Source organism: Xiphophorus couchianus, chromosome 8 (assembly GCF_001444195.1).
Source record: "Xiphophorus couchianus chromosome 8, X_couchianus-1.0, whole genome shotgun sequence".
Taxonomy (NCBI): Eukaryota; Metazoa; Chordata; class Actinopteri; order Cyprinodontiformes; family Poeciliidae; genus Xiphophorus; species Xiphophorus couchianus.
The window spans coordinates 15,992,197-16,059,670 of NC_040235.1; the positions used below are offsets into that span (position 1 = coordinate 15,992,197).

General features: G+C 38.3%; 2 long non-coding RNA genes across 2 annotated transcripts; both read left to right on the plus strand.

The window, feature by feature from the left end:
* The first annotated feature begins 24,961 nt into the window (after positions 1–24,961).
* Positions 24,962–25,198, plus strand: LOC114149102 (uncharacterized). The gene is made up of 2 exons (XR_003596437.1): positions 24,962–25,028; positions 25,108–25,198. It is a non-coding gene; the product is annotated as an uncharacterized LOC114149102 (long non-coding RNA).
* Positions 25,199–30,090: 4,892 nt separating this feature from the next.
* On the plus strand, positions 30,091–30,327 carry LOC114150091 (uncharacterized). The gene is made up of 2 exons (XR_003596665.1): positions 30,091–30,157; positions 30,237–30,327. It is a non-coding gene; the product is annotated as an uncharacterized LOC114150091 (long non-coding RNA).
* Positions 30,328–67,474: the final 37,147 nt, after the last annotated feature.

Below are 67,474 nucleotides of genomic sequence, written 5' to 3' on the forward strand. Positions count from 1 at the left end.
GTTGCATTTTTTTTACACATAGCCTTTCATTTCCTCAAACATTCTCTCATACATTGTTCATGTTGGATTCTATTATGTTTAGCTGGGCATGTCCTGCAGCTTAAAGAACATTACTTCAGATATTCTTATTTTTGTCTGTAGACTCCTTCTACGATGTTAGCAGTAGAGCGTTGACCCCATGACCTCTGTGTGCTCAGCCTTAGTTGTTTACAGTTTGGCTTGCCGTTTGACCCAATTACTACAGACAAATACTGTAATTTCATGGAATTTATAATAGTCTCTAAGAAAAATGAATTATTAAAGGATTTTGTGTACACAGAATGGTTCAATGGTAAAATGGTTAATTTTTAAAAAAACTGTTAGGGGTTTTATCTTGTCAGTGAGTCTTTAAGTGAAAACCCTTATTGAAAGGGTGAACTTTTTATGTCAGTCCAAACACAGTTTTATTTAACTCTTTATTTGTACTGAACTAAAGCCAAAACCTTTTGGTTCAAAATCATGCAGTGCGACCACAGTCATCGCAAATTAAAACTATATTGTTTCTTTCTGCTAAGTGGCAACTTCTTATTCAAATAAGATGGATGGAATAAGAAAGAAGAATGTAAAACTGGCAAAATATCAGAATTTCACATTTAAATGAGTATCTTGCATATGAATATTTATGAAATAATTGCTTGTGAAAAGTGCTTGTTGTGCTGTACACATGATTAGATCAATGCTCAAATTAAGAATCGGCAAACAATAAGGATATATTTCATCATGTGCATTCTATGTTGTATGCATTTTTTAATCCATCCTGTCCTTCATAACATTAAAGAAGGAGATTAACTTTGTGGTTGGTGAAGGGAGAGTTAAGTCACTATTTAAACAATCTATGCTAAAGCAACCGTGTTTCATTTCCTGGTGCCTGCCTTAGTTCCCCTGAAATGGCAATACCCATTGAAGCCAGTTAAATCACTGACAGCATGATTAGAGAGGGCCACTGAGGACCCAGTGCCTGGGCAACAAAGCCCAGATAATTCAATTTATCTGCATAAACATACACATCTGCTACTAAGTTACCACAAATTTTCAAGAAGTCTTTTACCGCTTTGACAGGAAAGTTTGGGCTCAATTTACTTCCTAAATAAGAACCCTCTCTCTCCCCTCCAGAACCAGATACGTGAGGATATTGATCAAGCTGCTCATAATCAGGTCTTAGGTAGTGAGTGCAGCATAAAACAGTACATAAAACATAGTCCTAATGGTGCATTAAGCATCAAAAGACAACTATATTAAATGACAGGACATACATTTCTTCCAGTTTGCAGTGAAGAGGGATGTATTTTTTTCCATATCAGAACAGATATTGTAAAATATCACTCGGATGAAGGAGTGCATTTGTGCTGCTTCCCAGTTTGTGATCTTTTGCAGAAACTTGGATGAGCAGTAAAGTTTTGGCATTCATTTTTGAAACAGAACTCATGTACAAACTATGTAAAAATGCATTTACCTCGTGATTAGCACTGTCTAAGACCTACAGAACTGAAGTGAACAGATGGATGCTGCAGGGCATCAGCTGTAGCCCATTAGACAGGTCACCATGCTTGCCATTGTCACAGGCTGCATGTCTACATTCCCAGGTCATGTTCTGGACGTAAGGGGTCATCCCCCTTTACTTCCATCCCCTCTTATGAGGTAGGAGGCAAACATGATGTAATTACACCCATTTAGCTGAGGTCTAAATGTGGGGCTGGCAAATGGTTGTATGGTACTCTGCAAAGAGAAGGCTGCTCAAAAAAGAACCATGAGCTGTATTTATATTCCAGAAATACAATAAGTGACAGCTGGGTTATTAGCAGACATCCTGTTTATTTTTCCAATGTAATGTCTTCACTTTATTATATTTCATTAACCAGGCGTTGCATGGTCACACCAAAACTGTACTTTCAGTGATGAAACAGGAAAATGTTTGCCTTTATCTCGGCAAATTACAACAAGCATGGTAAGCCACATCAATACCACAGGTCATTAGGGTGTTATCTGTGGCTGAATCAAAGAATTGGCAGTGGGAAAAGTGAAACAAATCCTTGGTGCTTTGAGTATGATAAGCATCATTTATCAACGAGAGTACTGCTGGCCCCATTAACAACCACGGCCCCATTAGCACTATCTGCAAGGCTTTTATGATGCCTTGTCTGCCCACATCTGTATGTTTGGGAGAGGAAATCATTAAACATTGTTTGTGTGAGACACAAGCAGGATTTCAAGCAATCTAACAGCTCGGCCATATTCTCCGGGGGCCCTCTGGTGAGGATATGGTGTTCGGATTTCTAGTCTGTAATATATAATATTTAAATACATTTAAATATTCAGCAACTTTCCTGTAAAGTATATTTTTGTGTATGGCAAAAGTTCTAAAAAAATAAAATTAAAATTAAAAATAGTCAAAAGTAATCTCAACAGATTTTAAAACCCGTAGAAAAATTACCATCAATATCAAATTAAACTACACTTTCGGGCTACATATTTTTTCATCTGCCAGACTGATAAATCTCCCTGATTCTTGGAGAAGGCTGTCATCTGTATTTCTCCTGACAATGACACTAGAACCAAGACTATAGATACGTGGCATCAAGGCCCTGATTGGACTCCATGTTTCGTTTGCTTTGAGATATGTCAGATTGTTGTGACCAATCTTATTACCATTAGTGCTAAAAGACTTAAGAGAAATTTTGAAATTGCTAGTATCTTGTCACAGTTAAGTTGACAAGTCAGCTAATTATCATAAAAAACAATGAATGTAAAAGTATATGTGACAGTCAGACAGGTTGTTCCCATCTGATCAACAAGGGGAACCAAAGAAAAAATTGTTTTTTCTTTGGTTGAAAAAATAATTTTTCAATTCCACTAATCTACTTTGCAAATTAACACAGGTGATGATGAATTTCAGAGAAAATAATAAATTACAATGCAAGCTGAGTGTTTAAAGTGCATTTAAACACTTTAAACAATCAGATAGCTAAATGCATCCAAGTATAATTTAAATAACAATGGTATAATTTTCTCAAATGGGAACAAGTTAAATATTCTCTGCTGTCAATGAAGCATTGGGCATTCCCAAAGCTACTGATGATAAGTTCAGATTCTTGCATTGCTGCTTTGACCTGTTAAAACATTTTTTTGCCACTTTTGAATGATTTTGACATGCTTTAAACCTGCAAAGGTCTTTTAATCCTAATTTTAATTAGACTCGTTCCATTCAGGTTACGTCAAGTCACTACAATTGAAATAACTCAACTCAAACAGTTCAGTTTAATTCAGATCAATTCATAATATGTTAGTCAAGCTTAATATCTATTCAATTTGACATTTTAGTCAGTTTTACTCTGTCATTCTTTACTTAAGTAGTTAAGTTACACTTATTTTACACTCTATTTCACTTTAATTCTGTAAATTCAGATCAGTTTAATTAATTTCAATTGAATTAATATCGGGTGAATTCAGTTCAGTTCAACTAAATCTGATAAGTTCACTTTATATGATTCAGTCCCATTAACCCTCACAACCTTGAACTCAGCAAGGGCAGAAAATGCAAGTGTACAGAAATAAACTTATTTTGTATTTTTCATAAATAAGCTTACAATAATAAATAACCAGGGTAAGCTTTAGTTTCCTTTTCAACTTTACTATGAGTACTGTCTAAGACTCAGGGCTGATGAAAATCGAAGTCGTGGCCTCTTACTCAGACAGAAGATGAGGCCACTTATGGTTGCTTGTTCAGACACTGGGGTTCATTGTCAAGTATGTTTCCTGCTGCACTCCCTTCCACCTCCACCACCAAAACAAAATGAGCCCCATCTCAATCTAATGAGGTATCTGCTCCCAAGAACACTGGATGTACACACAGACCAGATTTTGAACACAAAATACTCATAGCTACACACATCCGCTCCTCCTGATCAGATGACATCATTAACAATCATTACTGGGACACCAGGAAGTTCAGAGATCTCCGGCTCATAGTCTAACTGCACAAGATCAGGTTAGCCCGCCTGAGATGAAAGATCTGAAAAAGAAAGCACCCACCAAAGCTATTCAACCTCTGGATTTCATCAGGGCTGTACCACTACGAAAAGGAACACTCCGGTGGTAAAATTCAAGGGAAAATCCAGCTTTTACACACAAGCTTAAACGGCCTCCAGAAATGCAAATCATTAATTATAAACATTCTTAGGAACAACTATTTTCCCTACTTCCAATATGTAAACTGAATTTATTTCAACAGTTTCTTGAAAGAAAACAGAAAAAAGAAGGATAACAAATGTTTGCTTTTTATTAACATATCCTGTTTGGATAGTTCAACAGGAGCATTACGGCTTTTTCTATAACTCAAAAAAGGATGTGTTTATATATATATATGTATATAACTTTATTGTGAAATAGTTTTTGGGAGTTGGTTTCTTTGTGGAAAAAAAATCTGATTTACTGTACTTTTTTGTGGCATTGTTAGTGATTTTTTTTTTAATAGATCCACAACTTCTCAAGGTAGAAGACCCCAGGACTCGTCACGCCAGTAGACATCTGACACACTAGCCCCGCATTAGTTAGGAATAAAACTTCACTGAGTCCAAAGGCATCTAAGTAGCTGTTCTTGTATGACATTAACCACAGCTACCACAAAACAAGACATACAAAGCATGAAGCCATTTCTGTGCATGTCTGAATTTGTTTCAAAACCAAATATCAAAGAGCTTAACAGCCAGAAAACCTGACTATATAATGAAAACATGACAATCAACCACAATAAGAGTTTTCAAAATGCATGAGTAATTTTAAAACTTTCTTATAACAAAAACATTTGAGTGACATTCATTTAATCAGAAAGGCGCTACCGTCTATGGGTGAGGATGTAGCATCTTTAAAAGAACAGTCTGGAAATCTCCCACCTTAAAAACAGAAGGAATTGATTTCTTATCAAAAAAGGCATTTTTAATGAGATTACATTGACCTAACATGTGGCCATTGTTTAACGAAAGAAAACAAATGAAGGGAGCACTTAGGCTAAAAAAGCAATTCATGCGGGAAACAAGGATGAGCTCAATAAAAGCAAACACATTAGCTATACAGGTAGTTTTCAAAATAAAGAATAGAACACTTGGCTGCAGATGCCATCTACTTTAATTTTCCAATACTATCCACCAAAATGTGTAGCATTGGCTTTAAATAGCCTTTGGAGCATGTTGCTATGAGAAACTGTAGTCAGCCTTACCAATTTGGAGTGCTGTGATAGTCGTTCATTCATATAAATCTACATCAGTAAAAAGTCTAACGCAAATGGTACGACTTGTCTAATTACTTTATGGTTCTTCTATGCATAAAGTATTCTGATGATGCGGTTTGTTTCGAAAATTGTTAAATGCTGACATCCTTATGCATCCTAATGACAATGCCGGTCAGAACTGGAGCAGAAACTGCAATGTGTTACTTGAATGCTGCATAGGACGAACAAACATTTTGAATTAGTTTTTGTCAGCAGTTCCTTCCTGCCTGAGGTGAATTTCATATAAACTGAGACTGCCACAGATCCCTTTTAAATTTCAGCAAGAGTGTGCTGGTTTAAGTTTTCAAGACACAGCCCTCATAACATATTTTCTGTCTTCTTCCTCCTTTGTGGGTAAAATGATGCATACATTTTCAATTTGTACATTGAAGTTAAAGATGACGACCTTGTCAGTTGGACATTGTGTTATTCACTGATATCAAAGTATCAAAAAAAAAAAAAAACAATCAAGCAAATTATTTCACAATTTTGTTTATAAAATTCCTAATTTGGGAAATATAATTAAAACTGAACAATGGTGACCTGTAAGCATGAACTGAAAAAAAAAAAAAAAAAACATTTTGCTGATAATAATTACAGTATATGTATATGCCCTTGGATTAGTTTTGTGCATTTAGTGTGTCTTTCCTTTGAAGCTCACATATCTGTTTCAGGGCTCTGTTTTTAATGCTGCAAGGAAGGAGAGAAGAGTGACCTCTACTGTTACAGAAACTATAGACCACCTACAGACAATACCCAACACAATAGGTGATAACATTTCTCTCTCTCTGAATACTAATATTATCAGACATTACACTGGCTATGGGACTAAACTGTCCAGATACAGTATACATGTCAACATTTTAACAACATGAGAAAGCATCTGCATTTTACCAAAAACATATGCAAGTTTTTTTTTCTGACTTGTCCTTCCACTAGATTTCACAACATACAACAATGCCTAGTGAACATTGCAACCACAGAGTTAAATTTATGTGCTTCATCACCATCCACTTGAACTTTCCGTGTCTTTATAAAGGAGGCTAAGATTGGAGCAGGGAACGCTGGAAATCCTTTGAAAAGGGAAAACAAAAGGTCTCCTCTGTTGTGATGAAGCATTCCTCTCAGGAGACCGGGTCTGGGCCTGACTCAACCTTTCACACAATCGGTGGCCAACAATACAACAAACCCTGCCCTCACAGACCTACTATTGTACTGGAGCACGCCACAGCTGTGGAGAATCACATTTAGGTGTCAGAGGCAACAAATGTTTCTTTAATTGGAATAGTGGTATTAGCTCATGTTTCCTCCTTATGCTTTATGGATCCCCTGTGCCTATTGTTTAGAAGTTCGCGTTGACGTCGCCTTGGCGGCCACGGCTAATTGAGAGAGTGTGTGTTTGGACTAGATTCAAGGGGGACCTTTGGGTTGTGTGTGTGTGTGTGTTTGTGAGTAAGACTACGTGCAAGATCATGCATTGTGGGTGTTTCTGTATCTCTTGTGTTTCTCTCATTTACTCCAAATCTTACATTTAATAAATATTTTAAATCTGTATGAATTGTATTGCCTGTAGTTTATAGAACTACAAAAGTACTTTTGTATAAATATAAATCACGGAATGAAAACACATGAAAGATCTGTTATTATGTTGGCCTTAAAGACCACTCTGGTTTTCTGGTTGTAGTCTACTCTGCATCTCCAGAATCAGAACGAAACATGGAGAAGCAGCTTTGAGATTTTTTTTAATCCTCTACCAAAGTGGAACAAACATCTCAGAAAACTGCAAACCAGGTAAAACACTGAGTTAATTTAAATTAAGGAACTGGAAACCAAAATGTTGCCTTTGATTCATAATATCTGGAACATTGATCAATAAATTTAATGCAAATCTTGATGATTTTGTTGCTAGATTTTGACAAAATGTGATGTTAATTGCTTGTTTCACAATTGGTTACTGTACTATGTTTCTGTAATGTAAAGCACTTTGAACTGCTTTGTTGCAGGAATGTGCTTTAAAATAAACTTGACCTGATTTTATAAATTCTTCTACCTACTCTATAGCTTCCAGGCAGATTAAATTAACACAAACAATGATGGCTGCATTTCTCATATTTATAGATACTACTATAAACAATAAATAGATTGCAGCTTTCATATGCTTTAGGCCTATTTGATCTTATTTTGCCCCCAAAACACCCATAACATGTTTTCAGCAGGCAGAGTTTTTTGTTGTGCGTAATCAGCTTTTAATTTGCAGACTTGAAAACACAGGACAGGAAATGAAATATGATTAAAGTTTCTAAATCTAGTTTGTGCCCCTCCACCACTGTATAAAGGGTATGTTTTTGATTTTCCTGGGGTTTGATGTCAATAGTAAATCCCTATTGGCATGATACATACCAGATTTATTTTAGCACTATGTTTATCTTTTCAAATCTAAAGAAGATAAGATTACTGGTAATCTAGGGCATCAAAGAAACACCAATCTGTCTCTTAATACGGGATCTTAACACTGGTTCATAACAACTTGAGACAATCCAGGATATGAGTGAGAATATTAACGATGGTAAGAATGAACAATGTTTGAATTTCAACTTTCACTACCTCAATAAGAGCACTGTGCTTCACTAATTTGTTACTTTAAGTATTTTATTCCTTGCTTAAATTAGTGAAGCACAGTGCTCTTATTGAGGTAGTGAAAGTTGAAACTCAAGCCTTGTTCATTCTTACCATCTTTAATATTCTCACTCATGTCCTGGATTGTCTCAAGTTGTTATGACAGAACAGTATCAATGTATAATCCAAACACAAATTATTATTTTTAATGTGATTTAATGAGCACAGGTATCATATTTTTCTGACATTCTAAATATTCACTTTAATTAGAAACACAGATTTATAGAGGTAGCACATATGAAAACTGTTTCTATGTTTGTGCTTTGACGTCTTGAGAATGTGCATCATTCAGTATTGGAGCATATTAAATAAAACATATTTCCGTTGTAATAAGAAGGTCTAAAGAATGGTTCTAAAAATGTTTAAATAGATGGGGTTCAAAAGTGGGCAAAAAAGTCCCTTGTGTTTTTTCTTGAGTCTTAAGACAGAACAGGTGTTGCTGGTCTCCAAGATCAGTGTCAACTGGGGATTACTGTATGTGCTGCTAAGGGATTGTGAATGCAACACAAGATTTACTATCATTTGAACATAGATTAAAATATGGATTAGGAGCAAAGTCGCAGATAGTGCTAAATTCACAAGATAATCTGTCAGCAGGCCTTGAAAAAAATTAATTACGTGAAAACAGTGTCAACATGGTCTGTGCATGTGCGGGTGTAATTCAGTGTTTGTGTGTGTTGCATGAAAAGAGATTATGCTTGAAGGGAATGTAGTTCAAAACAATATGATGAGAGCTCTAAAAAAATATTTACTTTCATTGATTTTGGTATAAATGTTCAATACCTTTGGTGATCACATTGGTATGTTTATACTTATGCAAAAATAAGTGAGAAAAATGCAAAACAAAAGAATAATCTGCCCTTTTAAATGTAAAAAATACATTTTAAATGTATTTATTCTACAGTCACAAAGCTAAGTGTGTGTTTCATTGGGATTTTAAATGATGAACAACCAGAAAAACAAAATTTTTAAAAATTTCAGGCAATATTGAAGACTGAAGTCCGCATCCCTGCTGTAAGACATAATGATGGCAGCATCATTCTGTGGGGAGGCTTTTCTATTTTCTTAGAAAAATAGGGAAAGTGGTCAATTCTTGATCCATCAGGGGTAGAAACAAAAAGCCAGCAATACAATGCAGGAATTTAGCTCAAAGTGATTCCACATGTTTGAATCTTCTTGTTGGGGTGGTGCATTGTGTAGAGGTAGACCCCCTGCCTCATAAACAGAAGATATTAATCTTCAATGCAGTCATTCCGAGTTCGACTCCCAAATCTGAGAACTGTGCTTTGTCCATTCTCTGTCTACCAATTTCATATGAGATCTGCTGCAATGCCAGAAAAAAAAACTTTTAAAAGAATAAACTATTCCAAGCTCAGAGTAGGAAATATATGCTAGCCTATTGCTGGATTTCAGACACGTGACCTGGATGACACGCGAAATTCAGATGGAGGGCCAGAAGGGGATTTCTCTGGTCCAAAACAAAACAAAATTGATCACAACGGTACTGTAATGCCCTAAATAGGCTGGAACAGACAAGGCATCTCGGAAAAATACTCATATATTTAGGATATGATCCGTATTATCTCAGTAAAAGAAGACTTGTCTTATATTCTTGAGGATTTCCCCAGTGTTGAGGCGATCCACTTAACTAACTATCTGGAGAGCCAGAAGAAAGTTGTCAAAAGCCTGGAGCATAAAATCATTTAGTTTCAAGTTGGGTCAAGCATTTAGGATGAAAAGAAGCATTAAATGACTGTCCATTTGTTTCTGTCGGGTGAGTGAATTCTGCTATTTTAAGTAAGTCTATGATAACAATGCTATCGCTATTTTATGAGCTTGGATCTCCTAAATAATTTATATAGCTTCTGTAAACCCAAATTCATGCTGGAGTTGTACGTTAATGTTGAGTCGTTGTAAGACGCTGGATTCAGGTCCAATGTAGGTCAACTATTCGCACTGATCTACAGAAACCCCTATTGTGGGGGAATAGCATGTGGGGGAATAGTAACATCTCACTGTGACTCTATGGTTATATTTAATTTATTTAGCTTTTTTTTTAGCATGAAAGTCCCACTAAATAAACATTATATGTTCTGTCCGTGAGTCGGCACTGAGCTAGCTGCTAACAATGTTAGCACTCTGAGGACAACCACGCTAGGGCATAAAAATAATATATATTACCTTACATCTGAATGCTTGTCTTTCTAAGTAACCGCCCAATAAAACATCTGAAAATACAATTTAAATGATGCGATCGTTTCCTGTTAGAAACTCGCCGCTGCAAACTCTGGCATTGTTAGTTTCTGCACTGCCTGTTTTTAGCTGTATATTGTTGATCCACATTTTTTCTCTTTTTTCGGTAAGTTTTTTAAAATGCGCTGCCTTGTGACCCACTACCTTCGAAACACGAAAATAACTTTTATCTTTCTCTCTATTAGAACGGTTGGAACAACTTTACAGGACACAGACATTAGGCATCTTGATGCTGGATCAACAGAAATAAATGGGCTGCATTTACTTCCGGCCTTCCATCTGCATTGGGTGAAGTCGGTGCTACTCATCTGAAACCCAGCAATGTAAAAATGTTAAAACAATGTGTCATTTCCAATCCACTTTATATTTATCCACTTAATACCATCACACTTTAAAGATTGTGAAAATTTTTGCAAGGTACTGCAGCTTTAGTGCTGCAGTGCTAATGAAATTTAAGCTATAAAATGTATAATAAATAAAATGTCAGCATAGTTGGCATATTTTATGTGGGATAAATTTCACTAGTAAGATTGTACATCTATTGAAAGACATATATGAAAAATGGCACATGATGATTCTCCATTCATTTTCCAAAGTTCATGTGTCTGAAAACAATTTATGTCTTTCACACCCTCCCTTAACTGTGGCCTGTATCTCTGTGGATTGTTTTTCAAATCTAATTTGGTTAGAGCATTTTTCGTCTGAGCATATGAGTAGTGAAAGGGTGGAAGTGAGTGGTTGGGAGAGAATTCATTAGTGAGCAGACAGGTGGCTAGTGTTACACTCCACTAGTGAAAGTCAGCAGCCAGAGCTGTCTCATACTCAACTCCCTCCAGTTCCCTCTCTCTCTCTCTCTCTCTCGCTCATCGAGCAGTAAAGCTACACCAGCCTGGATGACATTTCTAAAGACAGAAGGCCACTGATTAGAAAATGGTCCACACTGGAACAACAGCCACCGATCTTTATCAAAGTTGAACACACCCTTCCTTGATGCCACGCCCTCCTCAGACCCCCCCTCTCCTCCCCCCCTATTTCTTTCTTTCTGCAACCTTGCTATCTAGCCGCCTTGCAGGGCTACCTCTCCTGGGAGCCAACTATAAGTACTCCATCAGGCAAACTGCATTAGTGTAATTTTGTCCCAGGAAATTAGCAGAGCAGAGCGGCGCCAATTAGAAGTCAATAGCTGGCTTTATTAATCGAGCTAGCCATCGCACTTGATTAAATTAAGCTGTGACTGAGCTCTGTAGTGTGTGGGTGTGCGTGCGTGTGCGTATGTGTTTGAAAATCTTTGTGCATGTATTTATCTATGTTTGTTTGTTCGTCCTTGGCTGTGAGCATGGACTCGCGCAGAGAGCGGCAGGTGCTGCAGACTTGCTGATCCTGTCTCATTGTGACTGTCTACGGCTCTGTTAGAGCCCAGTAATATGTGGATATTGACCCTCTTTGACTGCAGCCTCTTATTACGACACTCTGCAGAGCTACTGGCATCAGTTTATGTGGACACAAGCCAAACAATTGGATAAAATAAACTGACATTATTTCACTCAGTATCCTAATAATATTGATCCAACTGCAGGCCTGACAAGAAGAACATTGCTTTATCAAACAGTGAATCAAAACAAGTGAGGCTATTCTTGTTTTGTTTTTTTTTTTCTTCTGTTATTTTCAGTTATATCTTTAGTGTTAATATGCCTCCTTCATGGCAAGTTGATCTTTCAAAACAACTTTTCTATTTCACTGAGCTTGCAGAAAGGATTCACTCTGAATGCAAAAAGTTATTTTAGAGGATTTAATTGATTAAAGCTGGAATTTGTAATTTTATAAACAATATGTTTTTTTAGACATTTGTTGGAATCTATTAGACATAATATGTGCACAAATCAAGCTCCTTTAGTTCTTTCCTGTTGTCTTACTGCCATTTACAGAAATACGCCATGTAGTCAGAAGCTACCAATCAGAGCCAGAAGGAGGGTCTTAGTACAGTCAATCACACTCTGATAAACACTTTTCCTGTAACTGTAAGTTGTTTTTCTATGGAGCATAAACAGCTTTTTTAGGTCATGATTCAGTATCTCGATAAGATTTAGGTCCAGACTTTGATTAGGCCGGTCCAAAGCATTCAGGATATTCAGGGATGCCTAATCATGTTGTGTTTATATTTAATTTCCTGACCCACGTGCAAAGAGAACTCAGGGAACACAAATTAGAAAAGGCAAGTGGTTTGCTCACAATATGTAGAGTGGTATGAAAACAGTCTATTATTTGTATATCCTTTGTTTTAGGGGACACCTATTGGAGAGAGTAGAGAACTGGTTAGAAGAAGGAGGATGTGGCAAGGAGAATATGTATTTAAGAACTTGAGGCTCTGCTTACTGGTTCCAGGAAATAGGTAAGGCTCCAGAGGAAATAGGCAGGTTTTTGAATAAGTTGTCTGAGAGGAGACAGGCAGGTGAGCGCTGAGGTTCCCAGAGCTTTGTGATGCTACCATAACAACTCAAAGAGAAGTGTGCATAGGGACTCTGTGAAGCTAGCTTCTACCACATAGGCTGATCATCATACGAAGTACGCACACTTTTCCTAGACCTTGCTCTCTATTACGTGTTCTGACCTCTGTGATATTTATCCAGCAACTTTGAGCCAACAACTATTAAACTGACATTTTCGTCATAGAACAATATCTCTGAAAACATTTTATGAGTTATGTCAACAGTTATTGTGTATTTGATGTGTGTTTAACTATTTTACCCCTACTACTTCATTTGGACCTGAAAACTTTAGCATCCTGTACGTAACTATTGACATTTATTTTATTTAATACCACATTTATGGTCTATAGTGGTTACAACACTGTCTACAACTTGGAACTGGAAAACTGGTGACTTAATTGACATTCCTCACTGGCACACTGGTAGCATAGATTCCAATTACTGCCTTGCCAAAGTGGATGAAGGGAAGCAATCCATTGGAAAGACACATTGTGCAAATAATCTCAGATAAATTAACTTTTAAGACCAGGGAAAATGTTTGTCAAGCAGAATAGTCATCATACTCTAAAATGTGAGATTTATGTCATAGTTTTTTCAGTTTCTGCATAATATTATAAAAATACTATAATTTTTTTTCTACTTTAAACTGCCAATAAATTCAAGTACTTAAGTTGAGGGGATAGGTATAACAGTGAATAGGAAAACAAAATCTGTTAAAAAAAATTGTGACACAGGAGCCATTTTGCCATGTCATTTAAAATTATTAGAACATTTGTCAACAGACTATACAGGGGAGTGAAGCTATTGTGTCCATTTGTAGGTTATTTTTTATTATGCTTGTGTCAATGTTAATAATAGACCTATATCATAAAATTGCTTTATAAATTACACTGACTGACCTTTGGTTTGGTTGATTTTGTAAAATTAGGCACAAGGACCTGAACATAGAACATATCTTTCCCCAATTACATCCTGTTCGTAGATCTTCATCCAGATTTGAGTGTGAATTTTCTGTTATTTCTAACCCTGCCCATATGTGTAATCTCAAACTCTAAGCCTTCACTTGCAATCTTTCACAAACTTGCCCTAATCCATGTAACAAATCGGCCGGCTAACACCTGTTCTTGCAAGAGATCAGGATAGAAAAAGGAAAAAAAAGACTGCCAGAAAAAAATGTGGTCAAGAAACAGCATGAATTTAACATGTGAAAAATGGGCTCTTTTTGTGGTCAAATATATAGGTGTAGTAGAATGCATATTGTCTGTGTTGTTCTGCCTGTTTTTCAATAGTTTTGTCTGTTTAAATAATGCCTGCAATTTATGAATGTTGAAAAAAGGAAGAGCTGAACTTATCCAGACAAACTGAAGATATATTTACCAGCCGCATTAAATAGCTTCAGAAGGAAATCAATGCCAAAATGAGACAACAACAGATTATAAAATTGTTGTCCGGTCTGGCAAGTCACGATTTTAGTGCATTTAGATGGTATAGTCAGAATTGGGTGTAAACAGCATTAAAGCATTTATTTAGGGTTACTTTTCAAAGCAGAATGTCTAGACCAGTTGCTGTCAAAGTGTGGATGGAAATTTAGTTGGAACCGTTTGGGCCTTTCCTTTATGTCAATGATAATGTCACTAAGCTTAAACCATTTCCAACTTGATGAGCATGGCAATAAATTTATTAAACACAAATGGGCTCCAGAGTCACAAGATCTGAATTAAATGGAGCACTTATGGTACGAGATTTACACTTGACAAATTAGCAGCAAATGTGTGATGTTTATGTAAATGTGGAGCAAAATCTTTGAGGGATGTGACATTTTCCTTGGCTTCCTTAACTCTGAAGGCGGTGTTGTGGACTAACCTGGTCCTAAATGTGCAAAAACATCCGACTGCATGAAACTTTATATAAAACATACTTTTGTATTTATTCAGTTCAAGTGCAGAAAATGTATTTCACTGCTGCTGAATAGAAGGTCTCCAATCTTACATTTCAAATGAAAACCACTTGCAAATCCAGGGCTCTGTCTGTCTTTGAGACAAAGTTCAGCAACCACAGAATGTTCAACATCCTCAAACCACACAAACCCCACTCTCTCCATACAGACACATCATTCAGTCATCTCAAGACCTTTTAAAAGTAAATTACCTTAAATTAATCTGAAGATGTAAGTGCCATCAGATTTTAAACTAAGTTTTCACTTTTTAAAACCCAAATTTACATTGAATTGTGTTTTTTAAAAAAGAAAAGGCATAAAAAACGTTTTAAATGTATGCCACCCGTCATTTTATCCAGCTACAGACATGCTAGCATGGCCAAGGCCCGAAAACAAAATCTGGCTTCATTGGCCCAGAAAGGACAGCTTCCCCAGGGCTTTGTCTGAGAGGCTGGTGGCTAAGTTACTTTGACAGCTACATGCTTTAACAAATACAGTTCGCATTCAGTGAAGAAGTGTCTTTGAAGAGAGATAAGCTAAGCAGAGTTTAGATGGCTATTGTTAAGAGGGCTAGAGGGTAGCAAAAGGTTGCTTTGTGTAGCTTGTAGCTAACTGTAGCTTCTGGATAAAGCCTGTCTACTGTGATTGAGCTCATTATGCTAATGACCGGTGATCTTTAGGACAATGTAGTGTATGCAAAATGGTATGCTGTAGGCAAGTCCACCAACATATCAGTGCTAAAATCTAAAAACTGCCCATTTTATAATTGAAGTTGCATAAAAGCAAAAACTGGAATTTCTAAATTCATGCTTTTGTAAAATGGCCTAAAATATTGGACAACATATAAGAGATACCACAAATTCTTCTGCACCGGCACTAACCAGTTGCATGAACAAAAAGAGGTATAAATACCTCCCAAAAATGTGACTTACTGGGCAGTGCAGTTCAAAATTTAACCACAGGAGCAATAGTACCTGTGGTGGTAAACAAAGCATTTGATATTCATCTCCCCTGTGTCAGGTGGACTGAGTGCCAGCTGGACTCAAAGGGTTGGTGGGGAGGCAGGTAATGTTGCTGACTGCAAAACAGTCTTGGGTTACAAAGTAAAACTGAAAAGATTGATCAGGACTGCAACTAGGGAATTGTAACCACAATGTCTACACACCGAGAATTTAAACTCTTCTGACAAGGGAAGGAGAAAACAATTGCAGTGCCCTCTAAAAGTATACATATGCTTTGTCACGTGACAACCAATAACAATGTATTTTGTTTGGATTCTACGTATATAAAAGAGCAAAACAAAGACAGCCTATATTATGAAGTTGTAGTGTAATTATAGATGATTTTCAGCATGTTTTATATTTTGTATTTGAAAAATGTGGCATATGCAAACAATGGCCTTCACAGTGACACAGTGGTGGCGTCATGCTGTAGGGATGCTTTTCTTCTCTGCACGAACAGGGCAGCAAGTCAGAGTGGATGGAAAAATGGATTAAGATAAATACAGGACAACATGAGAGAAAAACCTGTTAGAGGTTTCAAAAGACTAAAATTAATTAGTTTACATTTTAAGTACTGTCCAAATAGAAATATTGTACAAATTATGAAGAGTTTATAGCAGTACTTCTAACTGAAAAGACAATAAATTTCAAAATTATTTTTGGGGTATTTTTTAATCTTTCCAGATTATTTGCACAAATGTTTTGGAGTAACATTTAGGTTTGTGCTCTCTTCTCCAAAATTCCCCATAGTTGACAAAGAATCCATTTCTAGCTGAGCCCCAACAAATAGGCCTATTCACATCAGCTACATCATGTGAAACATTGCAGAGATATGACCAGTTGCTAACCTCATCATTGCAGAGTCAAACAGGCCTCAGGCACAGCAGCGTGAATGAGTAAAAACCCAGCGTGAATAAACAAAATCATAATCCACGGCTTTTTAACACGCTACTTACAGACTTGTTGATATTCCTAATTCCAACCTTCCCTCTGCGAAACTGGGTGAGGACACGTAAACACAACATTTTAAACATAAAAATCAAAGAGAAGGCTTTGACGAAATTAAATTGGCCTGTCAGTACGGCTGAATGTTTAAAACATTGTGCAAACAAGAAGAGAAACTCTTTCCACAAAATTCAAAACATGCAATATGGAGACTTGAAGGGAACCCAACTTTCTGGGACGATTTATGGGACTCGCTTTGTTCTTCTTTTCTTTCTTACGCTAGTGGAAAAAAGCTCTTCTCTTTTTATTTTGAGATCCTTCAGGCCCCTGTCTCATAAGTGTATCTGTTTTTGTATTTCTCGGAGAACATCACTCATTAGGAGTCGCATCATGACAGAAAATGTGATGTGTTGGGGCTTGTCTTGCGTTCTATTGCTGCAGCCCTGCTCAGTGTTTGCGTGTGGCTTGGAGTGATGAGTCTCAATACACATATTTGCTGTTCAAGCATGGCCCAAACAATGGCGAGGTCAGTCATCAAGATGACCCTGACTGTCAAATGCAACAAAATACGAAGATGTTTCAGAAGCTTTTTAACCCTGGGGCTTAATGGCCAGAGACGCATTCTCAACAATTACCATGTAGCTATGAAGCCAGAGAGAGTAACTTAACTACAAATTACAAAACAACCCAGCAGTTTTAAGAAAAATGTTGATAATTTTCAGAAAGCCAGCATTTATAGATGCATTAAAGAAGTACATTACTTTTCCAAGAAGCAACTAGTGAAAAGATTAACCCAAAGTTCGAAAGCAGCTAGTTACTATCCACAATATTACAGGATATGAATTATTTTTATGATGGGACTTTGAAAGGCCAGAATGTGAAAGCATGACAAGATGGAGGGGTTGTTGCCAGACACAGGGTCAGATAGCTGCCATGAAAAGTCGCTCAACCCTGTGACGCTGCAATATGCCCAATTGGTGACATTGTGTGTGGCTTACCAGGTTATGAAAACAGGGAGAATGGAGTCGAGGCAACAGGAAACAGCGGCTGCAGAGAGGAAAAATGCAATAACAATATACTATTATCACCAAGTGAACCAGGGGAGCTACCATCTCTGGATATTGCTCCATAGGGATACCTGGATCTTAAATACATATTTAATATGTTTGTCCATCAGATGTCAACTATTGCTAACTAACTAAAGTGTTTAGTTCTTAAACTTCTGAGACAAAATATTGATGTTTAAATTTCTTTTATAGGCATGACCATCTAACATTTTATTCCAATCCATGCAAGTCTTATTTGATTTCAGGATTCCCTAGTCTACTCCCAGTTTTCCAATTTTCTTTTAAGCAATTTTTTTTGTATTATTTTGCAACAAGTATATCAAAATTTAAGTAGCTTATTTAGAAACATTCAATGTGCAAGACTATTATACTCAGTGGAGATTTGCCAAGTAATTGGATAGTGGACACACTCTTGAATATGAATGTTGTCACTGCATTAAAATGACCTGAGTGACTGAATAAGGTAATTTTGTACTAATGAGGCCTTTCAAATGAAGACTAAGAAAGCAGAGAAATAAGTTAAAAAGTTAATTTGTTTCTACAAGATACCAAAGCTAACTAACTAAAACATGCAATGTGGTTTATTCAGGTTTTTCAAGCGGCTATGAACACATATGTTGGCGAGATCATGTGCTGCTCATGTATGCAGAGCAATGGTGTAGCAACAGTTTTTGGAGTATTCTTGATATTTGGATAAAATAAGATATCCAGTCCAAACGGTTGAAAAGTGCAAGTCTTTTGGGGTGGTTTAGATAACAGACTATAGTGGAACAAATCCATAGAACTCATTAAGAGTTTTAGTCAAACTGTAAAATTCTATGCATGTTTTATAGCACTTAAGTGGCAAATCCTTTAAATAGTTGTATTACATACTGGTTTGGTGCCATAACAGAAACATAAAAGAACACACTGAAGAAAACAGTGGGTATTGCCAGGAAGCTGCTGGGAATTACTTTGGATAATTTAGAACTCATCCCTAATCAGAGATCTTTCAATATGGTAGAAAATGTTCTTGTTGATCAGAAGGATCTACTTGTTACTGCTCTCAAACTGCTACCAACAAAAGGTGCAGCTACACAGCCCTTTGAATAAAACAGAACAAAACAGTCCTTTGTACTAAACGCAATTGTGCTTAAACATGTGGAAACAACAGGGTTTTTTTTTAACTGGTAGAACATTTATATTTCTTTTATGAGGACATGCAGTGATCAATTATGTGTTTATTGTATTTTCAGAAATGGGATAACCTTAACGGATGATTAAGTCATATGCACAGAAGCTGTGCACTGCAGAGAATGTTGTTGTTGATTCTGTCTGCAGTTAGTTGTGTTTTGATGGAGATTGCATGTGTTGAGTATTTTTTATTTTGTTTGTTTGTTTATAAGTCAGTGTAAATGACCAGTGTCATGCATTCACTCACTGAGCCACACATCCCTATTGGGACAAATATTTATTCTATTCTACCTTCTTTGCAGGATTTAATCGGCGCTAAAATAAAAGGCTATTTCACAGTTTTAATACATGTATAATGCTGTTGATCATCTCTATTTTAGAATATAAATATGTAACTGTACACCAAACATCAATGGCATTTCACACAAATAGAAGTCATTTTCATGCGTTTACCATCATTAGGACTTAAGATTTAGACGAGCGTGAAAATATCCAATATATGATCCTCCAAACTTGACTCAAATATTGTGAAGTGATTTATAGCTTTTCAGCGTCAAATTGTCATGGTAGGTGTGATTCAACAACCCCAGGCATCCAACCAGGCAGGCCAATGAAAGGCCTGGAGAAAGACAAGTTGTGTTATCAGGGCCATCTGTTGGACACAGCCCAGACGAACAGAAGTAAAGTCATCATGGCCCCAAACTGATCACAGCACCTCAAGGCTATGTTTAAGGCGCCATGTGAACTTTGGGATGAGGGCACCGTCTTTACTCTGTGTTCTTGCGATGCCTGTCAGCACGTAGGACTCCGACAGTTCATCTCCAATGGATAATTGCTTTACAGTGAAACCATGCACAACGAGACAACCCCTGCAGAGATTTTAGAACAAACACAGGCAGCGATCACACAGAGACAAACCCGACCCTCACCGAGCCAATCCCTTTCATGATCTGCTTTAGTGTTTACCTATAACCCATCCCTTTCTAAATCACAGCCGGCTGCCTATGAAAACAAAGCTAAATGATGGCAGCAGAGTCTTATGAATTAGTATCTCCTCCGTCATGCCTTATGTTTCTTTCTTTTGAGTCTTTTCCAATCCTGACTCATAACGATTAAGGGTTGAAGATGCGGTCAGGACCTCTAAAAGGGGCAGTCGTTTCTGTCTTTACTGCTATCACAAGACCTGTTTTTGAGAACTGTTAGTGCAAGGTCAGATGACATACAGCAGTAGCATGATACTGAGCAGTGCCAACAATGAAGCATAGACAGAAAGTCTACCCTACTCATTCATCTCTTAACCTGCCTAAATGTAACAAATTGAGAATGTGCAAGACGATTTGAAGGTAAATATTTTTTTAAACATTGCTTTAATACTTAGGGAGATGCCTAATTTGTTCTTTCTTGTTGCTGAATTTCACATCTGATCTCAGGTTAGGCTGATCTACTGTATGTCTCTTATTTTTCATATTTGAACAGTTCTCTCCTTGTCAAACAAATCAAGTGATATAAGAAAAGATATTAAGAGAAAACCCAGAGAGTGAATTAGTCTGTCCCAGAGTGGTTCGTGCAGTAAGAGACAGGAGATCAATATTTACAGACACTCCCCAGCTTTAGACAGCATTCATGTCGGATAGAGCAAACACAACTCATTGCAAAAGTAATGTCCAACCCACACACTGCACCTTTACTCAGACAAAAGTATACACTCTGTCTATTCTCCCTTTTTGACTATACAGAGACACAGGGCCCTGAGACAAAAGCAGCAGCTCAGGTAAAGGTTGACAAAAAGTGCATGGATCGTTTGAGTCAAACATGCACACACACACGCATGCACATGAACCAAAGGCTGTCTATGTCCACCCTGCAATTATCTCCTCAGAGACATAATTCTGGCAGTTAAGTGGCTGGCTAAAAGCATGTGTACACAAACAGTACCCGACAGAAAGGTTGTGCACACCGTTTCTCTGTCAGTTCCGTCAAACACCTGATAGATAGCCATCGCCCAGCTTGAAAGGGAGCGACTCAGTCTAACCTCACAGGTGAGTTGAGCTGCGAATGTAATGCGTGGTTGCATAAACACAGGATTACTAATGCGTACACAAAACTAAACAGCCTGAATCCATCCTAAGCCAGCAATTAGTAAATGCCTGGTGGCACATTTTTCATCAACTCTGTGACAAATTTAAAAATAACTAATTTTTAAATTTCCTTGATTCATAGAAATGAGTGGAAACATTTTGATCCAATTCTATTTAGTCACTGTGTACAATCCTTAACAATTTTTTAAATTGTGATCCACAACATTTAAAATTCAATTATGTATCTATGAATAGCGAACGATAAGAAAAAAAGGAATGATCCTAGATATACTGTGGACGTCTGTTTGAGTGTTTTATTCATAAAGTGTCTTTAATGAGACACTAAGACACTAAAAATGTAACAATTTTATTGCAATTTTACTTTTTTAAATGGTAGATTAGCACAGATTGTGAAAGATTGTGGAGTGGAAGGTAAAATTATTTTCAAGGGTTTTCATCTGTTTTTGTTGTTTTTATTGCAGTCTGAAATGTATTTAACATATTTGAGTCTATTTTATGCTGTTATTTTGGAGTATGTTCATAGCCGTTTCACAAATTTTGAGGGTTAAATGTTTGCCCTCAATCTATGTTTTATCTGTTGCTAAAGAAAAGCAACACCACAGCATGAAGCTTCTATCATGATGCGTCACTGTGGAAACTAATCTGTTGCCTTCTTGGATGCTTTTCACATTAATAACCTAATTACCTGTTTTTCATTTAACTGGATTTTCATGTTTTGGTAGGTCTGCAGTAATATGTAATTTCCCTTCTTAAGCCATGTTTCATACATCGGGCTAGATTCTTGCACCTTTATATATTATTTAACAATGTAATACTGCTTTTAACTTCTGCACCATTTTGCTCTCTGACCTTTCAGGCTGTTTGTTCACCAATACTCTCTAACATACAAGTGAGGTCTTCACAGAACAGGTGTATATGGTTGTGTTGTATTGATGTGTAAAAAATGTAAAAACTGAGAATTTCAAAACCTTTTAGGGTTTGTATGATTTACAAAATTAACTGACATGAAAGAAAATCTAAGGGTATCAGAATAAAATTAGAAAATATTTGTCCAAAAATGGCTCCATAGCAATCTTTTTATGAGCCAGGAGTAAGTCATTTTATAATTGTTAAAGTCAGCAAATCTAGCTGTAATGGGATGGGTGAGAGTGGTAACTTGAGCCAGTGTGAAAGGACTTATTGTTGCTTGGGGTTAATTAGGCGTGACAAGCGAGGCGTGAACAGATTCCCATCATTACGCCCCCTAAAAAGCCCATTAGAATCAATGGTCCACGCTCCAGTCAGACATTCTGTCTACCAGCCAGCCAGCCTCCTGCCCCTTTAGCAGGACACTGGATATGGTTACAGCCATGCAGCCACACCTAACTCAAACAAGGCAACTCTATAGCTGTGGCCCTAACACCCTTAGTAATGCAATTGACGCCATGTTCAGGGTAAAAAAATGTGAAAATGATGGAAGCAGTAGAGGTGAATGCAAGTGGTTGGACTGAGGGAAATGAGCAGAGGAAAGACTGTGTCGTTTGACCAAGGCCTGTAACAAACAACCAGCACAGCTGATAAACTGTGGGATTAGCAAGCACTTCTGGAGCCCAAGTGGCCCTATCAATACAGGACCGGATCCATTGATCTGTTGTCTGGCCAGGTGCTGGGGCTAATTCCTGGACCTTGGCTCTGAGTGCTCCTCACAAGGGAGGTAGGAGGAAGGCGGAGGTGGGGGAGAGACTGACTGGCTACTAGTGGCGCCATCCATAGACCCTACTTGGATTTTAGGGCTCAAGGCTTACCATATACCAATCCAATAACTCTTTTACCACAGCATGGCTGATTAAGGCATCAGTCATTGTTCAGAGCATTCAGTGCAATGGTGAAATTGTGTAATCCAACAAAAAAAAAGCTGCACTAGAATAAAGTTGACATCTAAAGCAGGTTTGAAAACCTCTATTCTTCAGAATATGCAAATTCACAAATAGAATACCACCTGTTAGAAATGTAGTTAAAATTGCAGCAGAATAACTTCACATTAGATGTTTTGGAAAAACCAAACCTAAAAGTTTGGTTCAGTCATTCAGCAGGGAAAAACTTCTGAAATAATATGCCTTTTTGGATTCTGGCTATGATCCCTGTTTCATATGTCTGGACTTTGATTATTGCAAATGAAACAATCCCTGGTAAATGGACAACCTATGTTTCTTTACTTTTACCTTTTAGTTCTCCAAGGATCCAAATTTGCTGTGGTAGGTAGGAGGAGTGTCCTGGAAACCACTTGTATCGGGCAATGCTTTACTTCCTGTTCCTGTAATATTTCCAATTTGTTGTTCATGTCACTTAGTTAATTGTCAGTTAATTAATCAGATCTGGAGGAGACCTTGGACATTCCGATTATTGTTAATAAACATCTTTTAACTATCCCTGGGTTGTGCCATCTGGTTTGACCATGGTTGCTCTACAGAACCAAGATCATCTCTAAATGGTAAAGGGTTCACAATGATGGTTGAAGATCAATAACTTGTAAAGTTATAGCTTTCTTGAGATTGAATTGCGAAAAAACACGGTCTGTTCACAAAAGACAAAAAAAAAAGAAAAACAAATGTGTAGAGAATGTTACAACTGATGAAGCTCTTTTGGGACATAAACACAAACAAATCAAACAGAATCACAAAAACTATCACGCCTAAATCAGAAAGGCTGGAATCTGCTACTGCAAACTGGGGTGAAGTTAATCAGAGTTCTGGACACCTGAACAATGTCAGAAACAGAGAAAGGCTCAGGAATTAATAATTGACTTTGTGTAATACTCCTGCCTCCTTCAGCATCGATGAAGCGAGATGATATGCACTTACTAATTAATATTTCACGAGTCAAGCTTGGTGACTGCCTGGTTGTCTGATTAAGTGACAGTTTCATTCACTTTCAGATTTGATGGCTGCACCTGAGATAATAGAGATGGCATACTCCACATCTTGGACAAGTTGGTCCCCAGAGCATGTGAATGCTGGGGAAAAAAGGGGAAACTTATTCATAAACTGAAACAACAGTGGCAACTATGTTAAATACCCTTTCAAATGAAAGTCATTAGCAGCTTTATGAAGATTTATTAATGCAAAATGCTATTAACAGCACTGGGAGACCCATTATATTCTATGCAGTTTGTTAATTCACTGTAATTAAATGCTGAAAGTAATAATATATATAGTCAGACGCTATTTTATTAGGCATGCTTTGCCAAAATGTGTTATTTAGGAACTGTCAGGATCTTGTTTTTTTGTTTGTTTTGGGTTTTATTTATTTTTGTGTTTCTTATTTCTACTATTTGTCTTGTTTCCATTTTTGCTTCAGTTTTTTCTTAGTGATTTTAGTTATTTCCCTTATCTTGTCCTTTCTTAATTCCTCTAGGTCTTTTATGATTCTTATGTCTAGTTATTTTTGTTAGACTGATTTTCATAGTTTCCTTTTGTTAGGTGGGGTTCTTTTTCCTGTTTTATTTTGTTTTCTTTTCCTCTTCTGTCCTGGGTTTTTTCTGGGAAGCTGCGTTTCCTTTAACAGCCATCAGATGTCACCAGTGAGCGGAGCCCCTGGAGAAGTGTGGCGGCCAACCTGTAGACGCACCTGTGTCTAATTTTCGAGAGCTGCGGAGGTGCTTCATAAGGACAGCCTAGCTGACACTCCAGTGCCTGAGTGTTTGCCTTCACTGGTAGACGTTTTTCTTAGGAAGAAGCCTTCTATGATCGCTCCCTGTGTTCTGATCGCTCCTTGTGTTCTCCCCGTCAGATTTCCTTGTGATCGCCCTGTGACTCCTGGATGTGGACAAGCGCTCCCCCCTGGATTTCCTTGTGTTCCTCACGACGCCATTGGTATTACCAATCGGTTGCCTTCCTCCGTGCACTTACCTCCCTGGTCCCTCCCCGTGGATCCTCTGTGCCTCGCCACCGACTGAGCCTGCCAGCGTTTCATGTTCTGGGAGCTAACTGTCGAAGCCCCGCTCGGAAGTCAGCCCACTCTGCTCTCCAGCTGCAAGGCTTACCAGCTCGCTCTCCGACGGTAACTCACTTCTCCAGCCGCCACCATTGACAATACTAACCTCCGCATTCAAGTAAGCGTCCTACGAAAGATTCTCAGAATTATTCCATTTGACCCATCCCGTGTCTCACTCCGCTTTTTCTCATATACAGTCTGATGACCAGTTTCCTCCAGTCCCAGGTTCCAGAACTATTTCCCCTGACCCCTCTTCCTTTCACCAAAATAAATATTATTGTTGTTTCATATCGCTTCTCTTGGTGTGTTCTTGCATGTGGGTAACCCGGCTATCACCCATCATGACAGAACACTCAGGCCAACAACCTACCCCAGCAGACGCTATAAGAAGGGCTTTATCGGAACAACATGCTCTCATACAGTCACATGATTCAGCTTTAAGAGAGTTGAGTAACAGACAGGCCGAAACAAACCGTCGGTTAACCGAGTTGTCTAACTTTTTGCAAGGCTCCGTTCAGCAGGTGCAGCCTCCAGCCCCAGCCTCACCTGCAGTTCCAGACCCGCCAATCCGTCCCACGTTTTCGGAGATTCGGCTGCCAGTTCCCGAGAGGTTCACAGGTGATGTGCACAAATGTGGAGGATTTATCTTACAATGTTCCATCATTTTCAATTCCTGTCCTCAGAGTTTTCCACACGACAACGCTAAAATAGCATATGTGCTGTCCCTGCTGTCCGGTCGAGCTCTGGCTTGGGCCGAAGCTAAGTTTTCCTCCCCCACTGATTTTGGTTGTTCCTATCCCGATTTCATTAAAGAATTAAAACAGGTGTTTAGTCAAGAGACAGACCAGACTTCAGCTTCCCGAGCGAGAACTTTGGAACCTAAGACAGGGGCAAAGAACTGTGTCTGATTTTGCCATTGACTTTAGGATAAAGGCAGCAGCCTCAAATTGGGATGCCACGGCACTTAAAAGTGCTTACTTTCATGCATTGAGTGAACAGATTAAAGATGAGTTAGCTACTCTGGATGAACCTGCAACTCTAGAGGAGTTTATAAGTCTGACCATAAGACTGGATAATAGAATTCGGTCTCGAGCCAAAGAGAGAAATCGCCGAAATCCCTCAGTCAGAGCCCCCCTACAAGCTACCCGTCCTAGTCTTCAGGAAGCACCCAACCCCTCGGAGACCGCAGAACCTGAACCCATGCAGCTGGGTAACACCCGCCTGACACCTGAGGAGAGGCAAAAAAGACTAGTCTCTCGATTATGCTTGTATTGTGGGGGTCCCAACCATTTCATTGCTAACTGTCCCGTACGTTTAAACTTGCAGGCCCGGCGGTAACGACGAGGAGGCTGCCGGTGCAACCCACTAATAGAAGATCTCGTCTCCTTATTTCCGCTACACTGTTCCATCGCCATCAATCTCTTCCTCTGGCAGTTTTCATTGACTCAGGTTGTGAACAAAATCTAATTGACTCTACCCTTGTTGAACAACTAGGAATCGCTACAGAACCACTTCCGGTCCCACTTCGTGTTTCAGCCCTCAATGGTGAGGTCCTGCCCAGAATAACCCAGAAGACTACACCCGTCCGTCTTGTGATTTCTGGTAACCATTCAGAGCAGATTTCTTTTTTTGTTTTCCCCGCAGTCAGTTCCTCTGTTATCCTGGGGTTCGAGTGGCTACTCGCACATAACCCACAGATAAATTGGAGAAAGGCTACTATTGAGTCATGGTCCAGTGATTGCCATGCAACTTGTCTCCACTCTGCCGTTCCCCTCGAATATAAGGATCTGGCTGCAGTTTTCAGTAAGAGCAAAGCACTCACTCTACCCCCCCACCGTCCCTACGATTGTGCCATAGATCTGTTACCTGGAGCTCCACTACCCACCAGCCGACTTTATAATATCTCCCGTCCAGAGCGTCAGACCATGGAGAAATACATTAATGACTCGTTAGCAGCAGGCATCATACGCACTTCTTCGTCACCCCTTGGGGCAGGGTTCTTCTTCGTGGGGAAGAAGGATGGGTCCTTGAGGCCCTGCATTGACTACAGGGGGTTGAACCAGATCACCATTAAAAATAAATATCCTTTACCTTTGCTTTCCTCAGCCTTTGAACCCGTCCAAGAAGCCACAATTTTCTCAAAACTCGATCTCCGTAATGCCTACCACCTCCTTCGCATTCGCGAGGGAGATGAGTGGAAGACGGCATTCAAGACACCCATGGGACACTATGAATATTTAGTTATGCCGTTTGGGTTATCTAATGCGCCTGCCTTTTTTCAAGCCCTCGTAAACGATGTCCTCAGAGATTTCATTAATGCGTTTGTCTTCGTTTATCTAGACGACATACTGATTTATTCCAAGTCCCTGGAGGAACACAAGATGCATGTCCGGAAGGTTCTCCAACGCCTTATGGAGAACAAACTGTACGTTAAGGCAGAAAAGTGTGAGTTCCACCGATCATCAGTTACCTTCCTGGGCTACGTCCTTGAGAGCGGGCAGGTAAGACCCTCAGAGGACAAGATCAGAGCTGTGTTGGACTGGCCTAGACCCGAGACCCGTAAACAGCTGCAGCGGTTCTTGGGCTTTGCCAACTTTTACCGCCGGTTCATACGAAATTATAGCCAGACCGCTTTACCTTTAACTGCACTCACATCCACCAAGTCTAGTTTTACCTGGACCCCACAAGCAGAGGAGGCTTTCAACCGACTCAAGAACCTGTTTGCTAACGCCCCAGTACTAGTCCAGCCTGATATAGCAAGACAGTTCATCCTCGAGGTCGATGCTTCTGACTCTGGAGTGGGGGCCGTGCTGTCTCAAGTCTCAGAAAAAGATAATAAGACTCACCCCTGTGCATTTTTCTCCCGCAAACTTTCGCCAGCAGAACGCAATTATGACGTGGGGGACAGAGAGTTACTGGCTATCAAGCTTGCCCTAGAGGAATGGCGACACTGGCTAGAGGGAGCTGAGCATCCCATTGTAGTTTGGACTGACCATAAGAACCTGTCTCACATTCAGTCAGCCAAACGTTCCAACCCTCGACAGTCTCGCTGGTCATTATTTTTTTCTCGATTCAACCTGTCTATCTCTTACCGTCCAGGTTCAAAAAATGTCAAGCCGGACGCCCTCTCTAGACTGCATACACCCGATGACTCTGAGAAAGAACTTGCTCCCCTGCTGCCCTCCAGCTGCACGGTGGGAGTAGTTACCTGGGAGGTTGAAGACCTCATCCGTCAAGCCCAGTTAACCGAGCCAGTCCCTGAGTCATGTCCACAGGGAAAGACGTACGTCCCTGCTTCCGCTCGATCCCGCTTTCTGCAGTGGATACATTCCTCCAAGTTTTCCGGACATCCAGGTATCAGTCGAACTATTGGGTTGGTCAACCGAAGGTTCTGGTGGCCATCAGTTCATAAAGATGTCAAAGAGTTTGTATTAGCATGTCCAGTCTGTTCCAGGAACAAGTCCTCCCATCAGCCACCCACAGGATTACTCCAGCCATTACCCATCCCCAAGAGACCTTGGTCCCACATCGCTGTTGACTTTGTCACGGGATTACCTCCATCTAAGGGTATGACCACCATTTTCACTATTGTTGACCGCTTCTCCAAATCCTGTCATTTCATTCCCCTTCGCAAACTCCCCACTGCCGCTCAAACTGCCATGCTCCTCATAAAACATGTTTTTAAGTTACATGGCATTCCCCAGGAGATCCTTTCCGATCGGGGTCCTCAGTTTATCTCCCAAGTTTGGCGACAATTTTGTTCCGCCCTAGGGGCGAAGGTGTCATTAACCTCTGGTTACCATCCCCAGACTAACGGCCAGACGGAGAGGTTGAATCAGGAGCTGGAGGCCATGCTGCGTTGCCTGACTACATCAAACCCTGGAGACTGGGCTCAATATCTACCTTGGGTAGTATATGCACACAACAGTCACATTTCAGCAGCCACAGGGTTTTCCCCGTTCGAGGTGTCACTTGGCTACCAGCCCCCTCTTATGCCATACGACGAGAAGGACATATCTGTCACGTCAGTACAACATCACAGTCGCCGGTGTAAAAAGATCTGGTCTGAAACCATCTCAGCACTTAATAACACTGCCGCGCAGAACAAGAAACAGGCTGACCGGAGAAGAACCTCTACGCCCACTTACTTGGTCGGTCAGAAGGTCTGGTTGTCTACCCGGGACATACCCCTCAAGTCCATGTCCAAGAAATTGTCTCCCAGGTTCATTGGCCCGTTTGAAATAGTGTCAATCATCAATCCGGCAGCTGTACGCCTTCGCCTTCCTTCCTCCCTACGTGTTCATCCTACTTTCCATGTCTCCCAGATTAAACCGGTCCTGTCCAGTGATCTTTGCCCTCCGGCCGAACCCCCTCCTCCCACCCGTCTTATTGATGGTCACCCGGCATACTCCGTCCGCCGGCTTGTGGCTTCCCGTCGGCGTGGCCGGGGTCACCAGTACCTCGTTGACTGGGAGGGTTACGGTCCAGAGGAACGCTCTTGGGTCCCTAGCTCCTTTATCCTGGACCCCTCCCTTATTAGGGATTTCACCGCCTCTCAGCCCTCCTCCTCTTCTCGTCCGCCAGGTGGCGTCCGTTGAGGGGGGGGTACTGTTAGGTGGGGTTCTTTTTCCTGTTTTATTTTGTTTTCTTTTCCTCTTCTGTCCTGGGTTTTTTCTGGGAAGCTGTGTTTCCTTTAACAGCCATCAGATGTCACCAGTGAGTGGAGCCCCTGGAGAAGTGTGGCGGCCAACCTGTAGACGCACCTGTGTCTAATTTTCGAGAGCTGCGGAGGTGCTTCATAAGGACAGCCTAGCTGACACTCCAGTGCCTGAGTGTTTGCCTTCACTGGTAGACGTTTTTCTTAGGAAGAAGCCTTCTATGATCGCTCCCTGTGTTCTGATCGCTCCTTGTGTTCTCCCCGTCAGATTTCCTTGTGATCGCCCTGTGACTCCTGGATGTGGACAAGCGCTCCCCCCTGGATTTCCTTGTGTTCCTCATGACGCCATTGGTATTACCAATCGGTTGCCTTCCTCCGTGCACTTACCTCCCTGGTCCCTCCCCGTGGATCCTCTGTGCCTCGCCACCGACTGAGCCTGCCAGCGTTTCATGTTCTGGGAGCTAACTGTCGAAGCCCCGCTCGGAAGTCAGCCCACTCTGCTCTCCAGCTGCAAGGCTTACCAGCTCGCTCTCCGACGGTAACTCACTTCTCCAGCCGCCACCATTGACAATACTAACCTCCGCATTCAAGTAAGCGTCCTACGAAAGATTCTCAGAATTATTCCATTTGACCCATCCCGTGTCTCACTCCGCTTTTTCTCATATACAGTCTGATGACCAGTTTCCTCCAGTCCCAGGTTCCAGAACTATTTCCCCTGACCCCTCTTCCTTTCACCAAAATAAATATTATTGTTGTTTCATATCGCTTCTCTTGGTGTGTTCTTGCATGTGGGTAACCCGGCTATCACCCATCATGACACCTTTGTGCTCTCCCTTGCTCTCTTGTCACTTCTTCCTCTCTCTCTCTTCTCGCACACCTGACACCCGTTAACTCATCAGTCCAGGTCTATTGTTCCAGCATTCACTCTCCCAGTATTTAATCACACCTCCTTCATTCACTCATATTGTAAAATAGTAAAATATGTGTTATCTCATTTAATCCCCCATTCAACTTGGAAAAAGTCAGTCAGTGGTCATTCAACAAAAGCACAGTTTTGCTAATGGGATGTTAATAACATCCTACCATTAAAGCACAAAATAAAGCCTGAAAATGTATCTAAATTAAAGAAGTGCATCAATAGATAAGGCAGCAGTTCTTCTATTATACATGTAGATATTCATATCATCCACAAAGTCCAAAGTAAAATATGTGTTATCTCATTTCATCCCCCATTCAATCTTGTCAGCGCTTTCCGCCACTGCCCCCACACCCCCACATCTGCTCTCACTGGGTCACCTCCATCTCTCCATCAGCTCTTATCTTTTAGTAGAACCATCTCCATAAAATCAACTCAAAAGAACTTTTCACCTTGAAATTCCTACCAGAGACATCCACCATACCTCTCTGTGTGCTTTAGAGAGAAAAGCCATTCATATTTGATTCATGTATTAAACAGAAATGGCAGTAATGTCTCCTGTAATCGTGATGAGTGTAATCAAGCTGGCTTTTGATGGACTAATGACTGAACGCATGCTCCACTTGTGAGTTGAGAGCAATATTATATTTGGCAGTTGTGTCACATTTTTCAAAAAAAGCTTTTCTTTGATTTTCAGACGAGGAGTCCCAAACGTTCAGGTAGCATTTACATCATTTTTCTTTGTTTCTTAACTTTTCTGTCACAAAGAAGAAAACCTGTCGTTTAGCTTAAGAAAATGATTTTTCTTCATTACCGAACATTTTTAGAATTTAAAATGTAGGCAATTTGCTTAATTTTGTCTTGGTAGACTTTACAACGTTTTGGTGGACATTTTCATAAATATGGACATTAAAGAACCTTGAAAGCAATGTGAAAAGTTAATGACCAATTAATTTTCTGGGAAAAATGTGTTATGACCAATGCTGAATGTTTCAAGACAGCAGTCTAATTATACACAGCTCGCACCATTTGCGCTCACACCATAATGTAAATAGCTTCCCCTAGCTGTCTTAGTGCTACTTTGGTCTCTTTCACAACTATATTTTGTATGTTAGTTTACTTTTATTCTGCTGTGTCTCAAAAAAGGCTAGTAGTTGTTAAATCAGTCCATTTCTTCCATCTGCAAATGGTCTAACATGGGGGAAAGCAGGAAACAGCAGGAAAAAGATGTCGCTGAAATGGGTGTAATGTGTCGTCTAATCGCTACATGTGTGAGATCAAGCGAGTTTTGATGAGCTAGCTGTTAAAGTGCTCCCCATTTTTACGCCAAGATGGATATTACAGTTGGCAGCCGTGTCACGTTTTTCGGAAAGCAGTTGTCAGATTTTCTGACAAAAAGGTGCTCAGTTTGAGTCTCTTTCCATTTCCTTCCTCGACGCAGACTTGTTAAGGAGGTCTAAGCTTCGTAGATCTGGAGAAACATTTCACTCATCTGAAACTGAATGAGGAATTGCAGAGTTTTTTTTCTTTCTTTGCATACAGACATGCTCTGATCCAGTCATTTCCAGAATACAGCCAAAAAATCATCTGAAGTGAGTTGAGTTTATTTTGGAAAGTCTGTTTTTCCACACATCCATCAGCATCATATTTTGTGTGATTTGACTTTTTCCATGCATAAGTTTTTGGTTGCATGCTGTTTTCAAAATCCTGAATGCACATAATCAAGTCTGACACCCAACCTGAGGCCCCTTATGTCCCTCACTAATTTTAACCTCGTTCCACCTTCCTTCCACCATTCTGACAGGGGCCAGACCTGAGCTCAGTTCATTTAACTCTGATGGTAAATAGCTTCCAGAGCTGTGCCATGCTTCTTATTTTCGTCTCCAAATCTGTACAGACTCGGGTGAAATTGACCACAGAGAAGAAAAAAGTTTTCATCCCTCCTTCTCACAAATATAAAGAAACAAAACAACAATTATCTATGACATCCAGAGAGTTCTGGCTTGATTAGTGGATTTAAATATATAGATTTCATCTTAGTTATTTAAAAGACGTAGACATACATTAGGCGCCACATCTCTCAGTGGTAGAGGACATACACCATACAGAAGTTACAACACAGTTGTCCCTGGTTCAATTCACAACCCTGCATCATTTGCTGCATGTCTTCCCTTTCTCTATACCCTTCTTGCTGTCCGTCTACTGTCGAAAGAAAAAAAAATAAACATACACAGAAAATTTTAAGGTTCTAGCCTGAGAATGTTCAGGATACCAGAGTGAAGAATTCTTACTGAAAACAACCTAATCTTGGGTGGAAAAGGTGAAGCAATGTGAATACATGCACTGCAATTAGTGAGTGTAAGGAAGCACTACAGTATTTTTTATGGGTATTAGAACAAAGACGAACATTTCATTTTGCTAGACACAATAGCCAAGGATTCCCCTGAAATAACGGTTTCTACTCTCAATGGGATTAACTTTTCTTGAATGAGATTCAAGAAAAGATTCAAGAAAATCCTATTTTCTTGAATGAGATTTGTTTTTAATGAAAATGAAAAAGAAACATGATGCGGTTTGCGGCCTAATATTAAAACAATGTTTCATACTTTTCTAGAAATCATTAGCATTTTCTGAATGAAAAAGTAGAACAATTGCCAAAATAATAGGCCTTCATTTAAAAAAAATACTCTTCAGTTTGAATACACTTGGTCAAAGTTATGAAGATGTCTGTTAATTAATTCATTTTAATTATAATTAATAATAATTAATCCTACTAAAGTCAATCCTTCCTTTAGTAGGATTAATTAGTCAAATTAAGAGATTGTTAATTGTTGGCCTACTTTAAAGTATGTATTCAGGTTAATTATGGTGGTGTAACACAATATTATTGTATTAACTTATAAATTGAAACTCAATATCATCCTAAAAAAACAATAGCGTTCCTTGTGCATTCACTTTCTTTTTTTTATGAAACTCTAGAAATAATTATATGAAGTGTTTTTAGTTTGAGAAGTTTTTGAAGTTGATCCATGACTACAGTACAAAGTAGGGAAAGTAAAATGTTGCTTCATTCCTCTTTCCTGTCACCATTTCATTCTTTTAAAATACAGTCATGTATAAATCATAAGTTAATTCATGTCTGGAAAGAGTGATTTATTTATACTTAAAAAGACAAACAAATTAACATTGTTTTACTCACTGAACAAAAGACAAAAAACACAATTTGCCTTACACAATTCTGCTACACTCTACCCCATTAAAATCTCTCACTCCCTTTGGTTTCCTGTACTCATCTAACTTTTAAAGTACACGACATTGTTTCGATCAGATTAAGATAAGGGTTTGCGTGAACCCGGATCACCTTTTCTATTTCATAATTGTACCAGTTTCAGTGAATTCACTGATATGTTTTGAGTCATGTTGCAGGGCCCAGTTCCTTTGACAGGGCCAGACGTCCATGAAATATTTTGACTCACATTCTGAAGAAAGGGAGTAGCTCATGAGTTTCCCTGTTGTGCAAACAATACTGACTAGTAAAAACGTCTTATCAGCAACAAAACTTCCACTTTTGCATAATATGTCTCACAGCATTTTGGGCACTATGTAGAAATAAACTGATGAAGTGACACAAAAGATAAGAACACTGTTTAAATGTTGCAACTATGACTGGCTGTTTGTCACTATCAACACTAAAGTTGACATCTGTTTCAGAGCTTTCTGTTGGCAACGAACTAAATGGCTATTTCATTGTTATTTTTCAAAGAAGTCTGAACTACATTTCACAGTCTCTTGTTCATAATCTAAAATACTTAAACTGGCCAATCCTGGACTTGGATTCTTCATGAAACCCTTGACCTTCATTCCTCAAGAACTGGTGTTATGCATGCTTTAGATGCTGACCTGGTCCAACATGCCTGTATACAGTAGAGTGGATGGTTCATCAGCAGCCTTTTGCAGAACTTGATGTCATTTAGAGGAGGAGGATTCCTACAGAACAGGCAGGATAAAGCTCTAAGTACTGGCGTTTGGTCAACTCAAGACAAGCCAAACCTGGACTGGAATATTGTGCACATTATTTAATACTAATGCCAAATCATGAAGGTGATTTCGTGGGATACTAACTGAGAGGCATTTGTTCTTTATTCCACCAACGGTGGTGCTGCCTCGCCAGTTCTTCAGCCAACAACATACCAAATGTCTCAAGCTGCAGGTCCTCTTGTTCTGAGCAGGATGAATAATATTAACTAAGTTGCCTAGGAACAGTCTAAAGCCATCGTACAATTTCCCTGAGCTTTAGATAGAATGTGTGTTTAAAATATCAGTAAGCTAACAATTTTACTTTCATTTTAATAATTTCACTTTTTGCTTAGATCTTCTCTTCGAGGATCTTAGATCTTCTCTTCGAGGAAAGGAGGAATATTCATCAAGACCAACAATTGAAAAACTAAACCTGTAAATGTTTCCAAGACAAACTGATGTAGTTTTCACAAGGACACAATTTTCTTGCTTGCCTTTATAAAGGATTTCAGCTGTTCAATTACTCAAGACCTTGTTTTCAGTTTATGGTTCCTCAAATGTTTTCAGTGTGACAGGTGTGTCTTTATACCTAAATTATTGTCCAAAATTGCTGTATTGACAGCAAAGAATGGTGTGTATACAGAACGAGTGAGGCAACTTGTTCATGACCTGCACAAGGGGCTGTAAATTATTTTGATCACTGACACATAGTTAACACCTGCAATGTTTCTTCCAAATGGACCTGTGATTGCAAGGTTGAATTGGTTCCCCATCAAACTGTTTTCCCCATCTTTCCTCTGTGTTTTTCTGGCCCGTTTGGGACGTTTGAGATGATGCTGATGAAGAATTATGCTTTATTTGTTTTAGTTCGAGGCAAGAACATATTTCATGGTGTTGGAGGTCATAAGGCAAGTCAAATTCTATGTGATGAGGACAGGAAATGTGAGCCTTTAAAGCTCTTTAAGCGATTCCCCCCTTGCTATCTTGCCCTCAGGGCAAAGCTAGACTTGTTTCAACACACCCATACTAAAGAAGACCCAGAGCTACACGGAGGTGATTTGTGAGTGGCTGAGGGCAACGTGTGGTCACAAACTGAAGAACGGCATGACATTTTGGAGATCAAATAGTGCAACAGAAGGCGCAATGATTGACAAACCTATGATAATTTGCCTTATCATAAATTTTTAGTTTGAACACTACACCCATAATGTCTGCTCTCGCTACAGATGCGAAGTACAAGACACTCTTCACCAATAAAATCCGCTTCTGAAAGGCTCTTTTTCTTTTTCCAGCTAATACAAAGTTCGTTTTGGGGCCGCAACCTCCTGAATGATAAACCGCCACTATCAGCCCTATTGGGAAAAATAACGGAAACATGCCTGGGAAAGCACAGTCGGGGTTTTCCTGCAGCAGGAGTCAAAGTGACATGATAAAGGGTGAATAGATGACTGGAGTGCAGCGTCTCTATGAAGTTTATGTGTACAGTATCCCTTGTGCCCGTCTTGGCTCTCTTCCAGTTCAACTCAGCTGAGTTCTCAGACAAGGAGGAAATAATCGCTCCACTGATCGCAGTATGAGAGAATTTTCTTTTTTTTTCCTATTACTAAGAGTTAATAAAGGCCAAAAAGCCCTCATCATTACAACTAGCCAGTTGTTTCTTTTATGCCTTGTGGCTGATTCATTATGGGATTTCACACATGTGATCATATTATATATGCGAGAGTGATTCAGGGGCCATGCAAGGGAATCTTTTGCTCTCTTTTCCCTCATGTCTCTGTTCTCTGTCTCCTTCACCTCATCATCTCTGGCGTCTCACCACCATGAGGGAAGGAAGCCATGAAGAGCATCAGGGTCCGATCTGCTGAATGGGTTTGTGTATGAGGTGTGGGGATGTGCGCATGAGAGGAGACCAGATAGGTTTAATGGCATGGCATATTTGACACGGGCCTCCGGTGAAGAGGCGGACTAGATGAGACCCACATTGCGCAGATATGCACACTGAAACCTATGTGCACACACTCATCCCTGGAGTGTGCCCCCCTCCTCGGCAGGCCAAGTGGTGCTCTGCTTTGATCTTCACACTGTGGGTCAACACAAGCCTCCGTCTCTCTCTCTCCTTCTCTCTCTTCTTTCATTTTTTTCTTCTACACTTTCTCTGTCTCCCTCCCTGCAGCCGTCTCGATGGCTGGGCCGACAGCCTTGGGGTGTTTAGGTTCTGGAGGGATCCCAATTTCCTCTTCTAATCATGACATCATCCTGCCTGAATAGGTTAAAGATGTGGCCAGGATATTCCCCGCTTCCTTGTTCTGCAGCCTCCCATCAAATTACATACATTACAGTACAACAGACTCTATTAATTTATTGAGAAACAACAGAAGCTAGGACAACCATGGAAAGAATGAACGCACAGATTGCTTGGGCAAATGTTCAAATCATGTCTGACTAGCTTTCCGTATGTTTAATTTATTTAGCGGTAAGTGTGTCAGTGTTGCAGTCCAGACCCAGGTCATGAGGTAATTCAATCGTCCATCCATTCCTCTCAGTAGTTCGGCGATCGCGTCCTAGCCTCGTGCTTGATTAAAGGCACAGGCTGATTAGAGGTGAAGAGTGGCCGAGGCCTGCCTGGCCTGTCAATAACTGTTAACCTCACCTCCGCTAGTTCGACTAATCACTCCAAGCGGGGCTCGTCTGGCAAGCTTTGTGCTGAGTTGAGGGGGTCTTCTCTTTTCTTCCTCCCTAATCAGCACAATTCAACTTTGCCATTTTACATTCCTGGAGCCCACAGATACATAGCCTTTATGTCTATTCATGCCATTCATTTAAATGCTTCAGCCTAAACAGGTAGACCAAAAATTAAACATGCATACGTATTTATCCCCCATGAACTTTTTCACATTTTGTCACATCAAACTGTTATTATTGAGATTTTTTTCATGATGGACCAACACAAAGTAGTGGATTTTTGTGAAGTTGAAAGAAACATTACTTGTTTTTCTGAATTATTCTTACAATAAAAAATGTAAGATATGTAATGTGTGCATTCATCTTCCATGAGCTCTAGAATCACATTTTTGCTGCAATTATTTCAAAGTCTTTTTAGGGTATTTACCAGCTTTGCACATGCAGAAACAGACATTTCTTCCATGCATAGTCATATTGGATGACTAAACGGCAATTTTTAGGTTTTGCCACAATTTTTAAGTTGGGATCTATTTCGGGGTTGCTCATTCTATTATCTAAAGATTTCCATCATAGGTATGGGTGTGCATTTAGACTCACTGACTGGAGGATAAAGCTTCTCAAGTCTTCTTTAAGATGTAATGATAATGCTGCAACCACCACGTTACACTGTATGTGTGCTGTGTTCAGAATTTTGTGCAATGTTAATCCTCATTCACACATGATGTTTGAACGTTGGCTAAAAAGTTAGGTTTCAACCTCATCAGAGCAGAATACTTTCTTCCACCCTCGTTTTTGTCCACTAATAGCTTGTGGTCAACTCTGAACAAGATTTCTCAGAGCATTCTGTCTAATGTTTTTGGGTGAAAAAAAGATGACTTGTTAATGGTATGTCCCTGTTGAGCTGTAGATGTCTGCAGCTCCTCCAGAGTTACCATAGCCCAACTTGTCAGCTTAGGTGGATGGACGTGTCTTGGTAGTTCTGCAATTCTTCCTTGCTGTTTTCCTTTGTGAGATATTAAAATTGCCATATTGTTTTATAACCTAACCCTTCTGTAATTTTGTGACCTATGCCACAATTGATTATATCAGATTTTATTTAGGGATGTAATGGAGTAGAATAGAATAGAAATATATTTTTTTTGTCCCAAAAGTAACCTGGGAAAATTCAGGCTACTTTATAACATGTGTAACACTCATGATAAATACAATTTTTGGAAATATGTATATTATATTTCCATTTCCCAATTACAAAATATATTGTTCTGGTGTATTAATAAAGTCCTGAATATGAAAACAAAGTTTTGTAATTGTAGCATCAAGGAATACTTTTGCAACAAATTGCAGAAAGGACACATAAGAACAGGGGACTTTGTCCAGGTTTTGGACAGGTATTCATTGTCCAAAGCCTGGACAAAATCATATCTAAAAATGATATCATTTTAGAGATATTCTAAACGTATTTCTAGATCATGGTTTTAACTTCCATTGTGAGATAGTGTCAACTAGTGGTTGTTGAGGTACATTTACAGAAGATGCATGAAGCGGCTCTAGAAATACAAACCCAGAAATGAAAAAAACTTGACTTTGTTTGTGTAATGCTGTTCTTGGAAGGGAGAAGGGTGTTACTTATCTTCTGGTTTGTTTGGCATCTTTCCTGCAACACTTGACTAAATGCATTAAGTGAGTAACGAGAGAAGTGCAGATTACAATCAAACTCTTTTCTTTCTGCCAGGCTAACATCTGTGCTCAGTCATCATAGCAAAACAAATTTACTGGGACAGTTTGGGATGCTACTGCACGCAGTGTTAATTGTAGAAAATGTTGATGACCTTTAAAACTTTGATCTTTTTCACATTTGTGAAACAATCTCAAACAAAGCACTGAAAGTTAGTTATGTAAAATTATTCATTGAGTCACAATGTTCAACTTAAGAAATGTTCAATATAAATTCACATGTGATTCAGTGATGTATGAGAAGGCATGTGCATGTTTGTTGTATAGCAAAATTGCTGACCCTCACTGCTTCTAGAGTTTATGTAGTTGCACTTTTTATGGTGATTAGGCAAGAATAATAAACAGACTTTTGTTCAGGCATTCAGTGGCATGAATAATTTCATTACTGTATAGGAAATGCTGTAAGGAAAAAAGAACTGAATAGTGCTCCTTATCGCAAGATGCTTGTGCAGCTCCAGGGCTGGTCTGAGTTGAACCAGCGAATAAAAATCTGTTGCTGGAGTCTAACTCAAATTATGTTTTTGCTTTTCTGTTTTGTTTTTATTTTTAACAGATAAAACAGTAATTTTCCTTTATTACTGTTTTTATGATTTCTTATGTTTATTTATTTATGATTCATGTTTTTCTTTTTTTTCCTTTTCTTTAAAAAATATATTTCTTAAATCTGTTTTTGTATGTTTTTACATATTTTTTAATCTTTTAAAAGTTATTTGCTTGTGACCACAACATTAAGGCAATATTTTCCTCTTACTGTTAGCAATATGCCAGCAGAAAATTATTTTTAATAACAATAACAATGGATGCTATTAACATAGTGGGCTATTGTAAAATTGTGGGTTGAAACTGAGTCTTCATTTTAGTGATGTTCTACTTTATCCTTATTCTATTAATAAATAATAGTAAAGCATACATTTTTGAAAACATGAAGCTCATAGTTACTCATTTAAACAAAAATACTCGCTTTCTCCCAAGTAACATCAAGTGACTTGTAAGAGATTCATTTTGCAGGACAGTCAATCCATGCGATATATTGAAGTGCTACTTCTGCTTGAAAGCATCAATGTAAACAAAGCTTTATGTAAGATATGTATTGGACAGCATTCAAACAGGGATGATTTAAAACAGCAGTAGTAGTTCCATAAAGCCTTTTTCGAGCTGACTGATCTCAAGACTCCTATTTTCTGCTTATATAAATCTTATCTGTTTTATTTTTGATTATTTTCTTCATTAGATTCAACTTTAAATTGAAATAGGAAACTTTTTTCCAGAACAATTGCAGCATGTTAAAAATATGGCTTGAAAAGTATGAGATTTTATATGAGAGATCAAATAAGGCTCCATCAATATGTTTTCTCAAATGTTGCTGTGATACAACAACAGACTGAGCACTCAATGTTGGTATAACTATGCAGAAATTGGCCGTATATTTTTATAAAACCAACCACCTAACAAAACAATTCCCTCATTGAAAGCATTTCAGCGTTCTCATCCACCTGTCTCTATATCAGCCAGTGACAGGGTCTCTTGGGCTCAGCTTTGGGAAATCTTCATTCCACACCTCTTGCTCAGAAACCTGAGCCAGGAATTTTAGGTCCTCAGAGGAAGGCTTTTAACTCAAAATTTACTGCTCCTACGTACATTTCCAGCGCTGAGGGGGCCGCCGTACCCTCACCAACTATTTACAACTTCACAATCTTCTTAGATCCAACAAGTCAGCTTGTTCAGCAATGACTAAAAAAGCATTAATAAAATGCAGACCCTTTTGATCGGTAATGGGAGAGGTCCTGATTTCCACTTTAATGATGTGCTACGTATTTTAATTAGTGCTTTAATGATATACAGTTTACCTGTAAATCTGATCCCTGGCATATCATCTCATTATTCTTTCAGTGTCTATATTTTCATAGATAAAAACACCACAGGAATATTGAGTGTTTTAGCATTGTAACATTTAGCACTCTGGCAGAGCATGCAGCACACAGAGTGTGTTTTACATTAGAGAATGAGTGAGTGACACTGTGCTTGAACCTGGCATGTTGTAACCTTTATGATGGTATGAGAGGTGCTCAAAGTCAAACTCACACAGCCGTTTTTCATTCTTTTAACCATTCATTTCTTAGTCATGCTTCCTCCATGGCAAACATGCCTTTCTCACTATTGCGATTAAAAATGAAAATTGTTCCTCGATGCCTCGGGAACACCTCTGGGGTGTGTTTGAAAAAATTAAATATCTTCCAAAAATCATACCAATTCTAAGCAAGATATCACTACGGATGTAGTTTTCTTGGTTTTAACCCAGACAAACTGCCTAATTTAAGCTTAGTTATTCAATAAGTCACGCATCTTTGAACCTACAAGCATATCCTCTTTTTTTTAGTGAAATGAGTAAGGAAGGTAGGAGTAGTGGAGAATTAGATTTCTCTGAGCCTGCTGTTCCCAGTCAGTGTGGTTGTAGACAGCTGGGCGCCCACTACAGTTAAGATCAGAGGCCTTGATAACCTGGGCCGTGATTTATGGAGAGCAAGCAGCCTCTGCAATCACCTAATGAGGGAGAGAACGCAGAGTGTTTACATGTTTATTAGATAGCCGAAACCAGCTGGGGACATTGTTTCCCACCGTCACTCTTTTACTCTTTCCTGGTCTCTGCATCAAAGAAAGTCACTTTTGAATCAAAATTAGTCCATCATCCAGTCTGGTCATTTAAGCATTGTTTTATCTGTCTGTCCTCTGTAGTCAAATAAGTACATTTTTCCTATTCCTGTTAAACAAGTGTTTTAATCTGCAATTATATTTGCTTAGACTTTTTTCCCCTTTGCGCAGGTAACTTAAGGTTTACTAATGAATCATATGGTCTTAAATGATCAATTATCTTCTACCACATCAGTCTGCTCCTCCTTCGTTGATTTGCAAGTGCAGTATTTATACCCCTAGCACATTTTCACAATTTGTCAAGTTGCAACCACAATTCTCTATGCATTTTGGGAGGGTGGAGTTTAAGGAATTCATTTGTGAAAGGAAGATGCTCTTATTAGATGAGACCAAAATGTAACTTTTTGCTACGAACAAGAGAAGAGAGAAGGTTCTAGTTGTGTCCTAACCAGTATCCTAAACCTAGTAAGAATCATAATGAAAAGGCCTCATAATGGAGGTGAGCATCCTCATATGTCAAATCTAATATATGAATCCAATTAAAAACCTCTGGCCAAACTCCAAAATTGATGTTCAAAGATCCTGTACTTCAAATCTGACCAATCATGAGCTTTCTTGATTAATCTTAAATTAATCATTAATAAACTTTTTTTTAAATAATTGCTTAAATCGCTTGAGTTTGTTTTTTCATTTATTTTCATACCTTTATTAGCTTCTTATTTGTAATCTATCTTAAAAGCTGGCTTCCCTTTCCTTCCTCCACTCAATTACAAATGACTGAAGCACAATTCACTTCACATTATGAGAACATGTATGAATTTATTCTATTTGCAAGAAGAAAGACATTTTGCTCTTTCATTGAGCACTTTTTAATTAAGCTGTTTCATATAAAATCAAAACAAAATGCATTGAGGTTTGAGGATGTGAAAAATAGAGTATGAATACTTTTAGAAGGCTCAGTATATTTTGATAATATTTCATGCTTTTAGCACCAGACGTTCCTGCTATGGAAATGAACCGTTTTCTGCTTAGCAATTCTTTTACTGCCAGCATGTTTGCATGCATGACTGCTCACCTCCAAATAAAAACATTTTTAGCAGCTGATGCTCACCATACACACTGCCGGCTAGACTCTAAAACAAAGACAGAGCCACAGTAAAGTGACGAGTGTTTGTTTTACTGAAACTCATGCATATGTATTATACGTGTATCACACACAGTTGATCTCTCCGCCAAGAATATCCTTCAGGTTATGGCAGTAAATGATAAAAACAACATGCATGTGTACACACAAGGGCAAATAAACACACTCTCCTGTCAGCCTCTCAGGAATCCTTCAGCACCTGGAAAAAGTTTGCTGCTGTCCAAAAACGTTAATGCACAACAGATCTCTCTGTCTCTCCCTTTGTCTCTGTTTTCCACTCTGCTTTACTTTGTTTGGTCGAGTAATTCTCCTGCGATTCAAATTCCTCTGCTAGAACACTCTTCTGCGAGCATTTGTAGCTTTTGATGAAGCCTGATTATATTTTTTAAGAAGCTCAACACCAATGGAGAGCACATTCTGTTAGGTGAGAACCTTATTTTCATAAATTCCAAAGTTTTGTAAGTCATAACATAGCAAAAAAAGATAAAAATTTCATTTTTATGTTCTTGGAGTGCAAGATAAATTTACCATTAAATGGGCAACAAAACAGGACATATTACATTGTCAGAAGCAGTGCATAAATAACTAAGTGCATATCCCCACTCCCTGGGGAGGAGATGGCAGCATTTGGTTACCTAACCATCAACAAGTGTAACCCCTTCTCTATGAGCAGACCTTTTAGCAGTTTATAAGTCTGGAGCATTTAGATTCCTGAATTTTGACAAGATTGATCATTCAAGATAAGCAACTGTTGCTGCCCATCAACTCTGGAAACAATAATCATCCATTTTCATTGAACGTAGATTTTCTCTTCCTTCACTGAGAAAGATGATGCATAAGAGGAACACCTGGAGAAAGCTGGACCTTCCAAGGAAGTAGTTGTCCCAGCAAGTTCAGTCCGAGGTCGGCTCGTGCAATGATCGGGAAAATTTTCAAAAAAATCCCCGATGGGCACAACTTAGACCTCACAGGCCTTACTTAGCATGTTGCAGGTTAAAATTTATGAGGGTTCAATTAGAAACAGACTCAACAAGTTTTGCTTGTTTAGAAGGGTTACAAGGAAAAAAGCATCTTCTCTCTGTATAAAGAATATGACAGCTCAGGTTTCAAAACATGTTTTTCGATGAAGCAAAGCATGTTATTAAGACAAAAACATATTCTAAAAGCATTAACATCAACTTTCATGGTAGAAGGCAATTTATTTTTAGGTTTGTTTCACAGATTCAGGACATAGTGACTTTTTTGTCATTGCACTGAGCACCTATTCCTCTCTTCACCAAAAGCGTCTGGGGTCCAATTTGAGGCCATCTGGTTGACAGCTGAAGCTTGAGTGAAAACTGGTCATCTGCAGGACAATAATCCCAAATGCTTCCCTACGTCTACAGCAAAATGCCTCAAAAAGAGCAAGAGTGCTGGAAAATAATTTAGATAAAATTCTAGAGTTGTGCATAAATAATACCTGAGGACATCAATAAGCTAGAGAAGCCTTTCAAGGATGAGTGGGGGGAAACTCTGGATTTACATTAAAAAATTACAGAGGAATTGTTGTTTAAAGTGGCAAGTTTAAATATCTACCCACCTGTAGCACGGATGTATAGTGCTCTGCTTTTATCTTGTCCAGGACATCCTTGTAAAAAAAAAATCAATCTCAATAGATTTCTTTCATGGAAGAATAAAGGTAAAATTTAAAAAAAATATCACATAGCAGTGGAACAATTATTGTTCATGACAACTTGTGAAAAAACATAAAGTGTTTGGTTACAGGTCAGGCATGTTTTTCTTGTTCTATCACTTGTACAAACATAAATTAAATAAGTAAGTCATTATCTGGCTCCTGTATGCCATGCAATATTGATGCTCCACACAACAAATAAAAATCTCATGTAGAAAATTATCCTTAAACACACAGCATGATTAACATTAAGCAGGTCACACTTCTACCACCAAGACAGAGAAAAATCCATCCATCCATCCATCCATCCATCCATCCATGCGCAAATATACCTAGGAGAAATTTAGAGAACAAACCTCACATATTTGAACTTTGGGAAGGAGCCAGAGTATCCGAAGAGCCAATCAGAGCACCAAAATCCATGCAGAAATATTGGGATTCAAACTCAGGATCTTCTTGCTGCTTGACAACAGTGTTTACAATCTCACCATTTTCCAGTCCAAAAGACAAAATTTACAGCACCTATAAAAATGCTGTAAAAAGATTTTCAGGATCAATTTAGAATTAACTATGAAAACCTAACAATGCATTTTTCAACTGTTAGAGGAAAATTGCTGGCTTTCATCAAAAGGTATTATATAGAGGTTTAATGGTTTTAATAGTTTTCATATTCCTCTGTCGTTCCTAAAAAATGTTGATCAACAAGAGAATTTCTGAGGGATGCATTTCTCTGCCAGCATGTTTCTTCCCCTAATATGAGTAAAATGGCTTTTGGATGCTTTTGGTGAGTTATGTTTAAATAATTGGTGCCTATACAAACAGCAGTGTGTTTAAAAGGAAAAAGTGAAGCTCAAAACTCTTAAAATAGTTTTAATTTCTATAGGTACACTATTTTAAAAACATGAAAAAAGGATAAAATTATTATTAAATCTAAAATTAGCAATAATGAGTATTAGGCTGTTTGAAAAAATAGGAGTGTTTACATTTTTTCTTCATAAACTCAAACATGTACCCTAAAAGTACTAAATGAACCATAGATGTGTGGTTACATACACAATGGAGACTGATCACACTTTCTCATCTCACCTTCTGTCTCCCTCTCTTCTGTCCTCACACGCCGACCGTCCGGCGCTCCAAACCAGTCCCAACCTCAACAAATCACTCATTTTTATACAATTCCCTCCCGCTCCCTTCCTGAGCATGGCCGGGTGCAAGTGTCGCCCGTCTGCCTGCCATTGTGTGCTAATTTTAGGCCCATTATTTGCTGTAACAAATGTGTATTGGGCAGAGTCACTTTCACATTAATAGTTTGCACCCAGAGGGGAAGTCTTCCTCCTCATCATGGATCAAAGGTCTTCTCTATTGTATCAAACTTCCTGTTTCCCATTTTAACCACTGTGGGTTATTTTTTTCTCTCAATTTAGAGCAAGAAAACTCAGGGAATCCAGAACTTAATTTTTGTGAAGAAAGGAGGTTCTCTGGTGGTGGTTGTGAGATAGTTGGCAGACGATTTATGGAAGGAGATGAGACGAGGTCGTAAATGAAAGGATTCCTGTACAGAAACTTCAGCAGATAAGTCTCAATTAAAATGTCATGAAATTACAAGTTTTTTTCTTTAGATTCGATTTTACACATATCTCCATCTTGATGAGTTAGGGTAATATATTCATAGTTAAAAATGAAAACAAAAACACAATCCTTCCAAAGATTGTAAGTCCTATTTTTTTCGTTTTAGCTGTTAATAATTGTGTTATCAATAAAAACAGAACAGTGCATGATGGAGCTCAGTCAGATGATACTGCAATCTTAAGAGGTAGCCAAACATTTACTGATAGAATCATGAGTCCTTTGTTCCAGCATTGCTCCCATCCGTCTGCACAAAACAAGGCACAGAGTGTATGCTGTCTCAGATCTGAACCCTCACGGCAGAGATGAATTAATTTGTTATAATGAGCAAAAATTTCTCGTGATCTGCTGACAGTACAGTTTGATTTTCCCCCTTATCCCCACCTCCTGTTTTATCTAATCAGTGAACAAAATGAGACACTGTAAGCACTGTAAGCTGCTAAATGATAGTACTACCTGGGCTTTCCCTAAAGTAACAGTAAACGTGAAACACGGATCTATTACTCAGGGAAATAATATTTAACCATCCTTAATCAAGTTTCACTCTCACAGTTTTATGGAGGAGCTACAGAAAACTAATTCAGTTCTATATGTAACAGATATCACAATATATTTTTCCTAACAGAGCTGTTCTCAAATTATTAAAAGGTTTTTAGGAAGAAAACATCACTTTGGGCTCACAGTCTGAAATCCTGCAGTCAGAGCTGCGGCTCAAAGTTACTGTTGATTGGCTGCTTCAGCCAGCATAGCTGTTACACAAATTTATCATCCTCTGTCATGCAACATTCAATGTTAATCCAACAGAGACTGGATGAGTAGAAACTGAGCCTCAGCAGGAGCAGCTTGCTCATATCGATAATGGTCTTACAGATTTTGGTGCTGATGTTTTCATCTGTTCGTCTGAAAGTTGCTCCTAACTAGAACTATATCTTTACTTTCTTGTTTTACAGATCTTTCAGTGATTTTTCAGGCCAAATAAAAAGACTGATTACATTATGGCTCACTGTATGGTGAAACTGAGGGTTTCCTCCACGGCACTGATGGGAGTCAGCGATGGCTTTTGATATGGCCTACATGGGCTGTTGTCCAGAGTGGTATTAGAAAAGGATATGCACAAGCACCATTTTGTAAAAACATAGTACTGGTGCAAAACTATCATTATGCCCTTAAAGTGCTTCATATTGCTTTTTGCAGCCTTGCTTCTAAGAAAGGGCAGATCAAGTTCAGCTTACTGTCTGCCACACTGAGCTAACATTGAGAGAGCTGCAAATTATCCTGTGTCCAGGAGGTACTTTTGTCTACGCTTAACCAAAAATGACATTTTTGCAAACTGTGTTGTAGTACGGGTTGGGGGAAGAGAAGGAAAAGTTTGTCAATCCATTCAAGAACTCCCACTGGGTCCCCTCGTTTACACAGATTCTCTGGTAATTTCCCAATACTAAATTTTGATTTATCTCATCATGTTCCAAACATAGCAGCTTCCTGAGAATATTATTGTTTACATGCTCACTGCTGGTTTGCAAGTGCAAAACATGGCCCACCATGCCACTTTGATATCTACTGATAAATTGACTCATTATATGATTCAGTTCATTTGGAGATTTTGAGGAAAAGTGAATCCACAGTACACAAACCCCTGACACCAGAACGTCCATTCATTCTTCTTATCCAAAGTTGAGTTGCCGAAGTTACAGATCCAGGAGAAAGTCGTAGACTTTTCTCTCTCCAGCGCAATGTGGCAGAATCCAATGAGTTAATAGACCAGAAGTTATCCAGTCATATTCAATATATTAGAATGTCATTAAAAAGGTTTTTTTTCAGTTGCTCAGTTAACCAATTGAAACAGATAACAGATTTATTACACAAAGACACATATTTTCCACTTACGACTAAAGAAACTGGAAATTAGTAAAATTCTTTACTAATTTGATGTAAGATTACATTACATCAAATTAGTAAAGAAAACATTTTCATACATAAATGTCATGCAGACTTTACCTATTGCAGTAAAAGTTGTGGTGGCAAAAGCAAATATATCGGTACGTTTGGCATATTTTGCTGCATTCACTTGCAGACTTTTTTGCTCTCAGCTTTTCTGCGATCCCTTTACTTTTCTTTGACTCTGGTCAGCTCGATTGGCAAAATTTAATACCTCTGGTCAAAGGGGAGGTGTGGATTGAGGAGGGCTGAGTATTTTCATTGCATTAGCCAAATGTTCTTCAAAAGAAATCAACCAATGGCTGTTGCAGTTGACAAAATATATTTATAATATACTTCTTCGGTTAAATTATGTCAATCCTTGGCTGGCCTATACATGGGGGGCAATGCCCAGTATGTCTGATGCTTACTCATAGCCAAAATCTTGTTCTTTGAATCAGATTTATTGTGATATTAAATACAATTTGAATATACAATATCAAGACAAAATACAAAACTATACTGCTATACTAATATATATATGATATACTATACTAATATCATTTGGCTCTATTGGCATTTTCTGAGCATTTTATGTTTTATAATAAAGGAGTCTAAAAGTTTTGGGCTGTCTTTCCCATTCCTTTGTAATTCTGTGTGTTTCTTGCATTTTTACACAAGTTCTTATGTCATGGCATTTACAATGAACACGTTTCTTTGATTTTAAGCCAAATCGATTTTATAGCATAACTTTCAGCACTTTGTTGATAGCTTCCTAATCCAAAAATTTATAATTTGTTCCAGTTTCTTGTGTTGCATCAATAAAAAATACCGAAGATAATACAGCTTGAGAAGCATAAAAAGTTGAAAGTTATATCCTTAACAAATAGGATAAAAATGCACTTGTTAACAAAAGACAGAGATTTTTCTAAAGTTTCATTAGAAATGGCCTTTATACACAGATAGCTCTAAAGAAGTTGGTCTTATTAGGAAAGACTGCACAACTTCAAGAACTTTGTTGAACCAAGATAAAGTCATTCTTAGTATCCTGTTTTATGCCATAATCAATCTAAATTTTAGATTTTGGAATAACATGCGCCAGAAAGTGTCAATAACTATTTGACAACACAGTACAACCTGTTTCATAGGCAATCGGCCTGCAGTTTAGGTGTTACTGTTAGATGTTCTTTCAAAACGGGTGAACTTGCAATCTAAAGGCTCAATAACAAATACCAGCAGACATATAGATCAGGCTTCTTATTGTCATTTGTTGCATTGTTATGGATAAAAATAAACTCAGACACATTACGATTAGAGTTAAATGAGGTAAGGTCAGACTTAAAATGATGGAAGTGGTCCACAGAGTTTCAATACTGACACTAAAATTGTAAAGAAGTAAAATTAAACACACAAAAAATCAGGATTATTTGTAGTTTTTAACACTTGTTTCTATATTAATGGGAAGGTTTGGAGGCAGGAGAGGAATGAAGACTAAGTGAGCCACTTTTGTCCAATTGTGTTGCCAGCTGCCACACTGCCACTAATACTAAAAAGATAACTAATGTCAGAAGTCAGCATTTGTTGTAACCTCTCTCTGGATTAAGGTTAAGTTTGGACCACGGTAGATGCAGTTCCTGCACCCGTCTTGGATGCTTTCATTGGCAAATATCTTGACACACAGCTATCATACAGCAGGGGATGTCTGCCTTTGACTGGAGTTTTTCTTTTTTCTGAAACTAGCAAATTTTTTTCCCTTATTAGGTTCCTTCAATTTGTAAACAGTACAAGAGGTAGTCTAGGTACTAGTTTTCAGTTTGACTGCAGATGCACGAAGGCAACAAAGATGATGCTTACTGAAACTGTAAAGAAGATTAGCTGGAAAAACAAATGAAAGTCATATATCTGAAAATAGAAAGCTATTGAATCTTTAATTTCTTGTCAGGCTTGATGAATTTGTCTCTGACTTGGCATTTAACAACTTAAAGGAATCATCCATAGGATAGGCTTAGTTCAGCTCAGTTCAAGATCATGATGAAGGTCTTCTGCAAAAGTCTAGGTCTTAGTGTTAAAGGAAATCAGATTTCTGAGTTGTTTATGTTGCTAAGATATTATGTCATTTTGTAACAGAGTGTGATCAGTGTGACCTGTCAGGTATAATTCAAGCAGTCATAGCCTGTCGTCTGTAGCAGTTTGTGGAACTTTTTCTGCTGTTAATCCAGTCAATCATGCATTAATTCTGTTCAGCTGCCACTTACTGTGCAGGAAAGGCCTGCATCTTGAGCCTCTGCTTTGAAGCCAGCATGTCCCACCTTGTTACCCCTCAGATGAGAAGCTGTTGATTTAGCTGCACTGAGCTCCGCCTGGAACAGGCGCAGACAAATTGACTTTATCCTTTTCGTAAAGTTCAGGGTTCTGACAAACGGAGGGACACACGCAGATGGGGGAAAATATTTCTCTGAGCAACTGTATGTCATGGAGTCATGGGGCGTCTTTGGAGTAAAATGGGAGGCAGTGGGGGTTAGTGCTGCGTGGAGTAGCACATACTGAAGGGGGGCAGGTCATTGTGCCTTGGGGCAGGTGGGGGTGGGCTTAGAAGGTAATTGGTAGTTTGGGGCTTGATGGTGAATGGTGGTGACAAGTCTGCGTGGCCAGACCCAGTGAGCGCCTGCTGTATACTCACTTTGTCACTGAACATCGTGGCAACTGTTACAGCTCACTGTGCAGCAGAGATATAAAGGGAGTGGAAAGGGGAAGGGAGGGAACACTAAATGTAACCCTCCTTTACTTTTTGTCCTGCTTTTTTCTTTAAAGCTACTTGCTGCCATCTATATTCTGAGAATGAAGTGTCCCCAGAGAAAAAAAAAGAGCTATCTGACAGTTTCAAGTCAGCTAGCAAATGTGGGGAGTAGGATTTCAGGCTAAAACGACCCTGAATGGAGTATGACGCTGGGGTGACTCAGTCAAGCCCTCATCCTAATTGTGGCCCAGGGAGTCTATCGTAACTGGGGTGCAGGTCACCCCGAGCCCCAGGAAGGTTACATTGGCCCTTTTAAACCTGTTGTTGCCTGGCGCTCACATAAAAATTACACCTCGTAAATATGGACAGCTAGGGAGTGCATGAAGCAGTACAGGGTCCTTTACTTTCCTGAACCCTGCCCTTTTAACTCACAGTCACCTTGGCCCTGGCGCTTAATGCCAGTTATCTTGTTCACATGCAGCCTGAACAGCACAAAAGACAGTAAAATCCAACAAGTTTAGGATGTTTTTGCTACAGTAATTTCAATTTCTCTTTTGAAAACCAAACATGCATTTCTTTAGGTACTTTTAACATTGTTACTGTCTAGTTTAAAATGTATTTCTGGTGATTTAATCATTATTTGAGTAGACTGCAAAATAGACTCCAGATTTATAATACTGTTAGCATTAGTGTAATTTTCTGATATGAATACTAAAAGTTAATTTATTAAGGCATGTTTTCAAAACCATATCAAGAATCTTTGAACAATGAAAGGCCAACCTTATGTAGACCACAAGAAGTGAAGCAAATGTATCTAAACTTCTGATTCTGGAGAGAATCAATTTTCAGGCAAAAAGCAAATATGAAAACAATGTTAGTAATGATTGACAGGGAGAAAAAAGATTCTATCTTTTCACACAGTATATCAACATGTCTGTTTTCAACTATATATATATAACTGGTTAAAAAAATTAAATAAAATGTATTTATATAGGTTATATATAAATATATACATATATAATTAAAAAGTTTAGAAAATCTCTTGTATTTTTTCTTTTTTCTTAGTGTGAAACAAGTGTTCATCATCTAATAAATATTAAATCCCTTTTCCATGTGGGTTAAAACTATATAATCTGTGTGTGTGTCTTAATTTTTGAGTGATGGGCTTATAAGTTTTAGTTATGTCAGTGACATGCCTCTTAGTGTGATATTGTTTTACAGCACAGTCATTCAGTTGCAGCCTAATCAGCCCCTTCTCTCTATAGACAGTTTCCTTTTCTTTGGTTTCTCAGGAACCTATGTAGGAACAATAGATGTACAATTAACGTCAGCCAGGCACCGAAAAGCAAACGTTTGATGTTGCTGTTGAGTGGCCAGCCTCCTTAGTGTGTGTAGGAAAGCTTCGCTTTTCTGTTGTACTCCAGGTTTTCTGTGTTTTCCATCTTTCTGAAGCTTATTAGCTCTCACATTATTAAAATTCAAGCCATAAATAATAGCTGATTGCAGCTGCAATATACCAGAAATAATGTTTACAAAGCCAAGGCCTTCATTATCTCCCCAAGGCCTAAAGTGGGAAGACAAGGAGTTGGAGGAAAAAAGAAACATGCTTTTAACCTCCTGGATACCTACTTTTACTCCACTCTTCCTCACTCTTGTTTCCTCATGTGCCAACCCACTTCAACTAAGAGGGAGCTAAGACGTACCACAGGATAGAATCATGCTAAAACCTGACTAATGGCAGCAGTAGTAATGGAGATTCACTTCACTTGTTCCCCTCAAAGTGCCGGACATAGGATACATGTATATGAATAAAAGAAGGGAAAAATTTAGACTCTACTTTAATCTTCACAGGACCATTTTTATAGTGCAGTGCTTGTGTTGCTTTATATGAAACATCACTCAGAGGCCACAAATGATCTCCTACATTGGTTGTGCCAACACTAATGTTACATTTTCCCTCTATGTGAGGACAGAAAATATTAATCAGAATGACAGGTTTAATGATTGCATTGATGAAAACTAAACTGGTACATTGCTTGTACCCGTTTCTCTTTGTAGACTCACCAGTGGGTGGTTGTCCATCTCCAGCCTGGGTTGGGGTACACCTTGGACAATTCACCAATCGAGCAGGGTAACACAGGGAAAAATAAACTTTACACACATATATTCACAATTTAGGGTAATTTGGAGTAACCAGCTAGCCTAGCAGTCATGTTTTCAGACTGTGGGAGGAAACTGGAGTATCTAGAAGGAATCCATTGATGAGCAGGAAGAACATGCAAACTCCATGTAGAAAGACCCCATGCCAAGTGTCAAACAAAGGGGCCTTCTTGCTGTAATTCAACAGTGTAACTACACCACTGTGCAGCCCTATTACTATTACTTTAAAATGTAGAAAAAAACTATTTTTATAGAGCAAATTAACATTCATTAATTACTTTTCAATAAATCTAAACAAGAGGAGAAGAGGCATGTTGTTGTTTTACACAGACATTGTTCTAGCTAGGTTAATTGCTGTAGATTTGATTTTAAGCGTAATGCTATATATTTACCTGTAATTGTACTTAGAGGGAATTGGATCATATTGAGGTAGATTTAAACAGAACCTCTTCAAGAATTTTGCATGAGTTTTTGTAGCTCATGCTACATAAAAAAATTACTCACAGAAAGTTTTAGTGAAATAATTCACTCCAATCTCACCTGCACCTTATAGACTGTATTTTCATCTTGTCCTAGGAATGTCTGAGAAAATGTTATTAAAAATGAAAAGTGGCCAAAGTTTGAAAGGCTGATAGAAAGCATTTATGTAACCTCTCATCTCTGATAAAGACCTAATAACAAGTGTATTCAAACACATAATTATAAAATGTACACATGCTTAAAAATGTACTCCCCTTTTATTTGAAACCACAAAATAGCCTATCTAACTATTATTTGTCTTCATCAGGCCTTTTTGTCAGACCTGCTTTTTGTGGCCTCAGATGTCTCCACTAAAGAGCAGTTGGAGTGGGTCAACCAAATGAGCCCATGGACATAAGGACTACAAGCAATTCATCCTAAAATGTGGACATGATGAGAAAGGACCTTCAGGTCCATGCACGCTTTGTTACTGCACAATAGCCATTCAAGGGAGAGAAATAGCCATGAACTGGAATCATTTGGCTGCCCTGGCAACCTTAAAAAATTAGCAGTGGAACAGCAATGAAAGGCTGAGTTCAGAACCAAAAATAATAATTACCAAAACATGTATGTAACCAGTTTTCCTAACCTTTAACTTCTAAAACTGTAAATGTTTATAAATGGATGAATGTGTCCCTAGTGTGTGTTCATGAGTGGAAACAAGAAGTAATAATAATAATAAAAAAGACTTGACCGCTAACACATCCAGATACACAAGCTGAAACACAAACAGACAAACATAATGCATGTTCTTTCAGCCTGGTGGTGGTAGCTGCTTGCTCCAAATTTAGTTGTTGTGTCAGAGTCTTTGATCAGCAGGGCTGCTGATGGAGAGAATGGTGAGGGTCAGAGTGTGTTTTCACAAGAGATGAGTAGAGGAAGAATGACAGCATAACACAAAAAACCCTGTTGCTTTGTTTGAAAAGAAGGTCAGAGTGAGTGTATGCTAAAGTGTGAAGAAATTAGAAGGGTACTGAGGTCTCTCAGGAATCTGATCAGATTCACAATAAAGCACATTCCATGAAGGAGAATAAAAAAAGAACAAAGACTGCCTGAAGGAAATGCAATATGTGTCCAACGAGTTTCCATTTATTATGATTTGGATGTCATTGTTAGACAGGCTTGGGTTTCAAGTATTATTTACATTTTACCAATGTGATTCTTTTGATTTTGATTAAAATTAACCTTTCAGTGAGAACCGTTCAGGAACTTAAACGTAAAAGAGAATCTTGGTGCAGCTTTTAAAGATTAGAGTGATGGCAAGGACACCAATCGAAAACATGAAAAAAGCCGGTTGATATTGTAAGCCTTTGATTGCAGTAATTTCAGTAAAGATTTTCCTTTGAGCATTAAGAACAGCATAGATAACTGTTGACATGCCATTTTTTAGAACAAAATTTAAATGAAAACAAGTCAAGTGCTTTCTTCAAAACTATCACTACGTTCACTTGTTCAGAGTTGCTCATTTCTTGTAAGAAACAATCTTTTTCTTTGAATACAAATAATTTTAATTCCAAGTAGGCAGGGGGATGAATGAGTTTGGGCTTAATTGTATAGAATAGAATAGAATAGAATAGAATAGAATAGAATTACTTTATTCATCCCAGCAGGGAAATTATTTCGCAGTTACAGCAGCATAGAGACAAGACACACAACAACCACCACTGAGTAGCAATTGTAGACAAAATAAAAAATAAAAAATAACATGCTGTCAATATAAAAAACAACTTAGAGCAGTCCTTGCAAAGATTAAAAAAATGCAGATACAGTATGTATATGTAAATATATGTACAGCAAGTGTGCCACAGTGCAGTTGTGCAAAATTGGACTGATTAGTGCAGAACAATGATTTAGCTTTTATTGTACAGTGAGATGGCATGTGGCAGGAAGGATTTCCTGTATCTGTCCCTACGACAACGGAGCTGGAGCAGCCTATGTGAGAAGGTGCTCCGCTGTCTGTCCACTATGTGGTGGAGAGGGTGCTGTTTATTGTCCATAATAGACAGAACCTTTTTCAATGTCCTCCTCTCCACCACAGTTTCCAGGGACTCCAGCCTTAGTCCCAGTACAGAGCTAGCTTTCCTGATGATTTTGTCTAGTCTATTGGAGTCGCTGGCTCTGATGCTGCTTCCCCAACACACATCAGCAAAGAAGATGGCACCGGCAACAACACTGTGATAAAAGGTCTCCAACATCTTGCTGCACACACTGAAGGATCTCAGCTTCCTTAAAAAAATAAACAAGTGCATGTGAAAGAGTTGGGTTTTTTTTTTATCTACTTGGTTACCAAGAAAGGTAAGCAGATTACCTGATTCAGAGGAACATACAATAATTTAGAGAATTATTATGATTCTCTACAGTCCAATGAATCTGAAATACTTAGTAGAAGGGGAAAGTTCACTGATTTCTTTCTTTTGTGAGAAATATAATTTATTTTTTGATGATAGTCTGAGTCGGAAAGGGATGTTCGAGGAGATAGATTTAGTTTTGAAAAAGAAGCTAGAAGCTACCCCTCAAATCTGTACTGCAGTTTGAAGAAGTTTTAACTGAGAACAATGAAGCTTTTCCACATACAGAAGAAAGAAAAGCCGCAGTGTTTGACACTTCTGTCTTGAAGTGTAAGGAACAGGTTGCGTAGTTTTCAAAGAAATCTCAGTATATTGTAAGATAAAGAAGTCTGGCATGCATTTGCATTTAACCCTTTGAATTAGTAATTTGTCAAATCTGCTTTCACTGCAATGATAGCTCATCTCACTTTAGAACATATGATAACTTCATTTTCTTTAAAAACCTCAATATTTTTATTTTGCCAGCTGGTAGAAGGAAGCAGGTTTTCCTTAGTAATTTGTCGTTGGCAAGAAAAAAACAGTTTTAAATTATTTTTAAATAATAATGTTGATGTTAAGAATATGGTATTAAAATAGATTTCCTCTAAATTGGGCAGTTTAACCTACTTGGATAAGCAGAGGAAACACATGTGGTTTGTGTTGAGGTGTTGGAGTTTGTCATTGTGGTCACAGTAATGAGTGCTTGGTTGGGTCAGCTGAAACTACTGTTTACAGTCTGCATGAATTCAAAAGTGAACAGAGGTTTTCCAGCAAAGTAAAGAGGCTAACTGACCCACCCAACGTTAGAGTTTTCATCTTTGTTCTCAATGAGAGCAATCTTAATTTAAGCTGATAAATGACTTTGTCACATAAACATTTGTTCTCATATGTAAGGATCTACCCAATATTAAACACACTACGCAATATTGAGGTTATTTTGAGTTGCCGTATTCTAACACAACAGAATTAGTATTTTCATATGGAAAAATCAAAAGTCAGGTGAATTGTTTCCCTATTCCAGGCAGTGATTAAGTTACTCACTTATTAACAACACTAAGGTTCATTTGCAATCTCGTTAAATAAAAATAACACAAAACAAAGACTAATACAAAGTATATACTGTTGCAAAAGAAGAGAGTAAAAATATTGATCCAAAATGTGATCTCATCAGAGTAACGTTTTAGCTTTTCTCAAAAGTTATTGTGGTCTCTTTAAACAAAGGGGTTGTGTCCTGATTTTGAACTAGAAAAATTTAGTTTGAGAGAAGTAAAGAAAACAAGCAAAGTTTCTAGAAAACCTGGACTTGCTAGTTTGCAGAAGAAGCTGAACGCCTTACGAGGGTCCGACTCTTGTTGTGTCACCTCTTCTTAACCCGAGTCTCTAACCTGTGGTCGTCACCCTGTTCTACACTTGACTGATTGGTGAATCTCAGCACAACTCTGGCTTTCTTTGACAGGAATGTACCGGCAGACCTGTCTGGCCCACGGCTCTTTGGATGTTTGGATGCTTTTCCACTTTGGATCACTCCAGAACCAACTTGAACATGAAAAAAACGCCTTCAGAGAAAGACGCTCAGTACTGTTTTTTATTTATTTTGAGATTAGTAGAAAACAATAAATCACCCAAGAAGTTCTTTGACTGACTATCAGCATAACACGTTAGGATCCTCCATACAGACACTCATGCTGAAGACTCAAGGTTTGCATAAAAAACATCCTCCAAATATGTTCTCAAGATCATATCACCACCAGCCCTCATTCAACAGGAGGGCTGGCAGGGTGAAATCCCAAGAGGAAATTATTTTAATAAAGACTCATAAGATCTAACTAAAATCTTTGTCTTCTTTTTTTACTTTTGCTCTGGTTTATGGTTCTTCTCTTGGTCATCAGATTAAAACTATTGAGAACTGATTTGAATGGGGTGTGAAAGATTTTAAATAAAGAGAAGGTTGTTGAGTTTCAAAAGCTTTTTAGTCATAGCAGAGTCGTGTAAAGTAAAAAATGCAGAAGTTTGAGAATTAGTTGGCACATTGACCCCAAAGGAAAAAGTCTTTTGAGAAAAATTTAGCTGGGTTATAAATTTGCGGCATAAAGTGGCAAAACAGAAACTCAACTGCAATATTTCATGAAACACATCCTTTTCTTCCAGCCTGCAGCAGAGCTCCATTTTCAAGCGACAGAGAATTGAAATTCCAAGATGCCTTCAGCCAGATCTCTCAACCTGGTGAAACATTAGAGTAATCAGATTTGGAGATGGCTTTTTTTTTTCTTTCTTTCTTTTTTGAGGAGAGCAAGATCCCGGAGAAAGCGGGAGCCCCTGGTGATGACATGAGCTGAGCAGATTGGACAAGGAGCACTTTTTCCTGACTGACAGACAGTTTCAAACAAGGCTGCTCTCTGAGGGAACAGAAGCAGGGGGGGTTTAGGGTCTCGTCCTCAGACACGATCCCTCCAGCAGCTCAGCAGAAAAAAAAACTTTGAGGAGGAAAAATGGAGTTCTTTGTGGATCCGAGGACACGTCCGCTTGATTTGTGGGTCTGATAAGGGGTAGAAGAACTGGAAGGCTGATAGATGAATAAATCTTGGCATTTTCTGTTTAATCACATCTTAACATGCCTGTTTGTTGTCTTTAAGGTCACTTCCTTCCTCTGTAGTAAATGTATGTACATGCACTCTATTACACGTTTTTTGTGGCTTGTTGTTGATGTTTGTATTTCTTTTATTTTCTGAATTTCAAGACATCAGGAGTACAAATAGCAGATTTTTTTATTTTTTTATTTTTTCCTAAAGCAAGTTAGAAAAATGAAACATATCTGCTGCCCTCTCTGGCAAAACATCGAGACATTTGAACTGTGGTTACATTTTCACAAAGGACAAGCTGCTGTCACTTAAGTCGGCCACTGACTGCTCGTGCTGTTTAGCAGTGATGTACATTTATCTGTAGAGGCTTAATGAAACGTGAGATCTGTCATGAATGGGCAATGAAGCAATCAAAGAAGTGACTCATCCATCCCAAACAAAACGTGTTTGGACAGGAGAGTTTGAAACACCAATTATGTTACTCTATTCAAAACATAAAAGTTAAGAGGCAAGTTCGCACCAAACGTCAGGAGTTAAATTGCTTACAAGTTATTGGATCTGTGTTAGCCTTTTCTTAATTAAATTGATTGTTGTTAGAGAGCTGTTATTTATTTTATTTAACATTTTATTTTTGGGGTATTTTGCACCCCTTTGTTTGGTATTTACAGGGAATTTCGGTTTTATTTCTTGTTGCTTTACCTTTTTAAACATTAAGTTAGACTAAGCAGCAATAAAACCCGCTAACATTAAAAAAGCAACTTAACTATTTTTTTTATTCTTTTTTTTTTTATTCTTTTGAGACGTTGCAGCCAAACAAAATTTTTTTGTTTGTAAATTCTTCCAGTAAAAATAAATTGCATTGCTTCTTCAGGACATCGTGTAAGCACTCTGTTGGCTTATTAAAATATATGTTATTCTCAATATATTTTGGCTCTTACTGACCAGTTACGATGATTTGAGCCAGTGTTCTTCTGTGGCTCTTTTTTTTTTTTTTCCTCTGCTGAAAACAAACAAATGCTGCTGTTTTCGTTTCTAAAACAGCGATCATGCAAACACATGGTCAGCAGAGTGACAGTGTCAAACAAACCGCAGGAAGCCTTTCAGGTGATGTCAACGGCCCAGCTGTTTGTGTTTGACTCTTACTGTGCAGCGAACAGAGCCGGGGAGCAGCAGCAGTATGCAGCCGGGCAGGCAGGCAGGGCGGGTTGCTGTAATGTGGAAAGCAGCGGCGCTTTGACCGCAACAGACCTCACTTTGCTGTGGTCACTGTCCTGCAGCTCACAGAAGCACTTTGATGTCCTTTTTTTTTTTTTTTTCCTGCTGACTGGAGTAAAGCATGCACTGACTGCTCTGTGCGTGCGTGTATGGGGTGCGTGCGTGAAAGTGTGTGAGTATTCAGAGCCGTGCTGCGTTCTTGCTGCTGCAGAGGCAGGTACAGGTTCCGAGCACACAGAGAATCAGCCGTGTGTTTCTGCGGAATAGAGACGGACAGACAGCAGTCAGGCGAGATAAGGTGATTGGAGACGCAGGCATGTATTTACTTAATCTTATTTATTTCATTTGTACATCTTGGGGGAAAAAATGACCCAAAAGGTCAATCTGAACGCCTAACAGATTCCAGTAGTGATTTGCTGCTTCATGTGACTGTAGATCAGGCCCCGCTCGGATTGTCGTTCACCCACGCTAAAATTTTAAATCTGCAATTGAGTGGCTTTATTACGTAATTTAGCCACAGGTGATAAATTCATATTTGAAAGTAAATGTTTTTATTTAATTTATATTTATGTGTCTTTAGTTAGCAAAATTTGAAAGTGTTAATAAAAAAAAAATACAGAAATAATTTAAGAAATATTTTATAGACCTTTTATATTTTTTATTAACATAAAAAAGGGCAAAATATGTAACTATAAGTTTAACTTCGTTCATGGTCAAATATGACACGGTCATTAAAGGTCCTTTTAAGGAGGTGAAATTATAATAAATAATGTATGTTTTATGTCGATACAAAAAAAAAACTAACTAAAACAGCAAAAAATACAATCCCAAATGTAAGTATATTCAAGCCACTGCAACAGTGTCAAATATATATGTGTATCTAATACCAAAAGCGTATATTTGCTCCCATTTCACCGTATTATTTATACAGGCAAATCTCATTTGAAGTATTTTCAGAAGCGACCCAAATTGTTCTAAGGCTTTCAAATTCTAATAGATTTATTTCTACGTGTACCTAAGACATAATAATTCAATGGCAAAGCAAATAGTAAAATACAACAGTTAATTTGAGGTTTTGTTTTTGTTAGTTTTGTCAGCAATTAATCCAAAAACAAAAAATAGGTGTAATGACGTCCCTTATGGTAAACCATAGCATCATTTTATTCCAAATCTCTTCTTCGTATAATAATTGCAAAACGATTATTATTATTATTATTATTATTATTATTATTATTATTATTGATGGATTTAAAGGAGATTCTAACCTGTTATAATGTTAGTGAATGCGGGCTGTCTGCGGTTCCTTAGCGCCATGCAGTGGCAGCTGAATATTTTCAATGCAGTCTAATCCACCAAATATGCTAACCGTCTTTTATTTGTTTATTTTTTTATCAGTAGCAATGCTGTATACAGCTGATTAATTTAATATAATAATACTCACTAATCCTTGTAGTTTATTAGAATGTTTTTACCCTCTCAACCTTCACTCCTTCCCCTTTATATATATCTTTCCCGATAAGCTGTGAAATGTTTACTCTGAATAAGCAATTTGTTTCCGCCCCTAAAAGAGTCGAACAATTTTTGTCGACACCAAAATCAACTTTTATTTAACTTAACTTTGATGACAGCAACCAAACACGTCTCAACAGCAAGATCCGTTTGAGGACGAAGCGCCCTAACAACCTAATTGGCTCTATCATGTAAAATTGATACAATAACATCCTCTCGGTTCGCTTCAAAGACAGCCCAAAGAAAACTGACACTTTTTTTTTCTTCCTCACTACTCTTTCTTTCTTTGCTCTTCTTATTTTTGCGGTGTAATGACCCTTGCAATTTTCTTCCAACCCAGAGTCATTTGCGGCGCAAGAGGAGGAAATATTACGCGGGTCCATTTGACGAGATGTGTTTTTTTTCCCTTCCTTCTTTGAAACATTTTCTTCAGGTCGTTCCTGAAGGAAGTTTGAAAACATGTCGCCTACAATTAGCGCTTCAGACATCACAAGCGAATCCAAGACTTACTCCTTTGGACTTTGACATCAATCTTGTAAAAACAAAAAAAAACTAAATAAAAAAGATCCCTCCCCCATCAGTTTAAAACCTTGATTTGTTTGTATTTTTAATCCTAACATTAGAATTTGAAAGCAGAATATCTTTTTCAGTAAATGTGTATTTTATTTATCTATAAATTTAGGAATGAGCAACCGTGCTTTGATTTATGTTATTTTAAGTGATCTGCATTTATGTATATCCCCAAGTTTCTTGTCATTTCCTTTTTAATTGATTTTGCTTTTGTTTGTGTGAATCACATTTAATAAGTCAATATTATTATTGTTTGTAATTCAGCTTACTTACCTTGTTACTGCTGAATTGTTTTGACATCCACAAGTCCAGCCACCCCAGTGTGCTGGTGTATTAATACTTATTTAGCATTATTGAAAAGATAGAATTGCCATTTTGCAAATTGATCTGAAAACAGAGAGGATGCCATCATGCAGCATGGGCCTCCTCAGTCACTCTGCATCGGTGATGATACCAGTATCACAGCAGTCATTTAGCCCATTGCCTATTAATCACCTTCCATTAGTGTCTTTTATCAGCTTTCAGATGGCTTCCATGATCCCAGTCTGTGTTTCAGGGTAAATTAGTCATCAAGCCATGCTTCAAAAATACAATAACAGACTGCACATAGTTCCTGCACGTCACTCCAGCAGATTTTTTCATTATAGGGTGCAGAGTGTAAACAATGGAATCTATTCCCTCCCAGCCCCCCATCAGGGTCTGACGTGTGACAGTATCTGTAGGGAGGTTGGTGTGGTGTGGTCTGGGAAAGGAAAGCAGAAACACTTTAAAGAAGGAGGGTTCTTCATCTTGCTTTGTCTGGGGGTGGGGGAGAGGGCTGCTGACATGGGGAAACATCTGCTGTGTAGAAATAGAGACTGATGACTCAAATTATCTGCCATCAGGAGGACTGCCAGCTTACAGTATGGGGAGTGAAATGGCACAGAGCATGGATAGACAGCATCCGTTCAGTTAAACCGGTGACCCTAAGGGGGTTAGAACTAAAGGCCTGCAGAGATGCAACCCCTCCACTATCGCGTAGAGACTGTAAAATGGATATAACACATCTATGGAGGTGTGTGTCTGTGTGAGGAGTGAAACTTCAAAGGATAGGCTGGTATGCGCTCAGCGCAAAGTGGATCCACATTATGTCAAAAGTGTAGCTCACCTTGGCGTGCTCGCAAGAACAACCACAACAAAACACGCTCACACACACATTTCAGCAGAGCTGTTTGTTGCCTGTCTCTAATAATGAACCTCTGCCATTTGATCTGTGTGGCTGAGAAGTCTGCCTGCGTCTGCAGCGCCGTTCCTTGTTGTGCTCGTCCACTTGAGTGAAAATGGAATTTTTAGGGGGCACGTTTCACCTCTTGGTTTTCACCGCAACAGCAGCTCGCCAATGCTTTTATGATTAGGGACGACTAAATTAGAACCAGAGGAAGGGCAAAAAGCAGGAGAGAAAACGCTGGAAGGACCAAAGAGAGAGGATCACCTCAGAGCCAGCAAAGCCTTTTGTTTCCAAAAGAGCTGCATGTTGTCATTGTTGTAATGATAATGGCTGCATTCAGAGCTCACGGAGAAAGCCCTCTGCTCCTTGATAGCACGTCAGTTGTTATGATCATAAAGACAAACAGGCACAACACAGGATCCAGCATTGTTTCATAACATTTCTCCACCATAATAGTCTTAATTTACATGCAATTGTGAGTGCTCCATGTGAGCAACAACAGTAGAGGGGTGGGGGGAAGCTTATGTTTTAGTCATAGTAAGCCTATTCTTCCAAAAGAGGCAGATCATGTCTATATGCAATGAGAGAAAAGCTGATGGATCATTATTATACGTAACTCACGCTCTATCTTTTGGACTGCGGGGCTTTTGCAGCTCTGGCTTTGATTTGGAGCCATCTCTCCAATGTGACTTGAGTGGACTAGCTGAACTTAGATGTGATCTCCTCCAGAAGATTGCACAGTAAGTGCCTCTGGCAGGACCTTTTTTATTTATGTAGCACTTGACTTTATTCCTCCCTCCTTTTGGGGAAACAGAGTGAGAGGGCTTTTTTTTTTGTTAAATTGTTTTTATTTCTTCAAAGGATAAAAATCGTGGCTGGATTTAATGCTGCAATAAATATCAATAACCGAGCGGATTAGAATGATCCCAGTATATATCAGGGTTAGGTCAGGTTCAGACCTATAAATTCTATGAATTGTGTTTAAAACTTATTGAGATGAAGTGACAGGTTTGGCACGGAGGATATTATTCAGTAACGCAGCCAAGGTACTCATGGTAACTCTGGAGGAGCTGCTGAGAATCCACAGCTTAGGTGGAAAAATCTGACCAATCCGATTTTAATGTAAGAGGAAAGAAAACTACTGCTGAAGAAATCTTGTTTTTAGGCACATCACAGACATGTAAAATGGATGCTCTGGCCTGACGTGATAAAACCTTGTACTATTTGGCATAGGCACAAATTCTTCTGGTGACAAATGGTGGTGGCATTATTATTCTGTGGGGAGACATTTCTTAGAAAGCTCATGAGTTGTTCGGGAAATGGGTAGAGATAATGACAGGGCAATTGTGTAATAAAAAGAACATCTGGAGTTTTGGATGGAGGTTCACCTTCCCGTAGAACAATGAACACACACATGGCTGAATCAAAGTTCAAACTAGAATTTAGCAAATCCACAAGACTGAGGCAAAAAAAAAAAAAAAAAAAAAAAGATTTCAGTCTAGCGCTGCATGGTTCACAATTATGCATTACTTTTGTTAATCTATCAGAAAAAATCACAATAAAATATATCAAAGGTTGTACTTGCAAATGAAAGAGAGAATAATTGTTAATTTTTGCAAGCTACTTTGACCGCACATCATTTGTGTCAGCACTTTAAAGAAATGTAATCAATTCTGTACAAATTTACATTAAAAAAATAAGTGGTTAAATTGAACTTATGCTTGTGTTCAGCTTCCATGACAAATCTTTCCAGTTTTAAGAAACTGACTGAAATAACTTTACATATTTGAGAGCCTTGAATTCTTCCTCATGGCATGTAAATTATTGCCTAGATCTTGGGATTGTTAAATCAGAGGCAGGATCTAAAATTATATGTTTTGCCTGCAGGATTAGTTCAAACAAGCAGTTCATACATTGACTTACAACTCTCCCTTGTGGGCACGGCGGACACTACACTGGGGATTGAATAGTCTTTGAAAATGTTTTCATTGACTCTTTGTACAAGTCAAATTGCAACGCTCACTTGATTTTCTCCCATGAAATGATGCACACAATGTAAACACATCATAAGGAAAGATAAACATGTCTGACGTTTGCGAATCAGAAAACACGGCGCATTTGTTTGTTATTGTGCTATAAACGTGTATTAAATCCGATAAATGCGGTGGCCAGCAGTACAGTTACAATTAGGCTGTTGGTAAGAAAACACTGCAGTTTCCAGGCAACATCAGCAGGAGTGTATAATTACCAGTGTTAGTGGCAGTTTTCTATCAGCGTAGGAAACATTGAAATTCATAGCACAGGTGTGCTGTTGTTGCTTGCCTTCTTTTTCAGCAGCAGCAGCTTCAAACATGCCTCAGACAATCATAGCTGCCGAGTGGGACCTCCTCTTGATAATTAGGTCAAATAATTAATGAAATAATGAAACAATGAGCCTGGAGAGGCCATGTTTTACATCTCAGAGGCGTTGATAGGCCTCATCGTCATTCCAAGTGGCCGGCTGAAGTGTTGGATGGCTTATTGGTTTTGAGAATCAGCAAAACACTTTTATGTGCTTTTGTATTGGAAAAGGGAGTAAGGGAAGAGTTTGGTAAATGTTTGTTCTTTGTTATGAAAAAAAAAAAACAACATTCATAATAAGTAACAGGAGGGTTTTGATATGTTTGTGATGTGATGATCAATGGCAAAACATCTGTTACAATCTTACAGATTTTATCATGGCTGTCAGCTCTTTAACAGAAGATGTGACAAAGCAAAAAAGTTGGGCCCAAATATGTTAAAGATGTTCAGGCACATGAAAAGGCCTTGGTGTTTGCTTTGTAGATGTCTGTTAGTCAATTGTAGTGTTATTTTTTGTTACAGAGATATAATTGGGCATTAACAAGGTAACTCTATCAAGATGTAGTAAATGCTAAATAGTTATTGCTTCAAAACAACTAAAATATTCCATCATACCAAAATGGTTTAAAACCCTTTTAAGAGAAGCAAGCAGTTGCCATAGCAGAGGCAATACAAAGCAAAGAGTAACACATTTACCCCTTTTTTATTACCGTTTGCTTTGAATTCTGATCAGTGTGCGAAAAATGGCTTCTAAACTCTTCTTTTGGTTACAAAACAGGCAAATTTAGCTATTTGAAAATATTTCAAATCAAGAAAAACACTGTTATTATGGTAACTCCATGTAACAATCAAATATGTAATAATAAACAACAACATAATAATGTCTGGCATTTAAAATGTAATAAATAAATAAAAAGTACAAATAGTGAAATAATGTTTTTGAACCAATATTGTAATCAAATACTACAAAATGTAAATTTCCACTTCAGTGATTTAGTATTTAAAAATCATTAGGAAACTGGAGATAAAAATGTAACAGCTCATAAATATGGCAGCATTTTTTAGATATCAAATATTTTATGGCAGTTTCAGTGCATTATATATATATATAAAGGATAGATAGCTATCGTTTAGTGTACAGGAAGAGAGCAGAGGACATCTGACCTATGTGTGTTACATAACTACTGGCAAAACATTATATTATTGCCTTAGAAATTGCGATGTCATTTTACTACATTTTGTCCCCATATTATTTTAATATTGGCTCATTAGCTTATTACCGATTGCTACATTATTGTTTTAAAAATTACCAAGAAACTCACTGCAGGTGGTCCACTTGAGAAGGTAGCCAGAAATCATTAACCACTTAATAATAATTTTTTGTAGTTGTGTTACTCCATAAAGAGCAGAACTGTAAGAAACAGTTTAATATTGTTATTTGTGAGCAGTTAAAATCCACTTGGCTACAAAATTCAGTGGATGTTTCATTCTATAAAACTGTCTGTAGAACCAAATAAAAGTAACAACATGGTAATTTTGGGGGGAAATTGCAATATAGCTGTAATGTTGAATATATGCGTTCATAATTTAGCAGTAATGGGACAAATTAGAGCTTTCCTATGTTAAAGAGAAGCGTATAAGGTCATGTTCCGAGGTCGTTCTCACAATTTCCTGAGCAGGACAAATGCAGTGTAGTCCAGCATAAAAGCACATGCACTGGTCTCCCTATTCTCCCTATTCTCAACAGAAAACAGGGGACACTTACTCAACACACGCAGCTGCCAGCTCCCCACAGACTGCACATACATAAAAGCAACAGAAAGGACACAACTGAAGTATAAATTCTGTTTTATCACAACACAACTTCATTTCTAGTGCAACCGTGAACAACTACCCAGGTGGCACAAAATCAACAACCCCCACTAGACTTTTCCTGTATTTTTATTTGAAAAGTAAATCTGTGATAATGTGAAATTTAATGTTATTAGGTTATCATATTGGGAGAAGCTTCAGTTGGTCCAAGCTTAGTCTTAGACTGTTTAAATTTCCACTATGAGTCAAACAATAACATAATCCAACAAAAGTTTTATTGAGTCAAATATATGTTACCCCAAAGTCGGGTAACATTTGAGAGTTATTTAGAGGCAAATTCTGATTGAAAATCATTATTTTTAAAACAGATAAAACAAAAGGCTCTTCATAGAAAGTAATATTAAAAGCTGAAGTCTTTTTACCACAGCTTGCTAATGCTTGATCACCCAATTGAAAAGCGATCAAACTTTGTTCAGGACAGTAAGTAAAAATTACTTACTGTGTCTTTTTTTGTGCTGTTTTTATGACCTGGTGTTTTTTTATTTTTCAAAAGTGCTATATACATTTAATCTACA